The sequence below is a fragment of the Patiria miniata genome, unplaced genomic scaffold (assembly GCF_015706575.1).
Source record: "Patiria miniata isolate m_02_andy unplaced genomic scaffold, ASM1570657v1 HiC_scaffold_26, whole genome shotgun sequence".
NCBI classification, from domain to species: Eukaryota; Metazoa; Echinodermata; class Asteroidea; order Valvatida; family Asterinidae; genus Patiria; species Patiria miniata.
In genome coordinates this window covers 7,975,134-8,044,537 of record NW_024037065.1, presented here as the reverse complement: position 1 = coordinate 8,044,537, position 69,404 = coordinate 7,975,134, and the positions used below count along the sequence as shown (strand labels likewise).

The following is a 69,404-nucleotide window of genomic DNA, read 5'->3' as shown; positions in this document are numbered from 1 at the left end:
GTTACTTTTTCGGATGGCTGCAAATGATGGACTATAGCTTTAACACGAATATCAGTCTACCTGCAGGCTGTTAGTCTAATGGTATCGTGACAATCAAATTTGAACAGGATGTGTATTCAGTATTTCTGAGGAGTTTTTTTTTGAACAGCTCTTTAATTAAGATTCAAATTGTTTAAATCACTCTTTTTGTGTATGTCGACAATTGTAATGGCTTTATCGGTGTTGTAGTCAGCGCACAAGTACATTTCCATGAGTACGAGTTCGAGTACTTTGTCATGTGTACGAGTATGAGTACGAGTCATGAGTACGAAAACAAGGCATTTTTTTTCCTATGAGTACGAGTTCGAGTACTTTGTCATGAAGACGAGTACGAGTACGATTACTTTGTTATGAGTATGAGTACGAGTACGAGTACTTTGTTGTGAGTACGAGTACGAGTACTTTGTTATGAGTACGAGTACTTTGTCGTGAGTACGAGTACGAGTACTTTGTCATGAGTACGAGTACGGGTACGACTATTCGAGTACTATACAATACTGAATATGTTTATCACTATATTTAAAGCATAACCGGTACATTACTTTAATTATATTTTTTGGTATATTTGTTTTGCTGCTGGTACCTCTGTCATTAAAATTTATTTTATCGATTTACCTCAGCGTTTAACGGTGAATTAATATGTCCTTCTGTTATGATAATATATACAAAGCATGATGATCTACATCTACATTTATACTTTCGGGGTTTTTTCGACAATTTATAAAAATTATTATTGCCTGGTAAAATTATCATTTTAAAAATAATTTCAATCGATTGGGATGATATTATTTCTTCATATCCCAAAAATACATTCTTATGTTGACAGTCTAGTCAAATATAACACAAGGGAGAACGGACTACGATCAATTAAAACAAATGACTGGAACTTAAACTTGCAGGTTCAATTCAATTTCTTTGTTGAATTTCTTTGCCAACGTATGCGTGGTAGAGCTACAATCCCGGCCAAAACGGTTGGGACACTTCCTGAGCCTGCCACGGTCACCCACTCCCCCGGTCAATGTTGTTCTCTCCAGCTGATGGAGCACACACCGCGCAATCGGAGAGACAACTTTGAGTGGGGGCCGGGGGGTTGGGGGCCCAGCAACATTTGGCCAGGATTGTAGCTCTGCTTGTGTTCCCTTCGTGACGTTGCATAGATATTGCATGTATACATGACTCTTGATTCCCGACGTTGGCGGCGCAAATTCGGGCCTTAACCAGAAAGGGGGAAAGGTCTTCTAATAAATAAAACAAGTTTGGTTTCACCGACGTGACATCGCTGGCAACCTGAATATTTCAGTTGTTCTCGTCAAGTGGCTACCCTTGAGGAAGGCACTGTTGGAGATCTACCAACGTAAAATGGTAATAATCGACTTTGAATATGCAGCAGCAGTGACGATGTCCTTTTGGCTATACTCCTATTAATGCTTTATTACCAAAAAGTTCGCAGATTAGCCAAGTCGATATTCCTGCTCTGGCAGGGAGGCTGGCACGTGAGGGCGCACTTTATATTTAGACCTGAGAGGTATACGCCTACTTATGAAGTTCACATAAAGCCCAGGAACCGACTTGAGTCAAGTCTACCTGTACAGCAACCACTCACTTTTTTTGAGGGAAGCGTATTTTGGAATAACAGCAACTTAAATTTCCCCCCGAAAATTTACAAGGAGTTAAAAAAAACCCACAATATCATGCTATTTTACCTTCAAAAATTGTAAACCAAAAATCCGGGGGGGGGGAATTAATGTAAAAGTACAGATTTTTGTAAAATTTTTACAGTGTAAACAAACAAGAAGAGAACCTTGGTCAACGCTGCCCTTTTTGTACAGAGGTTTAGTGCACTGAGTTGCTCTTTATGCTCTTTACAATACTGTTGGTCAATGTGCTTATTCATTTGGAAAATTGGGACAGGGAACCAAAACGTGCGCTACGTGTCACAATCACATCATTCATACTTTCTGCACGTTGGCCACAGGAAACTGCTTCCTTGAATTTTCTATGAAAGGTCACACGTACAGTAATACTCAGGTCAATCTCCATCCAGCCATGCGTGGTAAATCGAAACTTCGAACTGATTCACTACCAGGAATTAGAAAGTTGGCAGAAATATGCCGCTGTCATCTGGTGTGGAACGCCACACCGAAATGATATACGCCTATCCAATAAATTAGGTATCTGAAAAGTTAATTACATGATACGCGTACAGAACTAGAGATGTACAGATCGATTAAGTTTCGCTGTCAGTCCTTTCATGGTTTTTATGTCAGTCAGTTTCAGTGTGTGTTTCAAAACACGAATTACTGTTGTAGAGTGATTCTTTTCGTCAAAGGATGTTTTTCCAAGTAAATCTTTCTTTTAAAAAAAAAAAGCAAATGGACATTAACTCCTAATAGGAGTTAATGTCCATTTGCTTTTTTTTTTATTTATATATTATTTTTTTTGAAAGTTTATAAAGTTTCCATTCCCATCCAGGTGTACTCATATAACAAACTAAACAATCAAAACTAAGATTAAATGAAAAACAAAGACATTAAGAGCCTAACCCTATGATTCGATCAGGACTTCATTTACTAGGAACAGGGAATGAGCAAGTTGCTGAATTTTGGATCATTTGGCGCTCCATTGTTGAAGTGGAAGGATTTGGCCTGGGCGTCCGTGACCCGTCTCTGCAGCTCAGTCCGATATGGTAAATTTGAGGTTGATGCTGCTCACGTAAAAAGGCCGCTGGATACGTCCGGCTCATTTCAGGTTCAGTCAACACAGAACAAGGTATACCCAGACTGAAACTAAAGAATTTCTTTCAAGTATGGAGGGCGATGAGTTCCGACGTGCTGCCGGCGAGGTGGCTAATTTTATCGTGGACTACCTGAAGGACGTCAAGGACCGTCCCGTGCTACCCTCCGTGGAGCCAGGCTACCTGCACAAACTGTTACCTGCGAACGCGCCTCAGCAACCCGAGGCGTGGCAGGACATCATGACGGACGTACAAGACAAGATCCTACCAGGGGTGAGTTGTGATTAGATAACGAGAATTAGTGTAGAGCAACAAGTAATCAGCACAGACCTGGATTAAAGAGTCCACAGTCCAGACTTTTTTCCTATCAGCTGACATTGGTGACAGGGTGACAGCCCAAAGAAAAGTTATTTCAAAATCTTATGTTTTCACGACTGTAAACAAGTTAGTCCAGATCATGTCGTTGAAAAGGCTTATTTCGGTTTCTGCATCAGCATTATACTTATAACCTGAACAGCTCTCAAGCGTCAATTTGTGTGACAAATAATTAATCGATAATGTTGATGTTTGTGTTGGTCTTGTTGCTGGTGTAACTGTACTTGTTCTTGCTTCTAATATAATGTTTGTCGTTGTTCTTTTGATGTAGTTTACATGTTTCTTGTTTGTTCTTTTTGTATAATTGTTCTTTGAATATCTTGTTGTTCCTGTTCATTATTATTGATGTTCTTGGTGTTGTTTTTTTTTGCGTGTTTTACTTTTGTTCTCGTTCTTTTGCTCTTGATTTTGTGTTGTCTGTTGTTCTTGTTCATTTATCGAGTGTTCTCGTTTTTATTTTATTTTTTTCCAAGTCTTCCTCATTTTGTTCATATTCTTGCATAGGCCAAATGGCGTCAACAAGGTCGCAAATAATCAAAAGTACTTATGATCCGAGTACCTACAATCCGCTTGAACTACTCGACCCAACATCTGTCAAACTATTCGGTTCGTGTTATAATACTTTCATTCTTGCCAATTTGACCCGGACGTAGTGCCCTTGAAAGATTGTATTCATTGAAATACCGTTTGCAGCAAAACTTCAAAACATATCAATCACCACCGAATATCACAATAAAACTGGAAACCAATAACCACGAAGTGTGTGTGTAGGGGGGGGAGATAAGCTATTGTGATCAGACAGAACCCTGGGGAAAATGCCAGCCTTCAAAAGGCCTGAAGCTGTGCACTGTTGAAACGCGACCTTGCTGTTTGTATTTATAAAATCGAATAGCTAAGAGTCATGTACTCGTGGGAGGGTTGCCAAAAGGGCATTTTGAGAGCAAGTGTTGCAAGAAAAACAGGGCCAGCAAACAAAAGGTTGCCGTAACCTTTAATGTAGGCCTACATCTGTAGGCCTACAAAAATGTCTGTGGCGCTGTGCAACAGCAATGAAGTTTTGCATGCACGGCAAATGGACAACACAGGAGCAAACGGACGCTTCCATCGTGATTTTAATCCATATATACAACCAATTAAAGAAATCGCATAAATCTGCATGTTTTGATATATCACACGTTATATGGAGACTGGCTCCGTGGATAACGGATGATACTCAGACTAGGCGTTTTGCAGGAAGGTATGAGATATTGAAGAAAAGTGTATGGTTTAGAAATGTTATCTGCGACTTCAAAAAAAGAGAAATTGGGATTTACATCCCTGCTTTCAAAAGACTTAATGCAGCCCATTGCCTTATGATCCGTCTATCATGTCTCCAGAAACTTTTCTTGACATCCAAACCTTATCACAAAACACGTCAGAGGTTTTCATAATAATGAAAATGCGTATTTATAAAGCGCATGTATCCACCCTTTAATATATACCCTGCTCATTGGAGCAATGAAACATTCCAAAGACAATCTCAGCCCCGCCCTGGGAGTACACACAGCTCGATGCTGCCATTTCGGCGCAAAGCACTTAAAATCAACCACAATAACCATCTCTGCCCTCACAGGTACCCTTTTACTCCTGGGTGGAGAGAGGCAATGAGTGACAAAGTGCCTTGCCCATGGGCACACGCACCATAACCCAAGGCTGGACTCGAACCCCAAACCTGCAGAATTACCCCCTGAATGCGAATTCAAGGCTCCGGACCATGAGGCCACGGCACTCCACATTTCATTGCAAATCCTTCAATCCATAGAAACAAGAAAAGATGGTTCCATTACCTTATTACTTGCTCCTACGTTGACAGATGACCCACTGGCAGCATCCTCATTTCCACGCCTACTTCCCCGGTGGTAACTCCTATCCATCGATGCTGGGCGAGTTCCTCGCAGCAGGTCTTGGCGCCATCAGCTTTACCTGGGTGAGAACATTAATGTTACAGACCATCTGCATTCGGCAGCCATCTTTCTCTTTGGTGGTATTATTGTTATTTTAATTAAATTACAATATGTACAAGGGGTGAAGTAATAAGGAGCTTGCACAGAGCGCCCTCTGTGTTCCTATGTGATACGCATAAGTAGGCACTTTGTACTTTCCATGGCCACCGAACGGTGAGGGCGTTCTGTGCAACTTCTTTTCAAACTTGAAAGACGGCTACAATGTGAACTTTGGTCCTGAGTATTTCCCGTGAACAGCGCCACAGCTGAGATTGAGGTGGTTGAGATGAGGGTGTGGTGGTGTTATGGTTGTTGCATGATGGTAGATGTGGTTGTAGTTGTAGTTGTAGTGGTGTTGACTGTAGTGTGCCTGATCAAAATGGTTTCTGTTATCAATGTGAGGTTTGTGGATGGTTATTCTGTAAGCACACAGAAACGTCTTCCATTTTAAATGACACACCTTGTATAATACTATTTCTTACCACTATCGGCCAATTAGGACATACAATTTTGGCGATTGCAAAAGGACATTTTAATGGGAATAACGATGATGTCATGACGTAATTCTCTGGTAACATAAGGTAGACAATATCTTGTTTATTGAAGCAATTTTAAAACTTTACTTCGATCTCAAAATTAAAGATTTTAAAACGGTAACATTCGAATAATACCATCATGTAAACTTACGTGAACAACCTATTTGGATTTGCATTTGTTTGAATCCTCAAAATGGCGTCGGTACAGCGCCCTCAAAATGGCGTCGTTAGAGCGCCCTCAAAGAAGTGTCGTTACAGCGCCCTCAATTTTGCGTCGTTACAGCGCCCTCAAAATGGCGCCGTAACAGCGCCCTCATGCGCTTAAAAATATGGCCTATTGAAACACTTTAACGGGTGCACACCTGTAAATAGGCCTAAACCCATCCGCCGAGCTCATGAATAAAAGTTATACCCTCAAAATATTCTATATTAGAGAGTTCTGAGAGCCATAACATTGGGGAATTGAAGAGATATGGCAATGAACCTCTGGCCCGGACTCGGGGCTTCCAATTCTGAGCATTTTGGATACAATTGGGCTCGAAAGTGGCGCTATTTTGCCATGTTGTGGAGGGATCGTTTTTCAAGATGGCTACCGTTCCGCTTTGGGGAAAATAGGGGTCGTCTTCTTTGGGCGTGAATTTCTCGAAAAGTCAATGGTCAACCCACCAAAAAATGAAAAGAAATTGAAAGATGACATGTCGATCATCATTTTTCTGTGCAGCTTAAATACCTGTGAGAGTTCTGAGTATTTTTAAAAGAATTTTGAAGTATGGGCATTTAGCACTAGTGCCTATAGGATTTTTTTTTGCACTGTTGCACCCTTATGGAGCGCATCTCAATCATGTGATAAGATTAGATTTTCTTTTTCTTGGCAGATCGCCTGTCCCGTCATGACGGAGTTGGAGACGGTCATGGTTGACTGGGTGGGACGCATGATGGGTCTTCCCAAGGAACTGCTACCGTACACCGAGGGGGGTAAAGGGGGAGGTGTCATCCAGGTAAAGATGGGCATACATGGTCCAATATACCTCATGAAAATGGACAAGTCTTGGTATGACGTCAAAGTGTAAACCGAAACGTCTAGGGAAAAGTCCATCAAATTTCCCCTCAGTAAGGCAATGCATAAATAGTGTACCTCATTATGCAATAGACCCCGTGGTTTTTGTTTTTGTTTGCGCAACACCCTTTGAAAATAAATCATACAACTTGGTACAACTTCTTAACAGCGCATGCACCGTCTAGCAACATGATTTACTGTTACAAGTGGGGAGGTGAATATCGCAACAATTCATGACTTGCCGAGGACCTAATATGTGCCAACTATCGGCCAAGGTAGCAAATATATTGGCAGATCGAGAAGTTTAGGGAAGACTGATCAAGCAGTTTTGCGTAGCACTGATGTCCCGCAACTGTGTTTGTTAATAGAGCTAGGGAGTAACTCTATAGGGTTTGTAATTTCTTTGATTTCGGCTACAAGGAAAATAATATAATCCTACTTTCTACTTTGTTTTGTAGGCCTCATCTAGTGAGTGTACCCTTGTGTGTATGTTTGCAGCAAGAACCAAAACCATCACTGCCTTGAAGGAGACCCACCCAGGAGAAGATGACTGCATCCTGCTGTCCAAGCTGGTGGCTTATTTCTCAGAAGAGGTACACATGCGTAGGGCTACAAAAAGTTCCTTCTTTTTCGTTTCCCTAACATTTTGGAAGGGAGCCAACTTTGAAGGGTAAAGTGAGCTAGCCAAGACTTTTTCAAGAAATGTATGACCTCACCCTTTTTACAGTGAGGGTTTGCGATATTGGAGGAGAGCATGGTTCACCCCTCCTAAAAGAGGGAGGGAAGAAGATAGCATCTAAGTAGTTGGTAGACTACCATGAACAGTTTTATCTGTAATGTCAGATGTTGCAAGCTGTATTAACTTGACTCCTTCTTTTCTCAGGCTCATTCGTCGGTGGAGAAGGCAGCGAACATTGCCTTCGTGAAGAGACGTATTTTGCCGACTGACGATAAGTTTTCGCTTCGCGGGAAGACTCTCCGTGAAGCTGTTGAGGTAATTTCAATGCCCGTTTCTGAGTATAGTCAAACGGATTATACTATAGCGTTCATTATCACACGCCCGTGCAAACCATTTTACTCAATCTTGTGAGGCACCATGGCACAGTTAAAGGAGTAACGAGATGAGTGACAAGCCAATGACTCTGTTATAGGCCTTTATAGGTTATGTGCAGAAGGTATTAAAAGCACATAGGGAAGGCAAAACATGTTAAAAAAAAATTACTCAAAGGTCCATTCGGCATGAAACTTGGTAGGTACATTGTCATAGAATATTTTGCTAGTATACGAAATACACATTTGAATTCATGCGGACTCGGTTAGATTTGAACTGCGGGTAAATCAGAAGTGTTGCTTCTTTCATTTATCTTGCAGAAGGATATCGCAAGTGGAATGGTTCCATTCTTTGTAAGTAAAAACAGAAATGTCCGGCAATATTTTCCCGAGAGTCACCTTAATGTACGACACCCAAAATAACGTAATTTACTCCCGAAATAAAGTAAAGTAAATACCACTTCTTTAATTTTGAGGTGTTTATATTCTTAGAACATGAAGCCCCTTAGAAAAATCAATCAATCAATACCCCCCCCAACAACAAATATTGGCTTGAAGATATTGATCGTTACCAATCTAGTCAGTTTAAAAAAGTCATTATCCACAGTCGCTAAAAGTCAAAAGACAGAATTTTCTTGCACGAACCACATGACCATGTTATTTTTCTTTACACTGAGAGGCTTTTTATTTCAGGTCTGTACAACTATCGGAACAACAGGCAGTGCAGCCGTGGACAACATTGAGGAGATCGGGCAAGTCTGCGCAGAGAAGGACCTATGGCTTCACGTGGACGGCGCCTACGGTGGTAACGCACTTATCTGCCCGGAGTACAGATATCTACTCAAAGGGTTCCAGGTATGAGAGACAGAACTTGCCGACTATAATGTCATAATAAGGGTAGTTTTTCTTTTATTAATACACGTCCGGTTCTGAAACTTTGACTCTCATATCTGTTTATCACAGGACTAATGGTAAGCCTTAGAACAAAGTTACTAAATGATATGGAGGGACGAGAAAAGAACGCTATACAGGGTGCGTAAAAAATAAACCGAAACCCAAATGTCGGGACTATTGTTTTGTTGAAGTTCAGCATGTAGCACTTTCAAAATCTAGGAAATAAAAGCCCAATTCATAAGCTTTCTTTTAGTACGAAAATCATTCAAATCACTTATGGACTTTTCAAGTTACGGAATTTTAAACACAACCACCGTTTTAAGGTTCTGTCAACGGATCACAACAAAAAGATGTGCGTTCTTTCAGCAAAACGAAAACAATTCACACACATCCCTATATGTGATTTGTTTTCGTTTTGCTGAAAGAACACTGAATTTTTTTTGCGATCCGTGGACAGAACCTTAAAACGGTGGTTGTGTTTAAAATTTCGTAACTTGAAAAGTAACATGTACATGAGTGATTTGAATGATTCTTGTACTAAAGGAAAGCTTATGAATTGGGCTTTATTTTCATATCCTAGATTTGAAAATGCTACATGCAGAACTTCCCTAAAACAATGGTCCCGACATTTCGGTTTCGGTTTTTTTTACTCATCCTGTAGAATCAGTATTATGCCAAAATAATTTTCTTTCATTATTTTGTTCCAGTATGTGACGTCTTTCAACTACAATCCCATTAAGTGGATGCACGTGGGTATGGACTGCTCTGTCATGTGGTAAATATCCATCCTTAAAATGGCTTTCTTTTCTTATAGTAACATGAGATTGCGTCACGAAGGCGATGCTTGCCTTATGCCTATACCCTGAAGAAAAAAATCACAGACAGTCGCCAAACATCCGCAAACAACTGCCGACCATTTGTGATTTTGATTTGTATCCATTCGCGATGGAATCTTCTCACCGAATTCAGACCAGGGCTTTTCAACAAATCTGTTTCAAATTTTAGCTTTACTGAAAATAAGCTTCTCACCATCTAATGGTCACCCTTCGATGATACAGTCCTTTGCATATCTTCGTTAAATCCTACAAAAAGGTACAATCAACAGTTTGTTAAAACATCAGGTGAATTTCACACCCAAACCTTTTTTCCCCCAAATATTCAGACCTTCAAACTAGAAACACCTGCATTTGAAATTTAGAATGCCCTTCTGTTTTTCAGGGTGAGAAACAAGTACTTGTTAGTGGAAGCACTCTCCATCAACCGCATCTACTACATGGAAGATGAACACGAGAAACACCTGCTGGACTACAGGGTAAGAGTAAAAATGATCGTGTGTATGTCTGACGCACTGCAGCAATCTTTGGGGTCCACGCTTTTGTTCAACATACCTCACTTGCGTTCACCTCAACACCTCAAAGATGGCTGACGAAAGCAAATGGTCTATACAAGGTCCCTGAAACTTGGCTAGTCAGTTGGCCAGCCGGTATTGCAGAAAGGGAACGGGAAGGAAGCTATATCCAATTTCCATTAAATGTGAGTAAGTGAATAAATGTGTGCTTGGCCGGTTCTAAACACTATGTTTAAGACCGGTTTGGACTCTGGACGCTGATAATGACCAGAGCCGAAGGCAAGGGTCATTATCAGCGTCCAGACTCCAAACCGGTCTTAAACATAGTGTTTAATAACGGCCAAGCATAGTGTTTAATACCGGCCAAGCACATATTTATTCCCATTCATAAATATCATTTCGGTCAAAAAATCAAAACTTTTCGGTCCAAAAGTTAAAATAAATCAAAAATAATAAATTTTCAACGATTTTCTTCAACAATTTTACTTCATGTTTTTCGAAACGGCCCTAGCTATGTTATGGTATGTTCTTCTCGTGAGTAGTCGTAAACAACTCCTCATATGGAGATTGGCGCGCGCGTCGCGGGTACTGCGCGTTGTGGTGCAGACTATTAACGCAGCTGTGCCAGTGTAGTGTGAATTTAGGACTATGAAATACTGACTTACTGGTAGTATTGCGCATGCCCACGTGAGGATTGTGAAGATTCAGCCAATAAAACGGTTAAAGTCACCGGATTTCATAGGAGTCAAAATTTCATGTGACATTGCAAAAGTGTTTAGGACCAGCAAGCCGGTGTATTATCAACCGTCTAAGGCCGACCACGTGACGAGCTCTCGACCTTACGAATATGAATGGGTAAACTGTCTTAGGTACTTATTTAAGAATGTTCATTTAAATAAACATTTAATCAAACTTTTTTTTAAGTCTTGCTTGAATATTCACACTTAATTGATTGTATGTCATTTCGAATTGACAGAACTGGACAATCCCATTAAGCCGGCGATTCCGATCACTGAAACTGTGGTTCGTTATCAGGACGTATGGCGTGGAAGGACTGCAGGAGTACATACGATCAGTAAGCATATCAACAGACTGTTGTCACTTGGTTCTGCCATGCGTTTTAACAGATAATTCTTGAAGTCCACTTCAAGTGTGCACGTTCTCAAGACTATCCTTTTTCCTTTTTTCTTTTGAACTTTCGGCTTGATTGTTCATTTGTTGGAAAACTTTGCTCAACTCAACATGTAACAACAATATTATTTTCAAAGGCTTTAGTTTTATTTGGAAGATGAAATTTCAAGGGAATTTATTTCAAAATATAACTATTTAAAAAGGGAAAACATGATATTTTCTTCTTTTGTTCTCGTTTTTGAGGATCACGATGCATTTTGATTTTTTTTTTATCACAGCATGTGGCCTTAGCCAAGATGTTCGAGTCCTGGGTGCGTGCGGATGATAGGTTCGAGGTTGTCGGCACTGTTGAGTTCGGCCTGGTGTGCTTCAGGCTCAAGGTACGAGGATGATCCTTTAGAAGAAGTCACATGATCCCTGGACTTTCTCGATTTTTGAATAATGAGGATTTTATTGATTCTTGCTTGGTATGATGTGGAGGTGTCTTCAGACTCCTGAATATTTTTGCTCTGTTTATCAAGTCTTGACCGTTACAACAAAACCTTGGTTGTTTTGTTGATTTGATGTCGCCTTTGTTCGGAGTACAGTGTATCTTTGAAACATGATTACTTTTTTGAACTGACTTTCCACAGGGGGAGAACAACTTGACAGAATTCCTCCTTCAACGGATCAACCAGTCTGGCAAGGCCCACATGGTTCCCACCTCCCTCAAAGGGAAATACGTCATCCGTTTCACCCCCTCCAACTGGCACTACTCAGAGGAGATCACCAAGAAAACCTGGGACATCGTCACGGGCTTCGCCGAGGTGGTGCTCCGCAAGCATCAAGAGGCGGTCCAGCGGTTCAAGTGGCTTCTGACCAAGTACAAGGACTACGCCCGGGCAAGGCGGGAGTCGTTGGGCGCCGAGGAGGTCTTTGGTAAAGAGGAGGACCAGTCGTGGACTGGGGTCCTGCGCAAGATAGGGTACCGCACCAGCTCCTCCGAGGAGCCCGAGGAGCCCGAGGAGATTGAGACGCCGCCGCGGTGCCGGTTCTCCCTCGGCGATGTCCCGGAGGATTCCCCGCTGGACGAAGTCGTCGCGGAGAACTTGCCGGTCTTTTCCGACGATCGCCCGGCGGTAGTGAGACGAAACAGTTCCTTCCAGTCGCTGAGCCTTCAGTATGATGAACCGACCACATTACCCAAACAACCCAGCGAAACACTCTTTTCGTAGATTAAACATGAAACGTGCCTGACTGGCCAACCACCTCTGTGTTGTGTTTTCACACGCAAAACCAACATTCTTAATATAGGTTTTCTCGGTCAATTTCGGCAAATGAGCAGCCAATTTAATTTTCGTGCGTTCGAATTGAAGCTATTTTGCCTCTCCAGTTGTTACTGCGTTTCAAATTCAGAATTCGGCCATTCAATTTCGTTTTGAGGCATTCAAATTCCTTTAGCACTGTGTTCAATTTAGCATATCGTCATTCTTTTTCGTGACACACAATCATCATTCAATTTAGCAAAGCCTGTTCGACTGGAGATTTTACTGATTTAATGTTTTTCAATTTCGTAAAGAGGCAATCAATTTCGCCTAAAGAGAATTCAAATAAGTACGACTAAAGAAATACGAATAAACAGATAAACTGTACTAGGCAACTGTTTCGTATCTTCACTTTAATTCAGGCAAACCTTGTTTTCTTTATTTATGCTTCCAGTAGACTTTACATTGGGCCAATGAGGTTTTTTCTTCTTCTTTGTTTTCTTCTTCATTCTTTTTTTTTGGGGGGGGGGTGGGATCTTTATTGGTTAACTGACCAAGACCTAATTTTGTATTGTGTTTGAATGGGGTGTTTCTTTATGTTTTTCCTGTTTTTTATTGTTTATGTTGTTTCTTCCTCAACCATCAATCTGTTGGCGTGCCAGACATCTTGGCATATATGTTTGGGTATGGTTGTACCACTGCATGCACTTCACTTGGGTGATGACATCAACGCTCTGGATGGCTGCTTGTTGAAGGAGATCGCACCTCCACTGCTGCATGTTCATTCCTGCTTGCTGGGCAGCCTGTCTGTCTCCGACACGTTGTTGCCACTCAGGTAACCCAAGGATGCGTTTAACTGCAGCCTTGAATGCAGAGTTTGCCATCTCCGTGCTGTTCAGGAATGGGGAGTAGGGAGGGAGGCGCTTCAGCTGGATCATTGGGTTGGCACCTTCAGGGAGTTGGGCGCGCACGTGAGGCCTCGCATTGTCGTATATGAGGTAAATGGGTTCGTCGTCTGGGAAAACTGCATCACACTCTTGAATTGTGTCCGCAAGAAACTCCTCGAATCTCTCTCGCGTCACAGTTTCGAATGCGATTCGGTGGTGCACCAAGCCTACTTCACTAGAAACAGCGAAGGTGACATTGCAATTTCTCCCTCGTTGTCTGTCGACGACTCGTCTTGCAGCGATCCCTCGTGGAGCTCTACCCTGGGAGCGTCGAGTCGAGACGTTATAACCTGTCTTGTCAATGAAGACTAGATGCGCCAGAACACCATGCTGCAGGAACCACTCACCATACTGGACGCGTTGATCAAGAACTTCAGGGGAATTTCTTGCATCAGGGACGTCCTCCACTAGTTTCAGTGTAATCATCATCCCATCCAAGGCCCTGGCTATGGTGGCAGTAGAAACCTGGGGCTTCTCTGGCAGATGCTCACTCAAACTAGCCTTCATTTGTTGAAGTGTCAAGACGGGATTAGCGTCAAGGATGCCTTGCAGATGGTTTCGCATGTCATCATCCATCTTGCTGTGGGTTGCTCCTCCTCTTGCCAGCGTCTCTCGCCTTCCAGTCCTCAAATATGTTGCAACAATTGATCTGGCTGTGGACTTGTTGATGTTCAAATTGACCGCAAGCTCAAGGTAGTCTTGCTCGTTTCCCTCGAAGGCCTCAATCAACCTTTCTCGATCTACCTGGGCCACTCTAGCGTAGCGACCACGAGCTGCCATTTCTAGAAATATGCGTGTAAAACTGTAGCGAAAGCTCGTCTTCGAAGTACATCGGCAAAGTGACTCAAGTGCCAAAAAGTGAACCGTATTTATGCCTTCAACATTCTTAAGGAAACACAAATTTAACAAAGCGTTTTTTAGATTGCACAAATTCCAGAAATGACTGCCCAAAAATGAATTTGAATGACTAAACACACGCCTCAAAAAGCTCCTGCGAATTTGAATGCTGCTTTGTTGAATTGTTAAATTGCATGATTATTTTGTTAAATCGAATGACGCAACAGTACATTTGACTGGTCATAAAACGAAATCGAATGACCCTTTTCAGTAGCATTTGATTTCGCGCGAAATAGAATAGCGTAGTGGTTAAATTGGCTGCTCATTTGCCGAAATTGACCGAGAAAACCTATATAAAGTGCTCATCAAGTAATTAGCAACACAAGGATAACATTTTAACCCCCCCCCCACACACACACACACCCACACGCCCACCCACACACGCAAAAAATACGTTACATACCAAGTGTGGACATTCCCTTGGTTTCGTGTAGTTAAGAAAAACCTCGGGAAAAAAATCATTTTACTCTCACTGTGAAAACACTTTCAATCCAATTTTTTTCTATGATTCCCTTTAGTGTTTCTCTTTATTTTGCCACCGATAAACCTAACCCCCAAATGCCTCTAAACCTGTTTTCCAGAAAGGGGAAACACTGTGTGGACTTGCACAAGTCCACACAACGTCGCTGCTACCTGGTTTATGTGAACCTCTTTTGCTCGGAAGTCCACACAGTGAATATAATGCTTGTACACAAAACAAACCCCGCAATTGTTGGAAGCGAGTGCTGAAATCTGAGGCTTCTTTGATTGAACCTAAGGTGAACAATTCAACTTCGAAAACCGAAACATCAATGTGGACCAGCGTTTAATTGTCTGGTAAACCAGGCAACAACGGACAGTGAGTTGAAATTTACGTTATAATTCTGACACCAGAATGATCTTCAACATGTTTCGTTTTGGGGCATTTCTCTTATTTAGCAAGAACGAATAATGTGTTGAAACAAAAAAATCTTGTATATATGAATTTAGTTGTTTGCGAATTTATGCTCGTGGATCTCTGGTTTTCATACAAATTAAAAAAAAAGCAGATGGGAATTTGTAGTAAAACGAAGTTTTGATAGGAAAAAACAGCCCGCTATTAAAAATACAATTTATGAATTAGAGCAGATGTTACATTTGGTTACGTTTGTCATTGATTGTTTTATGAACTAGACAATTTGAATTGTTGAAAGCATGACCAATACATTTAAAATTGACACAGGCTTTTGAATATAAAGCAGGCCATCAAATGCAGAGTATTTTGCCTTTTTACCCTGTATGAACGAGGACTACTGAGTATCCAGGTTAATTGCCTTATCCAACAAATAATCGCCAAGCGCGTTCCTTTATTCGTTCACTTTCAAGTTGAACATAGAAATTGAGTGGATTACGGTTTGAGCCTGGATTGTGACTAGCGCCCCGTGGACTAATCAAGGAACCGTAGAGCACCGGAACGGTAATCCGGAGGTCGCAGGTTCAAACCCTGCTCCAGTGAACTTCTTTGTTCAATTTCGAAAATTTGAAGAACGAAACTAGTCAGTTTGCCTTTGTGGTTTATGTTAAGATAAAATACCAGTTAAAATACCAGTTATGTTTCAGTTAAAAATACTCCGTAAAATCAATGGGGAGGGGGGGGCTCGTTCCATACTTTCAATGGAGGCGCTGTTCAAATCCGACCATTATTAACACTATTACAGATTATTATTTATATCAGGCTTCCAGCGGTAAAAATAAATCTGCATATTGTATGCTTTCATAAAAAGTTGACTGCAATAACATTGTTATTGCAGTCAATCCGGGCATTTTCGCAGGTTCCCGCTTGATCAAGAGCATAGAAAGTCACTGTTGTCAACCACTGCACTCAATAGAGCGTAGCGCGCGCGTACACCGTCGAACACGGAACACGCCGCGCGCATGCAGCGCGCAGAAGCATAGCGCAGAAGGCCAGGTATACGCGCACTGTTGTTAACAATAATATTACAGTGGAAGCTTCAAGACGTTTGATGTAAACGAAAAAGATGTAATGGACATTGTCTTGAATTGTGCTTCTTGCGGATCAAGTCAGCCTGATATAAATAATAATAATAATATTGGATGGCTTTTTTTCGGTGGATACAAGAATATATTGCACTCGCTATGACAATATTGCACTCGTCTTCGACTCGTGCAATATTGTCATAGCTCGTGCAATATATTCTTGTATCCGCCTCAAAGCCATCCAATATTATATAAATATATAGTGTTCAAATACCCCCGTTACCCAGCTGGCTCTGTCCGAATATCGCACAGGCGGACATTATTACCTGAATAATTATTTGGGGGTGTCACAGCAGGGGGGTCATATTATTTTTAATGTATTTCTATGGAACAAGAATTGAGTCAGACCTGTGGGGGGCTGATCCGCGCCTGTGGAAGCTTCTGGTAAAAATACCATAACTCCACATCCAACTCGGGGGGATTTGACTAAGTTGTCCTGCATGTCAACGTACCTGGTCATTACAACAAGGCTTTCTCTGGTCATAGTGATACTCGGCCAGTGTGGATTCGTAATTACGAATTTCATGCTACTTCGCTTCGCTCATACGCATGAAAAGCAGTTTAGTATTAATGGACCGCCTTAATAAGGAAACGGAGGCGATTGGATTTGTTTCTAATTATTTATTTGCAGCATGGGTTAATGGTGGGATCACAAACACCGAGTTTTCACTAATAGCATTACTTTTTTTTCCTTTTCTTTTTGAGATACCACTTATAATAGACATGAAAATTATCGTGTTAACGTCCAAAAAAAGAAGTTCTGGCCATGAATTTGAATTACATGTAAACATTTAACTGTTCATCTTAATTATCCATATTGGATCATCTGATCTTCCTGAACCACTCATCACCAACTTGATTCGCTGATGTTTAACAAACTCCTGGTCATCTGACCACTAATTTTTTTATTTTTTTTAATACACTTTACCGGTCACCTGACCGTTTCGGATCATCTGATCCTTACTTCGTTAATGCAGAATTTCAATGAATTTAAATCAATTACTGCCGACTCTCTAATCATCTATATATATATAAAAGAGAGTTTAACTCGGCCTCCCAGACGATGTTTGCTCATGAAAGGATCCGAGACCGCGGGCTCCCGCGGCGCCAAAATCGCTCCACGTCCGTGGAAAAATGCGGAGGGTGTCTTCCGCCGCCGGTCGGACACTTCGGGTCGTCCTGATTTTCCCGTACGGACCGGCGATCCGTTTCGTCGATTTTTCGTGATTGCGTTTTGCGCAGGCATTTGCCGTCGTGTGCGCTTTCACGTTGACTGCCTGGTCGCCCCCTGTGCTGGCTTTTTCTGCGTGTCTAGACTGTGCGAGGTCAGCGGCTTCGACGTAGGGGTTGCGTTTACGTGTTCTACTCGGCTGTTCTGCAAAAGTGTTCACCAAACGGTAGCATGGGGTGACCTTGGCAAAACATTTTTTCTCCATGGTGCGTGGCCACCAAGTGTCCTTATTCTTTCCTGTGCTTCGCTTGCCGCCCCTGCGCCGAGTGCAACGAATACTCAGAAGGACTACACATTAGTATGCCTTGCGCGGTCTGACCAATCGAAAGTCTACACTGCGTAGTACTTCCCGGCTATGCGTAAAACCGTCGATGGCAACGTGTACTGCATCTTGCTCCACACCCTGGAAACGAGGTTGGGTCTACGGTGCCCGCTATTTGAAGCACAAGCATTGAGACGTGCATGGGAGCATAGAGCAAGCTCTATGGATAGAGTGCTGTTGCTTCCATCAAGGCTGAACCACGTTTTTGTGATGTTCGCTGCCCGCCACGTATAATTCAGTGTCGCGTTATAATTTCGGGGGCCTGTTTTGGGATCAACGAAGGATCGATGCATTGCTTCAAATATCGCGATCTTTGAACTACGTTGCATAAATAATAATATCCATTGGTGGACATTGTTGGCTGTTTGGCCTTGCTTATGTTGTGGTTGAAAGGCCAACTTATATAAAAGTTGAATTGAGTTTTCCACGCAGGTCTCGCAAATTGTAAAAAGTATCAAGTTTACGTTTGTTGAAGAGTCCAATAGGCCTACTGTAATTTAATTATGACCTTCCTCCATGATTCAGACTTTGTAATTTTATGGTATAACACTCAACATTTCCATTGCAACTTCACACCTTCACGTTTTATTGCATTATGATTTATTGTCAAAACTGTACAAAATGCCAACTTAACAGACCAACCGGAAAATTTACAGACAGTTATACATGCCATGGTACATAATTATCATGGGCGTCAATCGGTGAGGGACGGGGACCCCCACCCCAACATTTTAAAGCGGGATATCGTTTGGTCTCCCCCCCCCCCCCCACACACTTTTTTCCCCTAATACAAATTGTAGACTACTGTAATAATTCTATTACTCAGAATAGCTGATTCAATGACTCCAAACTCGAAAATGATGTTTAAAAGATGATCTTTTGCTCAAAACATTTGGTTTTTACTATAATAGTGGTCAGAAATTGCCTGAGATCGTACCACAGAAATTGCTTTTCTATAACTGCATGTCTTCTCAACTAAGTCCCCCATTTACATTTAACTCCCTACATTTTCAACCCCAACACTAGACTTGAAATCAAGTCTGTAATGAGTGGTTTTAATCGCGTCTGCCGCGCGCGACTCAACTGCCAAGCTCTGTGCCGACCGGGGGTACGACGTACCGCGTGCTGTCCTAGTAGCGGGGACGCTACGTACATTTTCGACCCCATGTGTGTGCGATCCCATGCGTGTGCTGCATTACAGACTTGAATAACTCGTTGTCAGTTTGTGCACAGGCAATGAGACTTGCTACCAAAATTGGACGGAGCAGTCTGATTGGTTAAGAATCAAGAAAATATGAATATTCAACAGGCATCTCTTAGCCGATGCGTTTTGGCTTGCACGACGACACACAAGTTTACATAGTACGTATACACGTACACCCACACACCCGATTATCGCGGCATGTTAGTGTAGTCTTCACCAAACATTCTCAATCGCTTACATTAAATTTCTTCGGATTTCCTATCGCCCAACGTTAAAATGGAGGTGTTGGAAGCTAGCACCGAAAGGTATAGAGGTTCCATTGACCATGGGTTGCGAAAACTGGGGATTTCCAGTGCTCTGAAACCCCAACAAACTGTGGCAATCGCAACTGATTTTCTTGACGGCAACGACACCTTAGCTTCGTGAATCTACCCACCGGGTACGGGAAATCCCTGATAATACCAGCTAGCCCCTTTCTGTATCGACTTCATAAAGGAAGGTCTATATCACGTAATGTAGGCATACTTTCTTCACTCACGAAGCCTTTCAAGCTTGAGTAGAATACCAACACAATATAATTACACATTATTCAACTAATTAAACCAACATGATGAACTAGGGCCATCGATCAGTGCATAGCGGTTCTGTAACCTTATAAATGCACAAACCGCGAACGAGTACGAGTTCGTGTTCAGGGTGACAGGGTGACCGTAAGGTCATGACTAAATCTGCTAAATGCACTTCAAAAATCTGTCAGATTTATCAAAAATCTGCCAAATTCCCCAGACTCACTCAAAATACACTAAAAACACCTTAAATCACATGCAGTTGTTATAATATTGCCTTAATTAAAGTTCAAATTACATTTTAAACAATCTATAACCACATAAAGGTAATATGAAATTTCAGGCAAAACTCGTTCTTTTAAACAAAAAATTATGTCAAAGTTAGCCGAAAATCGGCTAAAACGGTCACTATGCAGGGTGATTAGTTAAACTACAACAAACCACATGGGCCAAAAGGAGCTTACGTTTACAGTCGGCGCGCACTTCATTTTTTGAAGGGGATTTACAATTATTCGTAGCAGTTTCAACTTCCATAATCACTTAAATATTACTCCTTTTATTCAAAGACAGTTGCAAAAGTACCAATATTATCTACAATGTTATACTCTTTTTTTTTACTGTAATTTTAGAAATAGGACTGCCAAATCAAATGCAAACTTGAAAATGATCGTGTAATAATTACCCCATATTATAATGGATGTTTCTTCGTAAGCCAGATGGGCTACTATTGGCCCTCGCTATGGAAACGTCATGCATATTCATTGCAGTGGCTGCATATATGAATATTCGCTTGAAAACGTGTTAGTCAAGTCGTTAGACACTAACTGACCATGCCGCGCGGTAGTACAGCATGAATGGTTGTAGCGCTCACGTTGCATGAACGGCGGTGGTATGCGGATTCTGGCGCTGATGACGGACATAAACCACTATAGTCTAACGACTTGTCATCAAGTCTACCCCAACACAAATACGCCCTACCCGATCTATGATCGGGTAAATCAGCTTGTAAATAATAAATATAACTCATATACTGGACCGGTCACTTGGCCGTTTCGGATCATCTGATCCTTACTTCGTTAATACAGAATTTCAATGAATTTAAATTAATAAATACCTTGGAGAGTTGATGGTTTCTGATTGGTCGAGACTCGATCACGTGGCCGGGCATTAACGGTGATAATGGACGGCTTCAAAGATCAAGCGAATAAATGGCCCCTGAACCAGCATTGATCCAGCCCCGTTCAGCCCCATGCAAGCCAATGATTGGTCAAAATATAGTAACAGTCCTGCGGTAGCTTGTAACAATCCGGTTCGTTAGTGTGACGTCACCTCCAGCACTCTCTGCACGATTGGAACCGGAAGTTAACGCAGTTCGAGCGTTTGCAGCCAATGGGCGCTAGTAATCAGTGGTGCGTGCGCGTGTATGACGTTTTTACTAACGAGCCGGATAGAGCACTGCACACATTGATCTCTGTGTATATGGAGATCGATGACTGCACATGCGCTCAACCCCCATCGCGTGAGACTGACGCGCGCGTACGCAACACAGTTGCTAGGGATGCGTGCGTGCGCGCGCGTAAGGAAGTTTTGAAACGACATCGTACAGCAGTGCAGTATATACTGAGGATGTTTACGACGAAAGCGTAGATTTACGATTTATTTTCTTTGAACACTTCACCCACCGACATATTTACCTTTCCTAAACCAAGCATCTTTGTAATTCCGGACACAAGGAATGTGTAAACGAGATTTCAGCTTCCTCCATCAGGTAAAGATATGAAAACATTGTTGTAATTTGTTTCGCTACGGCAGCAGTTTCTGTTGAGTTTACGTCGTTATAGCTGTTAAGCTAAAATATGGCCCATACACATGAACACAAAAAAATCTGGAAATATCGCCGAAAGAAAGTCACAAAATTGGAGCATTTTAACTGACCGCTGTTAATGGACCTCGACTTCGTCTCGGTCCATTAACAGCGGTCACCCCCACACCCGGTCATTATCACGCAGTGAAGACCGGCTCCTCACACTGTGTTATTCCCTTATTAATTACTGGCGACTCTCTAATCATAAATAATAAATATAACTCATATTCTGGACCAGTCACTTGGCCGTTTCGGATCATCTAATCCTTATTTCGTTAATGAAGAATTTCAATGGATTTAAATTAAGTATTGCTGACTCTCTAATTATAAATAATAAATATAACTCATATACTGGACCGGTCACTTGGCCGTTTCGGATCATCTGATCCTTATACTTGTTAATACAAAAATCTCACCTAGTTTTAATAAGTACTGCTGACTATCAATAGAAAATTGATGCAAATTATTACACACAACCAAAAAGGAAAACCCCAAAAGAACGTATAGAATATTGTATAACCAGAAATGCCATATTCAACAATTACTCTTTGAAAAGTGTCTGTGACAGGTCTAATCTTTCTTTGGTATCCCATTTGACGTATCTGTTTTTAGCCTCGGATGTCTTCCAGCGACCATGTTGCATTATCAATGCTTCAGGAACATGTTTGTAGTAGGTGGGAAGCCCCGCCTGATCTTAGACTATGAAGACCATATACCTTTGGGAAAGATTTCCATATACGGAGTTCACTAATTTTCCTCTGTATTGACTAACAAGCCCCCAGATAGCAATTTCATGTCATCAAAGTCAATTTGAGCAGTGAGAAAATACAAGCATTTTCTTAGAAAACACTTAGAATTTTTCAGTCCAATCTCATAGGGTTTGTACACAGGGTGTTGAGTGAACTTCGTATATGGAAATCTTTCCCTATCAGCACCAATTTTGTACGTTTTCGTACCGGACAAATATCTAACAGGAGTGAACAAATATTTGTCTTAACCCAAATTAATACCAGCAGCTTCTAAAAATCGACGTAAAATCGCAACTGGTGAGTAGTTGTCCAATGTGTCGCAAAGAAAAGCAGTACTACCGTCCCTGAAAACGTCGGTTTGGGATTTTGGTATAAAAATTGAAATACCCTTTTTGTTAGCCAGTTCAGATAAGTGGTTAGCTTTCACACCGGCCATCTCGTTATGTCGAAAAAGGAGAGCGTATTTGAGAGAGACGTAGCAGGCTGATCTAAGCTCTAAAAGCGAGGCCTCAGGACCTGCGAAAAGGTCGATAATTGCTTTAACCTGACTAAGTGAAATTGGCTGTTTTTGTACACTTGAACCAACCTACAAGGAATGCACATTATGCAAATTAGAGCCCGCATATGGCTGGTCAAACAAACAAAACTAAATTTCTGCTCGGCACTATACGCGCCTCGTAAATTCCAATCCACACTTTCTTTTGTATTTTCCTTAACAGAAACACTTCTTGTAAAGGACAAAAATCACAATATTGATCCTGTTTGCACCCCCCCCCCCAAAAAAAATGCTCGCGGTCATTCGTCACTCGTTAACTATAATAAGGTCAGAATTTATATCGTGCAGTTGGGGGAACCATAAACGAACGGACACTTGAGGTAAACAAATATCACTCGCTCTCTTGCTACAATGGGCGTACGGGCGTGACAAGTCGCATAATATATAGTTGTTAGCAGGTGGTACGGTCATATCCATACCATATACTTTGTAATTGATGCATCGACCGATAAAAATATAAAACCCCCACACCGAGAAAGATATATATCACAAAGATATAAAACCCCCTCGACCGAGAAAGATATAAAAGATCAGCCCCCACAGGCAACAGACTGAATCATTTACTGCAGGAGAATGGAGGGGGATGAGTTCCGACGTGCTGCCGGCGAGGTGGCTGATTTTATCGTGGACTACCTGAAGGGCGTCAAGGACCGTCCCGTGCTACCCTCCGTAGAGCCAGGCTACCTGCACAAATTGTTACCTGCGAACGCGCCCCAGCAACCCGAGGCGTGGCAGGACATCATGACGGATATACAAGACAAGATCCTACCAGGGGTGAGTTGTTTGCACGCAAACAAAATGTTTCAAAACCTGCAGTCGATGATAGGCCTACCATTCGGATGAAGCAGTAGGACAACCTGATAAGGCCAAAAAAAGTCTCCGGTTTCTGGTATGGAGCTTGCCCCAAAAGTGGTGCGGCGACGCGGCTTTTTTTTTTTTTACCTTTTTTTTTTTTTTTTTGGCTTCAAATGTCGGCTGATGACTGCAAATGGTGCCCGACTAAACTTAGTGCAAATATATGGGAGTCCAGAGAGGCCACATAAAGCTTATTCTCGATCATAACCCCATCTAAAAACACGTTAAAATTGTGCAGCAGCAGGATTCCAGTCAAACCACTGAGTTTGGCGGTTTTGAGACATCATCTTGTATTGAAAAAAAACTTTTTCATTTTGCCGACGCGCATGGCTGCGGCGACGCAAATTGCAAATTCACCTTTATATCAAAGTCTACTTAAGTTGCGTAGCTGGTGTTCAGTTCGCAGGAGGAAACACTCAAGGGGCCCCATTTTCTTGAGGAGGGGGGGGGGGGCATTCAGCGATGGGTTGATAATAAAAAGCTTATTTTTGCCCCGAATTCCGAGCGTGGGGCTGCAAAAAGGAGGCAGGCCGGGGGGGAGGTCTTCCGCCCGACCCTCATATAGGCCTATAGTTACTTCTTCAAATCACGCCGAACAAAACCCTCAAAATCAAACAATACTTTCCAGTTTATTATGAAATTAACAATAATGTTCTAATAACAAAGTTTTTATTTTACAACAACAGCTTGTTGTTCTTGTTCATCTTGACATCTGGTGTTTTTTGGTTTTTGTTTTTGGTATTCTCATTTTTGTTCCTGCTAGATAATGAAAAATGAATGGATTGGGAAATGCTTGCCTGGATATTTACAGCCACTGTGATGGCGCACATAATTACGGACGATTTATTTAACTTGGGAGATGATGGGCCGATCGTTCCAACTCCAGAAATGTTTACTGATCGCTCCCCCTCCCCCCCCCCCCTTCAAAAAAGATAACGACGTTGTCTTTCCATTGTGACCGTGCAAAGAAGTAGTATAAGTGCTTAAACAGGACCTTCAGAAATTAGAGCGTTCAAGCCACTTTAAGTTAAAGGTCACGTTCCCTATGACCCTGCTCTCCGAACTTGACGTATGAAAAAAAATGCGACGCCTGACCGTCCGCTTGCCAGTAGCCTTGACCAAGGCGTTGGGCTTATCGATTCGCCGATAAAAAAAATCGCCGATAAGAAAATCCCTAATCAACTTGGCAAGGCGTAATTGCGTGCACATATCGATGCCCGTACGTTTCTAGTGAGAAAGTAACTTGTACCATACAGCAAGGCTATGCTTGTACACGTACTCGTACAACAGCCATGCACACACAGTACATGCATGAGCTAGTCCGCGTAACCCAACGCCTTGATGGTTTTGAGTTGACCCAGCAAAACCTATTACGGTAATGAGGTACCACCCCCGCGTATACTGAATTCTCATTGGTCAGCCCGCGATAGGGAATGAGATCCGGAATGGGACCGTTCGAGAACCGGGCGAGCTCGGCCCGCCCAGTAAGCTGCCGCCCGCTTCGAACACTGTACCCGCCCGGTTACTCAAGCGTGACGCTCGGTTGCCTGCTGGAGTGGCCCTCTGGGTCACAACAATAGCTGTTATCAACGGATTAGTGGTTATTGTTCGAGGATTACAGCGCCCAACTCAGGTTGGGTTGGTGTGGAATTTTATTCTTTTCTATCTTCATAGAATGCAAGTATTTTATGTTTGCATGAAATCATTTGACAAATAAACTTGAAAAAACTGCCTAGTTTGCAAAGTTCTATATATGAACAATGGTTAAAAGCTAGATGATCAAGGTGTGAATTTTTTTCTTTGAATTTTTCGAAATACGATGTTCGATATCTATATTCTCGGAATTGATCAAATGTACGAAATACCTCATTCTGTATTAATTGAAATAAAGTATTCCCCATATGACGAACATGAATTGTTTTGCGTGTGGTAATAACGTGATGTTTTTGAATTTTAGACTACAACACCGCACTTGCCCCTTATTCACGTTAATGCATACGCATTTTAAACAGAAAAGTCTGATACCCGTTTGAGAATAGAAGCGGGCGGGCTTGACCCCCGATCGGTACGAAGTGGCCCACTCGGTAGCCCCGATCGGTATGCATACTGGGCACTTTTTTATTCAAGCGTGACGCTCGAGAAGCGGGTGGGAATGACCCACTCTGTAGCTCCCGATCGGTATGAACGCTCGGTTATTCAAGCGTGAGCTTGGTTGACTGGAGTGGCTCTCTTGGTCGCTATCAACGGATTAGTGGTTATTGTTCGAGGATTACAGCGCCTGGCCAACTATGGTTTGCCCTGGCTATGATTATCTGCAGAAATTTCTTTGCCAAAGAGTATAGAATGACAGTACATGTATTTTCTTTGCATGAACACGTGTAAATGTAGGCCTATATGGGTTTTACTGATTGCTTGACGTACAACGTATTATTTTCCCCCTTTGTTTTAAGGTTTAAGTTTTTCTGTTGACGCAAAAACTTCATTCACTTTAAATCCTGAAACCAGATTTTTATGTGTACATTTTTTGTTCACCCTGAGACTCATTTCAATTAATAGTTGGAATATTTTTTTCTAGCTATTCTAATTTCTATCTAGAAAATATGCAAGATAAGACATTGCAAAATTGTACGTGAACACGCACATTCTAATAGTCAAACCATTGAGCTGTGAAAGCAACTTGTGAATGACTACTACATGGACCACGTTCCCGCCCGTTGTCCGTGTACGGGACCCGGTGTCATACGAAAATCGGACTCGTATGAAAATCGGACTCTTTTCCCCTTTTATTGGTTAAACCCTCTCACGTGACCGGTCCATCTCCTAATTGTCTATGCAAGGGCATGCGCAATACCCCCAATGAGTCCGTACTTCATACAACCTAAATTCATGCTACACTGGCGTCAAGTGAGCGCAGAGCAAACCTTCTTTGTCATTCATTGAACGGTCTCCCTCATGTCTTTATATCGAATACATACAGCGTAGCGGGGGGATATCTAACCGAAGGAACAGCCCATGACGTATACTGCTTTGTTGCAACGCGGGATTGGGTGTCAGACAGAAAGTGTGATACACGCTGTAAACATAATAGTCTGATACCCTTTCACTATACTTTGTGATACACGAAAAATCAATCAACTTAAAAGTGACATTTAATCTGTTCACATTGTGCCCCCCAACCCTGGAAGCGAACTGATTAGTTGTTGTTTGAATTGCGCATTTAAATAACGTCTATATATGTATTTGGATATTGGGCTAACCGGAAAGCTTTTATGTTCAGTCTTCGTCTTCTCAAATCAATAGTGTGCTTTAATCACTAGATTACGGATACAGTTGTTTATTTTTTTATGCTTTTTTACAAAAAGTTTTCTGTGTAATTAATGATCTTCGGTGGCTTTTATCATCATCACGAAGAAATGTTCACACCACCATCAGAATAGATCAAGGGAAAATAATAAAGGTAATGGTAATAACAACAATAAAACGAAAAGACGAAAAGAAAATCAAAGGTTGAAAGCTCTCCATCTTTATTATTGTTCATCATCGGTATACCTCTTTCCCTTTCCTGCCTTTGGACTATCTGTTGAACGAAAAAAATTAATTAATGCACGTAAATAGAACAAACTGGGGAATTCTGATCTTAATACTGCACAAAATACCAACCCCGTTTGCTTTAAAAGTCAGATTCAGGGATTCATCGGTGCAAGTCCATATACATTTGTATACATTTAAGGGGAGAAAAACGTACATGTACCACGTAACTAATTGAAACCCATGTTCACTGATCACTCAAGCTTTTCAATAGGCCTGCGAGGGCAATGGGTCACCAACAATAGCAGTCCACGGGAGGGATTACCGGCGGCGCGCCCTTTGATTTGCCGGGTCTTTGTTACCCAGCAGTGAGGATTATCGCCTCGCAAATTGCTTCTTTTGTTAGGTTCAGGAGAGGGACCGCCAGTCAGACTTGTACTTCGTTCTCTTAATCCGAGCTCGCCCACTTTGGAGAGGAGTCCCAATCCCTTTCTCGGAGTGGGCGAGGCTTAGCCCAGACCGTCTGGGAACCGGGCGGTAAGGGATCTCAAGAATAAGGCCAACAAACACGTTGCATCCGCGAAGAAACGCTGCAATGGCGGCCCGTTGCTGTGGGTGAAAGTCGTTCAGTCCCAGTCTGTCCGAAGCAGTATTGAAGGCTCCAACGAATTCTGCAGGTAATGCTGTCATAAGACGATCGTTGCCCACTCAAATGGATTCATTACACGAGCCGAAAAACTCGAATCAATGTCAAATTATTGAAAAAGTGACGAACATTTCGCTCTCGCTAAAAAGACATCAGTAAAGACATGGAAGACGCCATGATGAGTAATGCATTATGCATGCCGCGCGACGTCACATGATTCTTGTGAAGCTAACGATTGGTCAGCTTAAAAATGAATTAATCATACTATTGGGAAGGTTGTTTCATGTGATTGGTCCAAGACGAACCTACATAATCATGCACGGCATACCCGCATATCCTGAAGCCCGCCCATTTTTTTCCAAAACTGGACGAAAAAGTAAAGAAAGACATTAAACCCGGAAGTTGCAGACCCAACAAGGCGGTCGTTCGACAGGCCACGCGGCGCGTATATCCCCCACACGTACGTACGTACACCCACACGCAGAACACAGTAGGCCTACATTTACTGCCTTATAACACCATGCGTACAGTCCGTACTCGCGTGTGTGTGATTGCTGGTTTGTGTTAGTACCGAACCGTTCGTACGGACAAGGGTCGGTGGTACACGCACGTAGCCGCGTTGATTGTGGGTGCAGGGCCCGATTATCTCCCTTCGACAAAAAGCCGAGAGACCGCATTGAACAAGGCTACTTGTCCAGCGGATATGTGACAAAATATCGATGAAATGTGCACTTTTGCATAAAAGCGTGAAACTGGGCACAGATGTTTATATTCATGCGAGAAAATGTTTTAGATGTGGAGCCATCTCAAATTTACCCTTTTAGGGGCGTGGCATCCATTTAAAAAAAAAGGGGGCGGGACTTGTCGTGCCCGCAGTGAAAATGGTTTTTCCCACTTGTTACAAAAGCAGGAAACTTCACAAAGACATAATTATATAGATTATTAGTGTTTTCCAGATTCGGAGCCACCACAATAGTACCTTTTGGGGGGCGTGGCAGCCATTAAAAGAAAAGGGGGGGTAATTATTATGCCCACTTTGGAAAACATTGTGCCCATATTTCATGAACGAATAAAACGTCCCACAGACGTTTATATTCATGAGAAAAAAAATTCCAGATGTGGAGCCATCTCGAACACACCCTTTTAGGGGCGTGGCAACCATATAAGAAAAAAAGGGGGCAGGGTTTTCATTATGCCCACCCTGGAAATATTGTTCCCACACTCATAGAGAAATGGAACTTTCCAGAAACATTGACATTCATAAGAAAAAAAATTCCAGATGTGGAGCCATCTCGAACACACCCTTTGAGGGGCGTGGCAACCATATAAGAAAAAAAGGGGCGGGGTTTTCATTATGCCCACCCTGGAAATATTGTTCTCCATTCATAGAGAAATGGAACTTTCCACAGACATTGACAATCATGAGAAAAACAATTCCAGATGTGGAGCCATCGCGAACACACCCTTTTAGGGGCGTGGCAGCCATATTGAAAAAAAAGGGGGGGCGGGGTTCTCATTATGCCCAACATGGAAAAAATGTGCCCACATCTCATAAACGAATGAAGCTCATTCCCACAGACATTAATATTCACGAGAAAAAAAAAGTCACACCTGAAGCCATCGTAAACACACCGTTTTATGGGCGTGGCAGCCATAGTAAAATGGGGGGAGGGGGTTTGTCATGATGCCCCTATAAAAGAAAGTCATGCCTACCTTTCATTAATGGATTAAACTCCACACGGACAATATATTCATGAAAATCTTTCCTTTTTTTGTAATTTGAAGCCATCACAAACTTATCCTTTTAGATGCATGGCAACTATTTAAAAAAAAAAATGGGGGGGGTGCTACTAATCATTTGCCCACCATCGAACTTTCATAAATGACTAAACTTCACACAAACTTGGTGCAAGATAATAAATTCATATGTAGAGCCACAGCAAACTCATCCTTTTAGAGGTGTGAGGGGCCTTCTCACTGTGCCCACAATTGCAATTTTTATATTTTGTTGTTGATTTCTTATAATGTTGATTGGCCCATAACCTATATTATTTGGTAATACAATGACTTACACCAAAGAGCATGGGTAAGTACCGGTAGGTTAACCCGTGTTATAGGGTTCAATGTGTGTACTTGCACCTATATTATCATGCACATCTAAATTACAGAGTGATTTCATAATTACAAATACACAGCACACAATGGCAGCCCTAAATGGGAATCCTTTTTTTAAGGGGGGGGAGTGTAAAATCCCCCTACCCCCTACCCGTTGCGCCGCATTGACAGCAGATTGGGTAACAACACGATGTACTCGCCTCACAAAGTGGTGGACACGTCCACTATGACTTCACATTCAATGAATCTGTGTACCCCCACCACACAACCCCTTTTGGTCTGTCAGAAAAAAAGGCAGGGGAAAAAATGTATTTGGAGAAGTAACACTAGTCTTTCCAGGACTAACAGAGGTACCCCAGTTTATACCCCAATTCAGATATCGCTGCAGTTGAAAGGTTAACAATAATTCTACAGACGACAGAACCAGTAACTGCGTTAATATAGATGAGGCAAGAATGCATAGTGAAAGAAAACAAAGGATTTGCCAACAGTAACTTCCAACTATAAAGGCGGCCCTACTCCAACACATTAAACAGCTATATGGGGTTAAACAGCTATATGAAACGCGGTCAAAATTTTCCACGTTGTGCATATTGAGTACCCCCCCCCCCCCCATTTTTCAAAATGAACGCCGAGCCTCTAAAAGGGTAGGTTTGTGATGGCTTCACATTAAAAAAAAATTGTTTATGAATATATTGTCCGAGTGGAATTTAATCCATTTATGAAAGGTAGGCACCACTTTCTTTTATAGGGGCATCATGACTACCCCCCCCCCCATTTTATTATGGCTACCACGCCCCTTAAAGGGTGTGTTTACGATGGCTCCACGTGTGATTTTTTTTCTCGTGAGTATTAATGTCTGTGGGAATAGCTTCATTCGTTTATGAGATGTGGGCACATTTTTCCCATGTTGGGCATAATGAGAACCCCGCCCCCTTTTTTCAATATGGCTGCCACGCCCCTAAAATGGTGTGTTCGCGATGACTCCACATCTGGAATTTTTTTTCTCATGAATGTCAATGTTTATGGAAAGTTCCATTTCTATATGAGTGTGGGAACAATATTTCCAGGGTGGGCAAAATGAAAACCCCGCCCCCCTTTTTTTCTGATATGGTTGCCACGCCCCTAAAAGGGTGTGTTCGAGATGGCACCACATCTGGAATTTTTTTTTCTCATGAATGTCAATGTTTGTGGAAAGTTCCATTTCTCTATGAGTGTGGGAACAATATTTCCAGGGTGGGCATAATGAAAACCCCGCCCCCTTTTTTTCTTATATGGTTGCCACGCCCCGTAAAGGGTGTGTTCGAGATGGCTCCACATCTGGAATTTTTTTCTCATGAATGTCAATGTTTGTGGAAAGTTCCATTTCTCTATGAGTGTGGGAACAATATTTCCAGGGTGGGCATAATGAAAACCCCGCCCCCTTTTTTTCTTATATGGTTGCCACGCCCCTTAAAGGGTGTGTTCGAGATGGCTCCACATCTGGAATTTTTTTTCTCATGAATATAAACGTCTGTGGGACGTTTTATTCGTTCATGAAATATGGGCACAATGTTTTCCAAAGTGGGCATAATAATTACCCCCCCCCCTTTTCTTTTAATGGCTGCCACGCCCCCAAAAAGGTACTATTGTGGTGGCTCCGAATCTGGAAAACACTAGTAATCTATATAATTATGTCTTTGTGAAGTTTCCTGCTTTTGTAACAAGTGGGAAAAACCATTTTCACTGCGGGCACGACAAGTCCCGCCCCCCTATTTTTAAATGGACGCCACGCCCCTTAAAGGGTGAATTTGCGATGGCTCCACATCTAAAACATTTTCTCGCATGACTGTGCCAGGGTCAAGTTTCACGCTTTTATGCAGAAGTGCACAATTTTTTCACATATCCGCTGGACTACGCTGGGGTGGTATTAAAATCTAATCCCCTTGGAGTGAACAAGGTGCCAAATGTATGGGTTTAACAGATACCCATAATCAGCCCCCAGTTTTGATGTTTCCGGCCATCATTGCCTTTCAGATCCTGTGACCCATGGCCTACCTATTGGCCGATTAAAGGGGGCACAAAAAACGTTAAAGATGTAAAAAAAAAAAAATAATAATAATAATAATAAATAAATAAATAAACATGAAATATTTTCGGAAAATGAACTAAAAAAGCATGGGTTTGTTTTAATTCATCACAATATACGGTAATGAATACCCAAGCCTCAAGGAATCGCCCATTGAATGTCACTCAGCAATATTTCCTGCTAAAATGAAATTGATTCCCGACCACAAGCCAACGGTTTAGTCCTTAGCATTTACATGACCAGACGGCCATCTCGGGACGTTTTCTTTGAAAATGGACGAGGTCTGCTCACATGCATCAATGTGGAACATAAGGACTGCACCTCCACAGGCGCGGATCCAGGGGAGGGCCGCGGGGGCACGTGCCCCCCCCCCCCCCGTAAAATTTGAGTCAAAAAAAAGGGAATAAAAAGAGGGAAAAAAGAGGGGGAGGTGAGAGAAAAGGAGGGAAGGAGGAGGGAACCTCCTTACAAAAATACCGGCGCCGATATTAAACATGAGCCTGCAAACATTGCGTACTTAAAAGAGATATGTTTGTTCTTAGGACAAAAACAATCAGCAGTTAATTGCCCAAAGGCAAGTTTTAGCACTCGAGACATGCTCTTGCAAGCTAGACAGAACGCAGTGTGTTTTTGAATTGTAAACGAGATAAATTTGATCGTAGTTCGCCGGTGGTGTACACCAATTCCTTATGTCTATTTGTCAACGTTATCATCAACATTTTTTCACAAAACAAAATGACAAATCCACCTTCAAAATCGTACCATGTGGAAATTGCAATCATTGCGCCGAAAGGCCCGATGTCTATTATATTTTGTAAAGACCAGACGCAATGTCTCGCACAATTTGTCCTGCTGCGCCGCCGATCTGCCGATGGTTTATTTACAAATACATGCACGTGTAATAGGCCCTATTCTTGAAATTGAAACTGGACTGAATTAAAAGAACATTTCTTTAAAATGTTTGGGCATTTTACATTATGCAAAAAAAAGAGGGAGAAATGTGTATGACCGCATGATAAATTTCTGTATTCATGGGATAAAACTGAGCTGTGAAGTTACAATGTGCATGGAGGCTAATTGCTCCTCTGTTTTAGTTCGATTAAATTGCACTAATTTTAAACTTGAATTCAATTTACATGTTCAAGCGGTTTGTTCTTGTTAATAAACTGAATATTTCAACTTGAAACAAAACATTAGAAAGCATCCTTGCAGCAGTTTACAAACTACGTTTTTACAATTCCTTTTTCAAAAATATAATGCACGAAAACACGCAGACGAAAATACATAGCATCAAATGAAGAACAGAAGAAACTAATAGAAGGCTTGCAAAAGTAAGAGTATATTTAACTCAATGAAAAAAATCTTATAATCTTTTCTATCATTTGGCAATGGCGCTATATTAATAAATACCAGTTGTTATTATTATTGTTATGAAACTTTGGTTTGATGATGGAGATTATTTGGTTTAATTTACTTACTTTGATTGACAGATGACCCACTGGCAGCATCCTCATTTCCACGCCTACTTTCCCGGTGGCAACTCCTACCCCTCGATGCTGGGCGAGTTACTCACAGCCGGTCTTGGCAGCATCAGTTTTACCTGGGTAAGAACAGTACAGTCGACTCTCGTTAAAGGGAAGATACAACATTTGCAAACATCAAAAAACGAAATGATCAAATTGTCACGAAATACCTTAGGGACTGACAGTCTAAAGCATCCTGTAGAATCATGGCTCCTGGTGTGCTGACATTTTTAGGAAAAAGTGTATTTTCCAACGCTGGTTTGCTGACCAGCGTTAGAAACAACTCAATTTTTTCAAAAACTGCTCCTGAATTTTCATATTTAGTTACTCCGTATTTTCCTTACAATTGATAACACACCTGTGAAGGAGTACAAGCCTGCTGGACTGATTGTCTAACTTTACAAATCCCCAAAGTCCATATATTGCTCAATTTCATCTTGAGTGGGGTCAGGGAACCAGACTACAAGCGCATGATTGGTTTTCTGTGTTTTTCCAGCATCTACAAGCCCAACACGTGAAACAAGTCAGTTCAACAATACATTGTACTATAACATACATTGCACTATAACATGCTAATCCTCCAACTCCACTTATTTATGTAAATCGCAGCAAATGCAAATGTTGTACATTGCCAACCAGGAATTTCCATCCAGGAATTTTACAAACACCGTTTATACCAATTCTGGTTATAACAAACATAAAGTCTTGCCCCCACTGTGTTTTACGTTCCTCTACTTCGGCAGAGTTTGTATTAACGAGAGTCAACTGTAATTAAAACTGATTACAGATGGTTCAACTTTGTTGACTACAGAGTGAGTCAAAAAGAAAGTGACCTGGATAAACGAGTGACGCTAATGAATATGCTAATCTACCATACGTTATTGTGTTGCTGTGCCGAAATCGGTAAGCCGTAGCGCCTACGACGCTTTGCTGAACAATGCACATGGGTTGGGTCGGGAAAATAATTTTTTAGATCCTCTTCGAAATTTTCCAAGGAGATGATTCAAGCTGGAACATTAGCGTCTGCAACAACAGATTAAGCTGAAATTCGGAATATACTTAGATGATAGAAGTGTTCAACTACTCGTGAAATAAAAACTGTGATAAATTCCTATAAATTGGGATAAAAACACACATTTGGGGAAGTTTTCGAACGATTTCTTCCAGACTTGAAGGTCAGCTTTGACAGTAACCAGTATTGACGTTTCGGCATCGATGACGGCGATTTTTTTCACTGACATGAAGTTTAGAATTTCTTCTTCAATTAGAATGTAACATTTCAATCATACCGAGCATATTTCTGAGAAACGCAACGTTCAAAAGGCCATGTTTTTGGGGCTCACGAATTTCAATGCTCTGTAACAGCGTCTTAGTACGTAATCGGATTAGCTTTCCTCGACAACGACTGACGCTTTGCCTTCGCAACCACAATCATGACTGGTGCCTAGGGCCTACGAACCACTAAATCCGGGCCTGGACTTTATTCACCAGTCGGCCATTATTAAATTGAAAGCGAGGTAAACTCTTTATTTTTGGAAATTGCGAGTAGAAATGAAAGCAATGAGAAAAAAAGTTCATTAAATCAATACCAGACTGCTTCAGGCCATTAAGGCCACCATACTCCATCAATAGTTAGTCATGCCAGGCCTTCGATCTGGACCAAGTCCCCCAAAATCCACCCAAATGGGGGGGGGGGGATTCTGATGGAGTTGGGGTGGTCAGGGTTAAAAGTCAATATTCAACAGCTCTACCCACTGTCGGCCTCTTAAAATTGGTAAAATGGAAATGTTATCTGGAGGACCTATTATTATTTTGATGTGATTTAAATCCCCCTTTGTAGATCGCAAGTCCCGTAATGACGGAGTTGGAGACGGTTATGATTGATTGGGTAGGACGCATGATGGATCTACCAAAGGAACTGCTGCCGTACACCGAGGGGGGTACAGGGGGAGGGGTCATCCAGGTAAGCATGTGAATGCCGAGTCATATATAAGTCCAACCATCTGAGGTGTGCATGTGTTGATTGAACTTTAAGTGAACCTTATTGGTAATTCAACAGATTTGAGGATTTGAAGCAGACTGTAGGGTTGCGGTACGTGTGTCCATGGGCAAGATATTTTACCTTTATTCAAGGCGTCTCTCCACAGTACCTGTGAGGGTAGCGATGGTTGTGTTTGAATCTATCTGGAGACAAAATGCCAGCAACGAGCTTGCATACCAAAATTACGGCATTGGGTACTGAGAAATGGTCTAAGGAATGTATTATGGGCCCGATAAGCAGGGGTATGTTTAAAGCGCCTGGATCCTTACTGAAATCGCAATATAAACACCACTCATGATATTAAGTGCAAATTTCCTTGCCAATGCACCTTTGGTGTTTCGATATTTCCGGCGCATTCATAACTGGTTTTTAGCTGTGGGTAGCAGCTCAAGAAATCGTCATGTCTCTCCGTTAGTTAGTTAGTGAGTTAGTTAGTAACAAACGTTAACATTGTCTATTGCTCCTACATATTTTGACCGATTTCAACCAAACTTTGTCAAAAGTATCAGTAGCCCAGCCTCAACATGTCACATGACCAAACTGGGGTCAAAGGTCATCATGGGGTCACTGGGGTCAAAAACCTGATTTTTTTTTAACTCGAAACACTCAGAAATGGCACAATCACGTGACTCATGCATGAACGCGAATTCGTTGGCCCGCAGCTTCCGAGGTCCGATCGAGCTATGTAGGCCTACTTGGGTGCACTAACATCAAAATTTCATGCGCCTTTCGTAAATGAATACCACTATAAAGATCACCGGCAAGGCAAAGGAACATGTCGAAAATGGTCAAGAAACTATATTGTGCGGCCTCCGGACATATCCATGTGGAACGCCTATACCAAACATATTCTTATATCTTGAAAGTATCCGAATGCGGCGCAACATCTGGTAACACGATTTGGCTAAGGAGAGGGCGGGGACGGAGGTTGGCATTGTTGCTGGCGCTGTGAATTAACTTGAAATTACCAATGCCGAAGATTGAACTCTGAAACATCAGAACTCTAATACAAATCCAGATGGGTAATCATGCGTGCAGATGGAGAGACAAAATCGGTTAAATGGACTAAGGTTTTGCTGAGTTTGTGGAAAGTATATTAATTTGTCAAATACTAAAGTCGAATGTGTTTCACTAACAGTGAGGTTTTTGCAACGGCACCATTTGTTGAGTTCAAAGTAGGAAAGATATGTAAACTTCATCATATCAAAAGTAGCGTTAGGTCGTCCTCCCCAAATTTGATGTTTGTTTCCATCAATTCTAATCTTGCTCGGATCGTGGCACAGCTGGAGTTCTCGGACCCTGAAATCGGCTTCGGCATAACGAAGTTTCATAACTAGGCCTATTATGTTCCCAAAAACATTTAACAACATCACAGCAGCAATCTATGTCACAGTGTCATCGAGTTCCATTATTTTGTTCTTGAACACAAAGACAAGTTATATTTTAATCTGTTTAGCCATGTTGTTTATGCTAGGGCTCCTCCAGCGAGTGTACCCTTGTGTGTATGTTTGCGGCCAGAACCAAAACCATCACTGCCTTGAAGGAGACCCACCCAGGGGAAGATGACTGCATCCTGCTGTCCAAGCTGGTGGCCTATTTCTCGGAAGAGGTACATGTTTAATTCAAGGTTACCAAACAGATCCTCCCCTCGATTTCCTGTTGAAAAACCAAAGGTGGTTTAGGGCCTTTTTACCGCTGGGTGACTATTTAAGTGGATGCATGCGTGGGCCTTTATCGGTGTTGAAGTCGAGGTACACCTAGGGCCGACTTGTGATGATCGCAAGACACTCACAATTCGATCTCAAGTCATCCAGTCCCAAGTCGACCCACAAATTATTCGAATGAACAATAGCCGGATGTCGCGCTTCGCGCGGCACCCCGCTAACTGGGTGGGGTCGTAAAGTTTGTTGACCTCAATATGCATGTTGACCCCAAGTGGGCGTGGTAAAACCTTCGTGAAGCAATTTGGCCACATTTTGCCATCATTAACGTTATGTTTTGCGTAATAGCGATAGGCCTTCGTTTTGGAGTGTTTTCATAGAGATAATATGTTGTAATATTTAATTACTCAGAGTCACAAAGAAACGAATTTGCCACAAAAACAACAACCAAAAAACCCCCAAATAAATCATTGTTTTCACGTGCAAACGGTGACTTCAGAAGACAGCGAAAGCAGAACATATACCATTTAAGGATACACTGGCTTCCGCACACTGGGCCTTTTACAAGAAACAAACGTGACACACAGACATCAGACAGACACAAGACAAACAGACAGACAGTGTAGGATCTTTTAATATAGGATTGTGACAAAGGCATTCCTTCTTTATTGTTCATCATGTTGTTACTTGTAGCAGCGGATTGACACGTGATTTATCATGACCGGACCCGTGATGTACTTTCGATCCATCAGTATACCTCGACTACACACTTGTGCTTACGATATGACTTTTATGAGAAACTTTGGGAAGTTGAAGTATAGGTCCGTGTTAGTGTAGATTTTATTTATTTATTTATTCCATTTCTTTACCCAGGGTATGCCCAAACAGTTTAAAACTGGTTTCCATTGGGGCCCTGCATACAATAAATAATGACTACAAACATGTATAATTATACAATACATTACAAATGCAATAAAATTCAATACAGTGAGATAAAATATTATTTGAATAATGCATAGGTGTTAAGCAAATATTATAAATACAATATATTTTTAAACTATTATAACTACATGTACAGTATGAATGCTTTACTGTAAAGCTGATTCAGTGAACACAAAAAAAATTGGATCTATCTTGTAATATCAAGAAAAGAAATTAAATATTGCTGTAACTATATTCGCTGATTACGGGAGGGGCGAAAACCCTTTTGGGAGAAAACACGGGGAAATTCCCATCCTGCTCCTTATTATCTTCTTATTATTATGGCAACCAAGTTTTTTAACTCCGTAGATCGGCACATATCTAGATTTGTATAATCAGAGAAGACAGCGGCAAATACACAAATAATTATTTGCAGAAATATTATTACTGACAGAACGTTTTACGTAGTTCAGATTGGTGTGGTCCAGTGTTATGGTGTCCGATTCATGGGTGAACCCTAACTGGGATCATTGTGTTTATGTTCTTGGGTAGTATACTTTACTACAATTGCCTCTCTCCACCTGAAACGTAAGCTTCAAAGCATGCATCCCCCAATTAGGTTGAAGGTACAATAATGGTATCATGTATAACGATGTTGGTAATAGGCTTTGAGAAATCGAATAAAAAAGGTAAATATGTTATTAAAGTTTGAACTGAACGTAAAAGTCGGAGTAGATTCGTTATAAAAATACGTTAAAAATACAACGCTATTTAGTAGGCTTATCAGATAATATAAAGGCAACCCTACCACCACTTCGACACGCCCACGTAAACAGAATGTGAAAATTCTGCCTCTTTACTCTGCAGGCTCATTCGTCGGTGGAGAAGGCGGCCAATATTTCCTTCGTCAAGAGACGCATTTTGCCGACCGACGATAAGTTTTCGCTCCGCGGAGAGACTCTGCGTGAAGCCGTGGAGGTATGTTATGGTTGGCAAGTTGAATGCAAGCAGCGACTGGTGTATGCCATTAAGCGTCCGTCACTACATACCAGAGTTGCTGACTCGAGTCATGTGACTTGGACTCGAGTCGGACTCGAGTCGCTATTATTGTGACTTGTGACTTGACTTGTAAATACCAGCTTTGACTTGTGACTTGACTTGGACTTCCAAACAATGACTTGTGACTTGACTTGGGATTGCAAAAAATGACTTGTTACCAACCCAAGTCAGACGCTACTCGAGCGACCCAATACACTTTAATTAAGCTATTATACTTTTAATAAGCTTTTTCATTCCAGAAAATAGACCTCAGTGACTGAATCCAGTAAAATGAATAGTTCCCACTAGTTTCAAAAGTTTTCAATAAGACTGTCACAACAAACTACAGTTTTCAATGACCACTTGTCTCTTGCTTAATGTATTGGTTGAACAAACTTTGAAAGGAACCTTTCATGAAAAGAAAGCAGGCCTTTGTCAATTGCATGTAAAATACCGGATAGCCTAACCCATTGGTAGGCGTTTAGTATACATGAAAATTGAACAATAAAGTGTTAGTATACTACATGTAATCGAGTGAGGAAATCTTTTTTTTTCACGGTCATCTCAACATTTATTTCTACAATGTAAAGTAAATTTATTAAAGTATACAAAGGTATACTTTTGTATGTGATAAACTACAAGAATAGTAATTGGAACACATTGAAAAAAGGGGAATTAAGGAGGCAAAATAACTCGTAAGTTGACGCCAGGTTCTTTTAGCTTATTACAGCTGGACAAAATAATGTGCAACTTGACGTGTTCTTGGACAAAGATACTTGTGACTTGACTTGTTTTTAGACCAAATGACTTGTGACTTGGCTTGTGACTGGACCTAATGACTTGTGACTTGACTTGTGACTGGACCTAATGACTTGTGACTTGACTTGGACTTGCAAACAATGACTTGTGACTTGACTTGGACTTGCAAAAAATGACTTGCTGCCACCTCTGCTACATACACCCGATGCCATGGGCGTCGCCAGGATGGGGCAGGGGGATGCTTGGCCTGCCCCTCCCCCCCCCCCCCGGAAAAGCCACACACACAAAAAGGAGGGGGGGGGAAGCGAGGTGCGAAGTCATATTCCTGTTATTTTAATGCACATTTAACAACATGGGCGTTCGCAGGAGTGCCAATGTGGATAGGGTGGGCAAATGTCCCCCCGCCCACCCTCGAAACAATTGAGAATATGATAAAGTACAAGGATGTTTGGAAAAAATGTTTAAAATAAGAATTTTAACACAACCACCGTTTTAAGGTTCTTTCGACGGATCACAAAAAAAGTTCAGCGTTCTTTCAGCAAAACGAAAACAAGTCACAAAGGGATGTGTTTGAATTGTTTTTGTTTAGCTAAAAGAACTCACACCTTTTTTCTGTGATCCGTGGACAGAACTTTAAAACGGTGGTTGTGCTTAAACTTGAAAAGTACATGATTGATTTGAAAAATTCTTGTACTAAAAGAAAACTTATGAATTGGGCTTTCATGTCCTAGATTTGGAAAGTGCTACATGCAGCACTTCAATTAAACAATAGTCCCGACATTTGGGTTTCGCTTTTTTTTTTACTCACCCCTGTTTAATGAAACCCTTCTCAAAACACGTGTCAGTCTAGGGCGCACTGACCAGCTGGTGGGTGCCGCGCGAGCCCGCTATAGTGACTAAACATCGGGACATTGCCAAATACAATTGGGCCGTGCAATTTCCCCAATATCAGAGAGAGAAAGGTTCAACCATAATAATAACACCATAGAGCTATATTAAATTACTATAGTCTATTTAAATGGAAACTGGTTTTTGTACGTCACGACAATCAGAGTCTAAATGACTGTCATTTTGTTTCATTTATCTTGCAGAAGGATATAGCAAGCGGAATGGTTCCGTTCTTTGTAAGTAAAAAATAAATCATTCAAAATGTTTTTCTTATCAGAAGCTGCTCCACCGACAGCCTCCCCTCAAGCCGTCTTCCATGCATTGCCGGCAAATGTGACATAATTTTCTTGTCCAAAACATAAGACTTTTTTTGGTGACTTGGGTTTTTCAGTGATTAATTGAGACTTGTTTGAGGCCACGCACGATTTCTTAATTGAAATTCAGGTTTGTGCGACCATGGGAACAACAGGCAGTGCAGCCGTGGACAACATTGAGGAGATCGGGCAAGTCTGCGCAGAGAAGGACCTATGGCTTCACGTGGACGGCGCGTACGCCGGTAACGCACTCATCTGCCCGGAGTACAGATATCTACTCAAAGGATTCCAGGTTATTTTTGACCCCGACTTTTCCTCCATTTTTAAAATTATACAGTCAAAGTGATTGTGGTTTTCTTGTCGTAGTCGTCCTCACGGTTTTAGACGTCCGTTGGAGATCGAGGCTTTATGAATGTAATGGCTGTCCATTTTTGGTCATCACACTAGTTTTATTGCATTTCCTTTTTGAAAGTCTTTGATAATTGTCATTTATCACAACTATGGTATATTCATAAATACTTAAGACAGTTTACCCATTCCTATTTGTCGAGAGCCCATCACGTGGCTGGTCTTAAACGGTTGATAAAACACCAGCTGGCTGGTCTTGTACACTATTTCAGTGTCACATAAATTTTGGACTCTGTGAAATCCGGTCCCTATAACCCTTTTATTGGTTGAACGTTCACAATCCTAACTTAGGCATGCGCAATACCACTACTAAGTCGATATTTCATAGTCCTTAATTCACACTACACCGGCAAAGCTGCGCCCTGCGCGTGAGAGGCACATACCATAACATAGGGGTGTTTCAAAAACACGATGTAAATTTGTTGAACAAAATTTTCGGGAATTTATACATTTGTTTTTATTTGTTTTGACGCGCCACGCACGCGCCGTTCTCCATATAAGGAGTTGTTTACGAATACTCGTGAGAGGCACACACCATAACACAGGGGTGTTTAAAAAAAAATGATGTAAATTTGTTGAACAAAATGTTCGGAAATTTATGCATTTGTTTTTACTTGTTTTGACTCTTTGACCGAAAAAGGTATTTAACAAGTCCGTTTAAGATCAGCTGGGGGCCTGGTTGCTAATAATATCCCTCGCCTTAGGCTCTGGCTATTATCAGTGTCCATTGCCCCAACCGGTCTTAAACGGTTTTAGACCGGCCAAGCACATAACCGTTTTGACGTAGTGACGCATCTGTGCACACAGATGCAAAACCGAGTTTGAGAAAATTGTGTTTGAAGTTGGTGGATTTTTCAATTTGCATTTTTGTGTACATTTCTCCACCAGAATTGAAAAATATATAACTGACACAATAGCCCAGGAGTTAAATAGCCAACAATAACTCTCTCTGTTCATCAAATTGTGTTTAATTAGCAGATATTAATTACTAAAGATATCCGTCACTTCGTCAAAACGGAAAATCTACTTCTTCACAAAAATGAGGCATATGTTTGTATACAGCGCGTGCGCGTATATATAATGTATATATTTTAGAACGCAGATGCGTCACTTCGTCAAAATGCAAATCGTGGAGGTTTCATATTTCTAAATATAGCACACGTGTAAAATCAATGAGACTAAAGTGACACATAGAGATTCGTCACTTCGTCATAACGAAAAACTTAGCGTGTAGCACTTTCAACACTTTGTGCAATTAGCGTAATTAACGAACGATGGAATGTTGTGGCTCGAAATTTGGTAATCGTGTAGAGGACACCATCAAATGTTAGAATATCCAAGCATCTCATATTTCAGACAATCTCGGTTTTGGACGGATGCGTCACTTCGTCAAAACGGTGACGAATTATTATTCCCTTAGTAGTGTTCCAAAGTTTGGACAAAAGGTACGAAAGGGAATGAAAGTGGGTTGGCAAAAGAAAGGGAGAACCCATCACAAGACACATATTGTTCATGTTAACCATGCATACTATTTTCCAGAATGTGATGTCATTCAACTACAACCCTATCAAGTGGATGCACGTCGGCCTGGACTGCTCGGTCATGTGGTAACAGTCCTTTTCTTCCCAATGTCTTTTAAAATAATGATCCGTCCATCAACAAATTATTGTTACGCTCAATTTCGTTGGGGTTTTTTTCAAAATGTTTCTCGATGATCACCAAAGAGTGACAAACAACTGCTGATTGATCCTTTTAACAACTTTCTTCCATGTGGGATGATTGTGTCGTCTCAGACATCTTAAGCTTTCACCTGTCTTAATCTACTATAAAATAACTCACTTTACCTGCCAATGACTGTCCAATCTAAACGACTTGTTGCACTATATCGCCGATACGACCCCATATGTTTCTTGGTGTCTTAGATCCTTTAAAAAGTAACCAGCAATTAAAAAGGGGGTTATAAAATACATCACCTTTAAAAACAAAATACCTTACCTTTCAAAACATCTATGCAAATACTCACTTCTCTTAACTGAAAATGAAAATATTGCAACACCCTTTGATATCTATGTGATTCTTTTTCTATCTACAATAATTTATGCCTTGTCGTGGTGCCTTCATGTGTTGTTGCTGCGGATAACACTATAGGTACTCAGCTCCGAGTCTGTAGGCCTATACCATTTATGAAGCTAAAATGTAGGCCCACATGCATGTAGTTGACCCAGTGACTGGCTGTCAAGATATATCAATCAACAAGTCGCACACAGAAACCCTGCGAATTGACCATAGCAACGATCCGAAAACTCTGAAAATGTTCACGGACGACTTGGAGGCCACCAAAATAGAGTACACAATCTAAACATACCCCTTACATTTACATTTCTCCAACAGTTTATGGAAATTCCTTAGAACATTACATGGAATTAAAATGTGCCTTCCGTTTTCTTCTTGAGGATTGCCCAGAAAAAAAGTTGTCTATAAACTAGCTGCCTCTTGTGTCTTGACCCAACATCATTGTTTTGCTCACCATTGTGAGATCGTACTACATAATATTCAAAGTACAACACTGTTAAAGAAGTGATTCCTTTCCATAGGAACCTTTAAAGGAATGTGGAATTATTGATTCATTTTTCAGGGTGAGGAACAAGTACTACTTAGTAGACGCACTCTCCATCAACCGCATCTACTACATGGAGGACGAACAAGAGAAACACTTGCTGGACTACCGGGTAAGTGCACAGAACCATCTCGAATAGAGCCTAACTATGGGTTATAGACAATGTGCTATGTGACGTCATGCCGATAGGCAACCGCCGGGCAACTTAGCTTACATGCGCACATGTATATATGTAATAATATCAGGCATTTAATAAGCGCTTTTACGCCGCAACGGGGTATCAAAGCGCTTTCCAATTATTATTTCCCCTGTTTTAACGGGCAAACACTCCTGAAACCTCCTCAGCTCCCTGGGGAGTATACAGCTCGATGCTGCCTGTTAAACGCAAGGACGCTAAATCATCCACAATAACCATCTCTTCTCTCACAGGTACACCCATTTACTCCTGGGTGGAGAGAAGCAATTAGTGACAAGGTGCCTTGCCCAAAGGCACACGCACCATGACCCCAGGCAGGACTCGAACCCACAACCTGCAGAATTGCCCGCAGACCACGAATCCGATGCCCTTAACCACGAGGCCACATCACTCCAGATTAAATATTTGGCCCATATTAAACAGTATTGTGTCAACACTTAAAAAATCATTCATATTTCCAGACATAATTTATACATGCAGTGCATAAGAGAACCGTTTGTTGAAAGTTGGCATCACGTGGCCACAACATCCAATTCTGTAAACGACTATCACATGGTTTATAGCTTCGGTTTCATTGTATTGCTCAAGCAGAAGCTGCCCAGCAGAAGCCTTGAAATAATCTCAACCAAATAGAAATCATATACACGTCGGCCCCAAATTTTGAGATTCAATGCTCCTGGAGCACAGCACGGACCTGAACCAAAGCTGAAACGAAACCAAGGTTTGAAAAACCTTTCCTGCCATGGGCAGGGGTGCATCTAGCTTTCAGGAAAGGTTGGGGGGTATTTTGAGTAAAGAGGTGCAGAAAGCACGCCTTGCTGTGGGGGGGGGCATGCCCCCAGTAAAATTTCGAAATCTACGATGCTTTCTCATGCATTCTAATTTGAGAATACATTTAGAAACTGTGAGCTTGCCATTTATTATGGTTGGCCCTATTTTACCATTTCCATAACTTTAGTCAGCAGCTGAACGGAACGGGGGGGGGGTGCAGCCTCCAACAACCTCGTCCTTACGACCAGCTACTGCTGGTTGTGAGATTAGTGTAATACGCGCCGTCTTACCGCCGGTTAATATTGCAAAATTTGGCTCAAGCGAGCTGAATTCAGTTTCGTTGACGATGCCATTTTTTTTCTGAAGTGCACTGAGTTGAATGTTTGAAATTTGAACAGAACTGGACCGTTCCCCTGAGCAGGCGATTCCGATCACTGAAACTGTGGTGCGTTATCAGAACGTATGGCGTGGAAGGACTGCAGGAGTACATACGATCGGTAATACATGTATTTTCGGTTGCACATTCTTCTCTATACTGTTTATGTTTCTCTTTGATTTTCTCTCTTAGGGAAATGATTTAAACAAGCCCTATATTAACTCAGGACTCTTGACAGATTTTGTGTTTGATTATTTTGGATGACAGCACGTGGCGTTGGCCAAGATGTTGGAGTCTTGGGTGCGTGCGGACGACAGGTTCGAGGTTGTCGGCACTGTGGAGTTCGGCCTGGTGTGCTTCAGGCTCAAGGTACGAGGATGATTTCTTTGTGCTGTATCAGTGGTGATTACTAGTCTGTAGGATAATTCGCCTGTCCTGGCGAACTCGATATAATAATGCGCTCTAAAAACATCCGGGTCTGATTGACCCGGATTCCGGGTGTGATTGACCCGTTTCCCGAGTGCTTTGTGGCTCAACCCCTTTCCGAGTCAAATATGACAAATTTCCCGTTCAAAATCCGGATTTTATTGGAGTGTATATCCCAAGTTCATCTAACTCTATCCAGGAGATCTCCACACATGTATTTAGATTTTCATTAGATTCAGATTAGACTTACTTAAAGTCTCAATGTAGCTATAATCGTATGCTAATAAAGAAACCTTCTTTGATTTGCTGCACTCTAAAACGTCCGAGTTAGGTTTGACCCACCCGGTATGAGGGATCTATTTAGCCTAATACTTTTCAGGGTCCAAAATAACACTTTTCTGAGCTCAAATGACCCAGATAATTAGTCATTGCAGTATCATTTTGACCCGGAAAAGTGTCATTTCGACCCGGAAAAGTGTCATTTTGACCCGGGAAAAGTGTCATTTCGACCCGTAAAAGTGGCATTTTGAACTGGAAAAGTGTCATTAGGACCCGGAAAAGTGTCAGGCAAAATAGAACCCGCATTCCGGGTCAAATCTGACCCTGGACGTTTTAGAGTGTGTCGTTGTTTACACCCAATGAGTTGGATGTGGATAATCGAGCTGTTAAACTCACGATTAAATCGTTTAAAGAAGTTTAAAGAACAATAGTTTTGCATAGTTGAGAGTCAATAGGTATGGTGTCTGAGTATAACACCATGTAATGACCTGATGTCCTGTGGCTTCCACAGGGGGAGAACAACTTGACGGAATTCCTCCTCCAACGAATCAACCAGTCCGGCAAGGCCCACATGGTTCCCGCCTCCCTCAAAGGGAAATACGTCATCCGTTTCACCCCCGCAAACTGGTACTACTCCGAGGAGTTCACCAAGAAAACCTGGGACATCATTACCGACTTCGCCGAGGTGGTGCTCCGAAAACACCGAGAAGCCACCCAGCGTTTCCAGAAGCTGCTGGCCAAGTACAAGGACCACGCCCGGGCCAGGCACGAGTCCGCCTCCGGCGGGGACGTCTTCGAGGAAGAGGAGGATCATTCTTGGAACGGGGTCCTCCGCAAGTTGGGGTACCGAACCAAGCTCTCTGACTCCTGCGGGGCACCGGCTAGGCGACAGTCTTCCCTTGAAGAAGTCCCGGAAGATTCTACTCTGGATGATGTTCAACAGAATGAAGCAGGATCTTCAAGTTATCGTATAAAGCGGGCCCTCAGAAGTGAGAGTTCCTTCCGGTCACTGAGCCTTTATGGCGACGAGTCGACCAGGCCGGTCAAGCAACCCAGCGAAACGCTCTTTTCGTAGATTTTTTTCGGGGTTGTTGTTGACAAATTACCCGATTAGCTACTCCCTTTTTCTAGCATGAGTGTCATATTAATCATACAACGTAAAGTTTTCTAGGTGTTGGACATACTTCTTTCTAGTGTTATACATCAATAACGATAAAACAGTAATATTACTTTTATAACGATTAATGTTTTTGCGTATTGCACTCGTTCTTTATTATGTGATTTTTTTTTATTGGTTGGTACGAACTTATAAGTATGTGTCGCTACATGCGAATGCGACTCCAGCTGCTTCAACTGCTATCGGTACAAATATGTTTTAATTTGATCACTGATTGAAACCTAAGCAAGCTCGTGTTATTCATAAGATAACATTTACGTCGGCGTGATGTATATTCAATATTGGGTTTTTGGCCTTGTGTATACTCAGTGTTGCCCCCGAGTAGTTGTGAGAATAAAGTCACTTGGGTGGGACTCGAACCCACGACCTCCTGCTTACTAGCGCAGACGTCTAACCACTCGACCACCGAGCTTGCCGGGGTTGGCTGGCTGGTTGGAATCAGATATAGCAGTGGGTACCGCAATGAAACTTTTCATACCATGGAATTTGCGTCGGGGTGATGTACATGTACGTTAAAGGGATAAGTGTTGTACTTTTATGCGTGATAACATCGCATTAATTTAACATATATAGTAGATGTCATCTAATAATTGTTATTACCTCCGCAAGGAGGTTATGTTTTCATCTGATTCGGTTACTAGTTTGTTGGTTGTTTGGTTGTTTGGTTGGTTGGTTGATCTGTCTGTAAAAAATAATATACTCAGAAAGTTATGGACGGATTTGCATGAAAAAAAGGTAGGGGTGGTCCTTGGTACAAATACAAATTGATTAGATTTTGGAAGTGATCCGGACCTGGGTCTGGACCCAGGATTTGTTATTATTAATTCTTCACCATTTATGCGAGTATTTCTCTTGGGTGTACTGACAATATATGGCGGGGAACTGTTTAGCCTTGGCGGAGGTTTGCGCTATCTGAGAGCTTTCTATAGTTTCCTTATATAAAGACTAGTGTATTCATACCGTATGCGTTGCCGCATCTCAGAGGGTGTTCTTAAATGTGTTATTTTATTTTGGTAACAATGAATGACGAGAAATGCTTACTCACGCCTAGGTGATAGAAAAGCATTGCCCTCTGCCCAGCTGAAGTTTAAGAATTGTTTAATATTCTAATCACAGATATGTGATAAGATCAAGCTAAATGAGTCGTTGGTCGGGAATTTTTGGAGATTGAGGCCGAAATAGGACCACTTCATCACATTACTTCATCTCATTTCTTGGTGTTCCGACTTCCATAATTGTTGAACTAAAGATGCTATCAGCATGCGGTTTTCACATCAGTAATGCTGAGATTGTGTTCTTTTCAAATCTGTAAAAAAAAATTGCCCAGGGTAGACCAACGACTCAGTTAGCTTGACTGCATCACATATTTTGTTTAAATTGCTTATTAAAACCCTCCTATGCAAAACATTCTGTACAAAGTTGTCCTTTCAGTCAATATCAATCAAGTGCACTGTTTTCAACAGTTAAGAGCTCCCAGCATACATAATGCAGGATTGACTGGCTGTGACTGTTTATGTAACTTGTTACAGCTATGCTTTGCCTGTAAGTGATTGATAAGCCAGCTGTGCCTACTTCTTGACTGGTTTTGTCGGTTGACAGAATTTGACTAGTCCCAGTGCTTGCTTGAAATATGATCTGAATGTTGGTGGCTAGCCTGTGTTAAAATGCAGGGCAGGGGAAGAGGATTGATTTGTTGGCTTTCTGTGACTGATCGAATAGCAGGAGGGTTGTATTGAAAGTCAAAGACGTATACATTACATTCAAACCAGAAGTCATTGTACACTCTAAAAACAACTTAGTCAAAGTATTGACAGGTTTCCCTAGTTATTGAAAATTGACTAGGAATTTAGTTAGGCATGCAAAGTTTCATACTATGACTAGAAAAAGTAGTTGGGTGGGACTCCAATTTCAGTTATTTTTAATTACTATTTTTCCAAAGTCAATAATACTGACTTGACAAATCTAGTCATATTGACTGATTTTCAGTTGCACCCAGCTGACCCTGAATGGCAAGTCAAATTTAATTGGTTTCTATATAGTCAAATCTGACTAATGCTTTTTTTAGAGTATGCCTATTTTGCGCTTGCCTGTGTATTGTTCTGTTCATTACAAATTAGTCAAGCATGCTGCAAACTGCTCACTCACTGGATTGACCTGCAATATACAAATTAAAAAAATTATAGAGGGCCTGATGTTTCGATCTTAGCAATATCTGATTCAGAGGCAAATGGCAGTGGTACAGGAAACATGTGTAGGTGACTGACATTTATGCTGCGTTGGAAGGAGAAACACAAACGAGGGATTAAATAGGGGACATGCCATTGTGGGTGAACATCAAAGGAGATGGAGTAAAAGAAGTAACAAAGGAGTGTGATGGCGCACCAAATAAGGAACAAAAAGAAGGGGTGATGAGGAAGAGAGGGGGTAGGGAGGAAGGGATGGAGTATGGCAATGCATAAGTGTGAATAGGGGGTGAAGAGGTGATAGGAAGGGGGACAGATGGATGCGGCAAAATGGTAAAGTAGAAAAGGGAGGACGACAGAGGAGAAAATAAACCCATATATATATATATATTTATACAACACCTGAATTAATCCCCGTCATCTGATTGGTGGATCGTTGATCACATGTCATTGAATTATTCGTCCAACGCACGGCGCGCACGCGGCGCACAGCGCAATGGAAGTTCTAATGCACGGTGAATGGAACTTCCATTACACGGTTTCAGTGCTGCCGGTGGTGGCGCTGTGACACGAATCTATTTCACAAAATGCGGACGTTACGCGAGACTGGCACTGTTTGTTCTTCTGATCTTGAGATGAAATATTAGAACTTGTAGGTCGGCTGCTAACACAAAGAAGCAACTAAAATATTCTGCCAAACGATTAGAAAAGTTGGCAAGACATACAGATCCATCTGTTGAAGCTTTAGACTGATTCACAACTGAAGAACTTCTTGTCGTGATTTTACTCAGGACTGAGAAGAAAAAACGCGGCACACTATATCAGGTGATGAGGATTTATTCAGGTGTTGTATAAAACAAATAATGAATGTTTCACATGCGTGCAGTGGCAAGAATAATTTCATTCGGTGACAGATGAAATGTTCCATTTTCGCCTCGTGGAATGGAACATTTCATCTGTCACCGAATGAAATTATTCTTACCATTGCATTCATAAACATTCATTATTTGTATAATATTAGATCAGAAGGAAGGGAGGGGATGGTTCCTATCCTTTCTCCAAATACTCGCAAGAGAGAATTTCTCATTTGATGTAATCGCAATTCTTCCAATTGAAGTTCCTCAATCATGTAGGCTATACATGTTCAAAGTCTGAAATCTCAAAAGCTATAGTTTTTTTTGTTACTCATAATTCGTTCTATGACATACGGTCTTTTGTTTAACATCTAAACTTTAGGTACAGTCATTCTGTTTACCAAGGACAAACGAGCCATAGAGATGATCTAGCAACTAGAGGAAAGAGTTAACCATGTTTTGATCAGAGGGACCATCCTCCATCCGCCTTCGGAAAAAAACCCAAAGAAATATCTCACGTTGTTCGAAACTAACGTTGCGGTTCTTTTCAGAGCAGCACAAACTCCGCGGCAAAAGGAATGAAATTTACGTCACGGCAAACTCCCAACATACAGCTCATCCATCATGTAAAATAATGTTCTAAGTCTGAAGCTTATTTATTTATTTTTTTCCCCTGGAATTGACTTACGGTCTCTAGACTTGTCTACAGCCCGACGCATACGAGAGCTATACCTGCTGAGCAAAAAAGTCATTCGAGGCCGTTTGCTGAGCACGTATGATAATAGCTCACAAAATATCCCCCGAGTGCGGTAAATTTTTGCTGTAGTCCGGGTGTGTCAAATCCCATTTTGGAGGTGAACCGTGAATTAGGACCTTGTATGCTCCAGCACGCTAGGTGTGCGGCGGAACCTTGGGCATACTTAACGTCACTGTTTAAATACACACAGCATTGTGTTATAAAAAGGGTTTGACTGCTGCGTGTTTACATGCATTTATTCTGAAGTTGGGGTGGTACCGGATGACATGATCCAAAACGCAAACTTTCGCTTACCGTACCAGCTGCATCCATGAATATCCGTCGAGGCACGGCCCTATTGAAATAAAGACTGTGCGCGTCGCTTACTTGTACATTCTGTCCAAAAAACTCTCTGCGTGCCTTCCACCTCGTGTTCTGTCTCCTATATTATCGTGATCATTTTGTTATACTCGGTTGCAACTCGGGCCCGGCATGATGGCAGGGAAATCGACGTTGATGTTCTGTTGCACCCTGGTTTTGATGGCAGTCCTCGTAGCTGAGGGTTGTCGTCAGGGAGAGGGGATCAGCAAGCCGACACGGAAAGAAACATGGCCAGAACTCGTTGGCCAGGTAAACTTAATTATGTCCTCCTTTAGGCATTTGATTCTGCATAATATGTACTATATTATGTACTTATATTCTCTTCGTGTCTCTATAACGGCACAAACTTCACTAACAGTGTAATGCTGATAATTTTGCTGGTGCAGTGTACGTGTGGCCGGGAATCCCGGCTCTGTCCGTATATATGATTCTTTTCTGTACATGGCTCACTGAGTAAAAAAAGCTTCCATCTTTACTATCTCTTCCACATGAAGTCACGCAAGCTAATTCACAACACTGAATGTCTCAGTTTGTGTTGGTTTTTTCTTTGCTTGGACAGACAGGAGAGGAGGCCAAGGCGGTCATTGAGAGAGAGGACCCAACTCTGGAGGTAAGACGATTTTCGCTTTTCTTTTTGAAGAATAATGACCCAATCTTGAACTTGAATACTGTTATCAAAGTTCAATCCTGGAAAGCACAATGCTATACCGAGGGAGTTTACGCAGGTATACACGTCAAAGGGGAAGACGAAAACGCTGGAGCTGTCGATTCAGAGATTTCATTCTTTGATGAGAATTGGGATAAAGTACCTTGCCCGTGGACACGAGCATCATCGTTGCGTATTTCATACCGTAATCTGTCATTTTCTAATGTCACTTCATTCCTGTGGTTTTGTTGCCGATTCCAGGTGGAGATTGTCCCGTACGGCTACGCCGTCACTGCTGATTACCGTACCGATCGGGTTCGAATCTATCTGGATGCTGAAGGAAGAGTCGCCACACCTCCCACGATTGGCTGATTTTGAGTGGAAGAAAAAGTACAACCTATCACCCATCGCTACTTCATAGCCGTTTTCATTTTTACTTTTTCAAAGTTTCGTTCCATTCTTATGTATTAGTTTAACCCTCCTACTGTTTGAAGAGTCACAGACAGTCAAAAATTCCATCCACTTCCCCTGCCTTGCCTTTTACACAGGCTAGTCGGTCACCAATTACAGTCAGATCATATTTAAAGCAAACACTGTGACTAGTCAAATTCAGTCAACAGAAGCAGGCAACTTGGTAGGCACAGCTGTCTTATCAATGACCTATAAGTCAAAGCATATAGCCGTATCAAGTTACATAAACAGTCACAGCCAGTCAATCCTGCTTTACGTAAGCAGTGAGCACTTAACTGATAAAAACAGTCACTTGACTGATTTTGACTAAAAGGACAACTTTACACAGAATGTGTTTGCATAGGAGGCATGGGGGTTAGTGTAATTAGAAAATTAGAAAAGATTTTTTTCAGAACAAATGTGTTACTTTCTGTGTTTAAATATTCATATTCACATACCCATTGTCTTGAGTGAGTAAAAGCTACGTCGATTGTAAGATGATTTGCTTTAATAGTAAATTGCTATAATGCCTATCACAACAGTGATGTGTTCTCCAATGGTATTGTAACGTCTCTCTGGGTTGAGAGACATTATCAAATAAAGAGTCAGATACAAGTATCTTACACACACACACTAGTACTTTATTCGAGATTATTTACATCTCAGGTCAATAGAGGGCGCACTATATACAATGTAAAGTTACGGCGTACATGATTATCTGTGTACAGACGTAGGGTCTATGGCCAGTGAGCGGGCAGCTCGATAATCTACGTGTACATGTCAGGGACTCTGTCGGGGTCAGAGCCCAGATCAACAATGACCAGAACTGCCATTTCTGCGCGCTTTATATAGACTTTTGGGGGCGCGTCTTAGCCAATGGGAGCATTGGATTCTGGTGGTTATGAATAATGCATACGTGTACAAAGGCATGGGGAAAGTTCTCTATGGGAGATTTGTACACGCTGACTTAGACATTCTAGTGGAAGAAAGTCCGAGAGCAGTGGTTAGCGGGCGAAGTAGGATCACTCGTGGGTGCGTTACGGGGAACTGATCCTCAAGGAAAAGGGAAAGGGAATAACTTCTCGGTACATAGGTTTGTGTACAAGACTTAGTCTCTAGACTAGGTAAGAATCTACACACTAATGCTATGGAGTAAAACTATGAGATGAAGGACGTAACCTGACCTCTAGCTACCGTAGGTCTCGGCCAGTGGGTTAGCGGGACACACTCGCTGGGGTGTACGGGGTCACTAAGGGGTGAATACACGGGTAGGTTTTAGCGAGCCACATTCGCTAAATGCTTCGGGTCAATGTGGGTCAGATGCGAGGTAAGGTGTGTGAGGGGAATTCGCATCGACTCCGGGGAAAGGTGGAGGGAAAATGGCTTAAGTCCTAAGTACATGTCCCATGGCGGTACATGTTCAATAGCAGTGAGTGCTACATGCATTGCGCGCTATACAATAGCGTACTGTACAATGTGCTGCACACTTAAACGTGTGTCTAAGACTTCGTGGTAAACTTCGCGCTGTGTGAGGGCACACAGGATCGCTGCAAGCATTACGCTGTGCACGGAGTGGAATGGATTGGTGTGGAAAGAAGTAAACTACGCAATTTGCGGGAACGCAACAGTATATTTAAAAAAAATTCAGCTGTGAAGATACAATTGTCCAAAAGTGCACAACCAGCGATCACATAGGATACACAGGCGTTAAGTTAATTAAATATACCATACGTACGGTATCTTGTTTAACATCGGAACTTTGGGGAAGTCAAGTGCCGCTGTATCAATATACACATTTTATTTTATTTTTTATTGCTTTCTGGTAATGAAACCAAGGATTCCTCAAAAGTGCCCTAAGCACTGTAGCTCGAAAGCCTGAAGAAGCCTGTAGAGAGAAGACAATGAGAAGAAATTACAGTTTTAGAGGTGGGAGGAAAAGCCCAGATGAATATTCTGAGGAAAACCCACGGAATCAGGTAGGGACTGAAAACCCAATCCACATATTGGCCCCGGCGGGATTCGAACCTGGGTCACAGCGGTGGATGGCGAGGAAAGTACCGCTACGCCAACCCTGACTCCCCTTTTCTGTTGACAAAGGAAAAACGTGCCTTGCAGATGATCCAGGATTTTTTCTAGATGAATTTTTGTTTAAGATATATAAATAACCATGTTTTGACCAGGAGGACCACCCTCTATCAACTCTTGGAAAGAAAACCAATGAAATATATCTGAGGAACAGAACACGTTGTTCGAAACGTCGACTAAGCGCCGCAGGTCATATCCAGATATGCACAAACTTGCACGGTGCATGTAACCGCAAATCTTCCAACTTAAGTTTCTCCACCACGTAAAGGTCCAAAGTCTTGAAATCTAAAAGGCTTTTTAAAATATTTTTGGCCCACATACTAATTCAACGACGTACGGTCTCTTGGCTAAAACATCTGAACTTTGCGGTAGTCAAGTGCCGCTGTTTCAATTTAAACAACATTCTGTTGACAAAGGAAAAACGTGCCTTGGTGATGATCCAGGATCTTCTTCTTGAGGAAAAAGGGTTTTTAAGTTATGCATGAAATAACAATGTTTTGATCAGAAGGGCTATCCTCCATCCGCCTTTGAAAGAAAACCAATGAAACATCTCCTGAAGACCAGAACACGTTGTTGATGTTCGAAACGTCGACTAAACACTGCAGTGGGCTTTTTTCGGGGCAAAAGAGGGAATTTCCCATGTGCCGTCATGGCACTCTCCCAACATACGTTCATCCATCATGCCAAATAATGTTCAATGATTTACGGTTTCTTGTCTAATCGGGTTCGAATCCATCTCGATGCCGAAGGAAGAGTCGCCAAACCACCGATGATTGGCTGATTTGGGGAGGAAGAATTCCAACCTCTCACTCATCACTTCAAATCCGTTTTCATCTTTTTTCCCCGAAGATTAAATCAAACCTTATGTATGTATTAGTTTAACCTCATACTGTTTGAAGAGTCACAGACAGTCAAAAATTTCATCCAGTTCCCCTGCCGTGCCTTTATACACAGGCTAGCCACACCAACAGTCAGATCATAATTATTCGAAGCAAGCACTGTACTAGTCAAATTCAGTCAACAGATAAAACAGGCAACTGGTAGGCACAACTGGCTTATAAATCACCCACAGTCAAAGCATAGCTGTGTCAAGTTACATAAACAGTCACTCACAGTCAAATTTCCCGCACCAATTTTCCCGACGTGTTTCGTCTCTTCCGAATTATCGCATTACGTATACACAGGGATCACTAATAACCGTTAAAAACAGTCACTTGACTTATTTTGACTGAAAGGACAACTTTTCCTAATTATATAGGAAAAGCTCTCTTTTTTCGGAACAAATGTGTTACTTTCTGTGTTTTAATATTCATATTCACATACCAATTGTCATGAGTGAGTAAAAGCTACGTCGATTGTAAGATGATTTGCTTTAATAGTAAATGGCTATACTGCCTATCACAACAGTGATGTGTTCTCCAATGGTATATTAATTTTTTTTCAGCTGTGAAGATATAATTGTCCAAAAGTGCAAAACCAGCGATCACATAGGACACACAGGCGTAAAGTTAATTAAATATACCATACGTACGGTATCTTGTTTAACATCGGAACTTTGGGGAAGTCAAGTGCCGCTGTATCAATATACACATTTTATTTTATTATTTATTTCTTTCTGGTAATGAAACCAAGGATTCCTCAAAAGTGCCCTAAGCACTGTAGCTCGAAAGCCTGAAGAAGCCTGTAGGGAGAAGACAACGAGAAGAAATTACAATTTTAGAGGTGGCAGGAAAAGCCCAGATGAATATTCTGAGGAAAATCCACGGAATCAGGTAGGGACTGAAAACCCAATCCACATATTGGCCCGGACGGGATTCGAACCTGGGTCACAGCGGTGGATGGCGAGGAAAGTACCGCTACGCCAACCCTGACTCCCCTTTTCTGTTGACAAAGGAAAAACGTGCCTTGGAGATGTCAAATCCAGGATTTTTTCTAGATGAATTTTTGTTTAAGATATATAAATAACCATGTTTTGACCAGGAGGACCACCTTCTATCAACTCTTGGAAAGAAAATCAATGAAATACATCTGAGGAACAGAACACGTTGTTTGAAACGTCGACTAAGCGCCGCAGGTCATATCCAGATATGCACAAACTTGCACGGTGCATGTAACCGCAAATCTTCCAACTTAAGTTTCTCCACCACGTAAAGGTCCAAAGTCTTGAAATCTAAAAGGCTTTTAAAAATATGTTTGGCCCATATACTCATTCAACGACGTACGGTCTCTTGGCTAAATCATCTGAACTTTGCGGTAGTCAAGTACCGCTGTTTCAATATAAACAACATGATGATGACAAAGGAAAAACGTGCCTTGAAAATGATCCAGGATTTTCTTGAGGAAAAAGCGTGTTTAAGTTATGCATGAAATATCAATGTTTTGATCAGAATGGCTATCCTCCATCCGCCTTTGAAAGAAAACCAATGAAACATCTCCTGAAGACCAGAACACGTTGTTGATGTTCGAAACGTCGACTTAACACTGCAGTGGGCTTTTTTCGGGGCAAAAGAGGGAATTTCCCATGTGCCGTCATGGCACTCTCCCAACATACGTTCATCCATCATGCCAAATAATGTTCAATGATTTACGGTTTCTTGTCTAATCGGGTTCGAATCTATCTCGATGCCGAAGGAAGAGTCGCCAAACCACCGATGATTGGCTGATTTGGGGAGGAAGAATTCCAACCTCTCACTCATCACTACAAAGCCGTTTTCATCTTTTTTTTCCCCGAAGATTATATCAAACCATATGTATGTATCAGTTTAACATCATACTGTTTGAAGAGTCACAGACAGTCAAAAACTTCATCCAGTTCCCCTGCCATGCCTTTATACACAGGCTAGCCACCACCAACAGTCAGATCATAATTATTCGAAGCAAGCACTGTACTAGTCAAATTTAGTCAACAGAAAAAACAGGCAACTGGTAGGCACAAATGACTTATAAATCACCCAAAGTCAAAGCATAGCTGCGTCAAGTTACATAAACAGTCACTCACAGTCAAATTTCCCGCACGAATTTTCCCGACGCGTTTCGTCTCTTCCGAACAGTCGCATTACGTATAGACAGGGAGCACTAATAACCGTTAAACAACAGTCACTTGACCTATTTTGACTGAAAGGACAACTTTTCCTAATTATAAAGGAAAAGCTCTCTTTTTTCGGAACAAATGTGTTACTTTCTGTGTTTTAATATTCATATTCACATAATACCAATTGTCATGAGTGAGTAAAAGCTACGTCGATTGTAAGATGATTTGCTTTAATAGTAAATGACTATACTGCCTATCACAACAGTGATGTGTTCTCCAATGGTATATTAATTTTATTCAGCTGTGAAGATACAATTGTCCAAAAGTGAACAACCAGCGATCACATAGTATACACAGGCGTAAAGTTCATTAAATATACCATACGTACGGTATCTTGTTTAACATCTGAACTTTGGGGAAGTCAAGTGCCGGTGTATCAATATACACATTTTATTTTATTTTTTATTTCTTTCTGGTAATGAAACCAAGGATTCCTCAAAAGTGCCCTAAGCACTGTAGCTCGAAAGCCTGAAGCAGCCTGTGGAGAGAAGACAATGAGAAGAAATTACAGTTTTAGAGGTGGGAGGAAAAGCCCAGATGAATATTCTGAGGAAAACCCACGGAATCAGGTAGGGACTGAAAACCCAATCCACATATTAGCCCCTGCGGGTTTCGAACCCGGGTCACAGCGGTGGATGGCGAGGAAAGTACCGCTACGCCAACCCTGACTCCCCTTTTCTGTTGACAAAGGAAAAACGTGCCTAGCAGATGATCCAGGATTTTTTCTAGATGAATTTTTGTTTAAGATATATAAATAACCATGTTTTGACCAGGAGGACCACCCTCTATCAACTCTTGGAAAGAAAACCAATGAAATATATCTGAGGAACAGAACACGTTGTTCGAAACGTCGACTAAGCGCCCCAGGTCATATCCAGATATGCACAAACTTGCACGGTGCATGTAACCGCAAATCTTCCAACTTAAGTTTCTCCACCATGTAAAGGTCCAAAGTCTTGAAATCTAAAAGGCTTTTTAAAATATGTTTTGGCCCATACACTCATTCAACGACATACGGTCTCTAGGCTAACATTTGAACTTTGCGGTAGTCGAGTGCCGCTGATTCAACATAAACAATATTCGGTTGACAAAGGAAAAACGTGCCTTGGAGATGATCCAGGATTTTCTTCTTGAGGAAAAAGGGTTTTTAAGTTATGCATGAAATAACAATGTTTTGATCAGAAGGGCTATCCTCCATCCGCCTTTGAAAGAAAAACAATGAAACCTCTCCTGAAGACCAGAACACGTTGTTGATGTTCGAAACGTCGACTAAACACTGCAGTGGGCTTTTTTCGGGGCAAAAGAGGGAATTTCCCATGTGCCGTCATGGCACTCTCCCAACATTAGTTCATCCATCATCTTGTCTAACAGCTGAACTTTGGGCAGACTTAATGCTGTTGTATAAATATACACGGCATTGTCTTGTTGAAAAGTGGTGACTATAGTGTTTATTATTCTGAATGTTGGGGTGGTACGGGGTGAACTTTCGCTTGCCAGCTGCATCCATACCCATTGAGGCTTGCACAACCGAGTGACATAAAGACCGTGCGCATCGCTCACCTGCATACATTCTGTCCAAAACCTCTCTGCCTTCCACCTCGTGTTTTTTCTCCTTCATTTTTCGTGATCAATTTTGACTCGGTTGCAACTTGGGCCCGGCATGATGGCAGGGAAATCGACGTTGATGTTCTGCTGCACCCTGGTTTTGCTGGCAGTTCTCGTGGCTGAGGGTTGTCGTCAGGAAGGGGGGATCAGCAAGCGGTCACGGAAAGAAAGATGGCCAGAACTCGTTGGCCAGGTAAACTTAATTATGTCCTCCTATAATAGGTATTTGATTCTGCATAATATAGTTACATTCTCTTCGTGTCTCTATGACGGCACAGACCTCACTAACAGTGTATTCAAGGGGCCATTCAGAATTTTCAATGTTTTAAAATTTCGATCTTTTTTCCAAATTATTTTGACCCACCCACCCACCCCTAATTTCGATTAATAAAAAACTGAACATGTACATCATGTAGGCCTACATGCACTTGCATGTACAGTGTAGGCATACATATACTTAAAAATGTACATGTATACCCATGTACATGTATACATGTGTACCCATGTACTTGTGTGTCTAGTTCAGTGACGGCGTGAAGTTATCGGTCTCCCTCTTTTGCTGTGGTGGCCTTCAGTTTTCTTGTGTTTTGCCAGCTGATATGCTGTTGGGAAAGACAGGTTGCAGTCTTGAAAGCCACTAAGATGACCGTGGTTTTGTCATTTTCTGGATTAGCCCCATAAATGTGGCAAATTTCCTGGACTGCCTCCGTAAATAAAGGTTACACTGCCACCATGTACAAAAACATGTCGAACTTTGTCAAATTTTGATTTTCACATTTAGGCTCATAGTTTGTAGTTTATTTTTGCTTTAGAAGCATACTTACCCTCTTTTTAGGCTAATAAGAAAGTGCTGCCTTTTCAGGTGTCTATTTTTCGTGAAATTTCCAGATTCGTTTGCACACGTTTGCGTATCAAAATTTCAACATGAAATTTTTCGAAAAATAGACATCTGAAAAAGGCAGCACTCTCTCATTAGCCTATAAAGGGGGTGAGTATGTTTCTAAAGCAAAAATAAACTACAAACTAAGCCTAAATGTGAAAATCAAAATTTGACAAAGTTCGACATGTTTTTGTAGATGCGTGGTGGCTGTGTGGCCTTTATTTACGGAGGCAGTCCAGTAAATTGGCCACATTTATGGGGCTATTTCTGGATGAGGTGGATGACATGTGACATTCGAGGTTGTGCCTGTCACGTGAGGTAGCTGAGAAAAACATTCCCTCGTACCCCCCGCCCAAATTGCAGGGCGGGGGTACGAGCGAAAGAAAAACATCAGGTTTGGGCATTCATCACATCAGAGGCTGCGGTCCTCGTAGTCTTGGAGTCCAGTGGTTGAATAGTCCAGTTTTTATAGCGATTGGTAATCGACACCCGCGGCGTGTTATAGAGCCGATCTAGTACACCTGGTACCCTGCTGCCTCTGCACAGCCTAACCGCTAGAAACGCCCGGCATCCAAGTCTACTGAAAAACCACCTCCCTCTCATGCCACAGTGGGTCTATACACGTACATGACGTACATGTACAGTACATGCAGGGGACCAAATTGGAAAAGAAACACGCATCGCGATATCGGAACGCTTGCGCGTTGTTCAGGCAAGTCAAAAGATCAATCTTTCTTTGTTGTTTTTTTAATCTTTTTTTCCATGGAAACTGAATTTCGATTTTCAATTATTTAGCTTGACCCACCCACCCACAATTTGGAAAAAAGATCGAAATTTTAAAACATTGAAAATTCTGAATGGCCCGTAATGCTGATAACTTTGCTGTTGCAGTGTACGTGGGGCCGGGAATCCCGGCTCTGTCCGTTTATATGATTCTTTTCTGTACATGTCTCACTGAGTAAAAAAAGCTTCCATCTTTACTATCTCTTCCACATGAAGTCACGCAAGCTAATTCACAACACTGAATGTCTCAGTTTGTGTTGGTTTTTTCTTTGCTTGGACAGACAGGACAGAGGGCCAAGACGGTCATTGAGAGAGAGGACCCAACTCTGCAGGTAAAACGATTTTCGCTTCTTTTTGAAGAATAATGACCCAATCTTGAAGTTGAATACTGTTATCAAAGTTCATTCCCGGAAAGCTTATTGCTATACCGAGGGAGTATAAATTATATGCAGGTATCCGCTTGTTAAAGGGAAGACAAAAACGCTTGGAGATGTCGAAGTAGAGATTTCATTCTTTGATGAGAATTGGGATAAAGTACCTTGCCCATGGACACGAGCATCATCGTTGCGTATTTCATACCGTAATCTCCTGTCATTTTCTAATGTCACTTCATTCCTGTGTTTTTGTTGCCGATTCCAGGTGGAGATTGTCCCGTACGGCCAGGTCGTCACTGCTGATTACAATACCAATCGGGTTCGAATCTTTCTCGATCGTGAAAGAAGAGTCGCCGCACCTCCCACGATTGGCTGATTTGGGGAGGAAGAATTCCAACCTCTCACTCATCACTATAAAGCCGTTTTCATCTTTTTTCCCCAAAGATTATATCAAACCTTATGTATGTATTAGTTTAACCTCATACTGTTTGAAAAGTCACAGACAGTCAAAAACTTCATCCAGTTCCCCTGCCATGCCTTTATACACAGGCTAGCCACACCAACAGTCAGATCATAATTATTCGAAGCAAGCACTGTACTAGTCAAATTCAGTCAACAGATAAAGCAGGCAACTGGTAGGCACAACTGGCTTATAAATCACACACAGTCAAAGCATAGCTGTGTCAAGTTACATAAACTATCTCTCACAGTCAAATTTCCGCACGAATTTTCCCGACGCGTTTCGTCGCTTCCGAACAATCGCATTACGTATAGACAGGGAGCACTAATAACCGTTAAAAACAGTCACTTGACTTATTTTCACTGAAAGGACAACTTTTCATAATTATATAGGAAAAGCTCTCTTTTTTCGGAACAAATGTGTTACTTTCTGTGTTTTAATATTCATATTCACATACCCATTGTCATGAGTGAGTAAAAGCTACGTCGATTGTAAGATGATTTGTTTGAATAGTAAATTGCTATAATGCCTATCACAACAGTGATGTGTTCTCCAATGGTATTAATTTTTTTTCAGCTGTGAAGATACAATTGTCCAAAAGTGCACAACCAGCGATCACATAGGATACACAGGCGTAAAGTTAATTAAAAAATACCATACGTACGGTATCTTGTTTAACATCTGAACTTTGGGGAAGTCAAGTGCCGCTGTATCATTATACACATTTTATTTTATTTTTTATTTCTTTCTGGTAATGAAACCAAGGATTCCTCAAAAGTGCCCTAAGCACTGTAGCTCGAAAGCATGAAGAAGCCTGTTGAAAGAAGACAATGAGAAGAAATTACAGTTTTAGAGGTGGGAGGAAAAGCCCAGATGAATATTCTGAGGAAAATCCACGGAATCAGGTAGGGACTGAAAACCCAATCCACATATTGGCCCCGGCGGGTTTCGAACCCGGGTCACAGCGGTGGATGGCGAGGAAAGTACCGCTACGCCAACCCTGACTCCCCTTTTCTGTTGACAAAGGAAAAACGTGCCTAGCAGATGATCCAGGATTTTTTCTAGATGAATTTTTGTTTAAGATATATAAATAACCATGTTTTGACCAGGAGGACCACCCTCTATCAACTCTTGGAAAGAAAACCAATGAAATATATCTGAGGAACAGAACACGTTGTTCGAAACGTCGACTAAGCGCCGCAGGACATATCCAGATATGCACAAACTTGCACGGTGAATGTAACCGCAAATCTTCCAACTTAAGTTTCTCCACCATGTAAAGGTCCAAAGTCTTGAAATCTAAAAGGCTTTTTAAAATATTTGTTGGCCCATACACTCATTCAACGACGTACGGTCTCTTGGCTAAAACATCTGAACTTTGCGGTAGTCAAGTGCCGCTGTTTCAATATAAACAACATGCTGTTGACAAAGGAAAACGTGCCTTGAAAATGATCCAGGATTTTCTTCTTGAGGAAAAAGGGTTTTTAAGTTTTTTAGGCCAAAAAAAAAGTCTCCGGTTTCTGGTATGCGCGCGCGTCGCCGTAGCCATGCGCGTCGGTAAAATGAAAAAGTTTTTTTTTCAATGAAAAATGATGTCTCAAAACCGCCAAACTCACTGGTTTGACTGGAATCCTGCTGCTGCACAATTTCAACGTGTTTTTAGATTGGGTTATGGTTGAGAATAAGCTTTATGTGGCCTCTATGGACTCCCATATATTTGCACTAACTTAGTTGGGCACCATTTGCAGTCATCAGCCGACATTTGAAGCAAAAAAAATCAGGTAAAAAAAAAAGAAAAAGCCGCGTCGCCGCACCACTTTTTGGGCAAGCTCCATACCAGAAACCGGAGACTTTTTTTTTGCCTTATGCATGAAATATCAATGTTTTGATCAGAAGGGCTATCTTCCATCCGCCTTTGAAAGAAAACCAATGAAACATCTCCTGAAGACCAGAACACGTTGTTGATGTTCGAAACGTCGACTAAACACTGCAGTGGGCTTTTTTCGGGGCAAAAGAGGGGATTTCCCATGTGCCGTCATGGCACTCTCCCAACATACGTTCATCCATCCTGCCAAATAATGTTCAATGATTTACGGTTTCTTGTCTAATCGGGTTCGAATCTATCTCGATGCCGAAGGAAGAGTCGCCAAACCACCGATGATTGGCTGATTTGGGGAGGAAGAATTCCAACCTCTCACTCATCACTATAAAGCCGTTTTCATCTTTTTTTTCCCCGAAGATTATATCAAACCATATGTATGTATCAGTTTAACATCATACTGTTTGAAGAGTCACAGACAGTCAAAAACTTCATCCAGTTCCCCTGCCATGCCTTTATACACAGGCTAGCCACCACCAACAGTCAGATCATAATTATTCGAAGCAAGCACTGTACTAGTCAAATTCAGTCAACAGAAAAAACAGGCAACTGGTAGGCACAAATGGCTTATAAATCACCCAAAGTCAAAGCATAGCTGCGTCAAGTTACATAAACAGTCACTCACAGTCAAATTTCCCGCACGAATTTTCCCGACGCGTTTCGTCTCTTCCGAACAATCGCATTACGTATAGACAGGGAGCACTAATAACCGTTAAACAACAGTCACTTGACCTATTTTGACTGAAAGGACAACTTTTCCTAATTATAAAGGAAAAGCTCTCTTTTTTCGGAACAAATGTGTTACTTTCTGTGTTTTAATATTCATATTCACATAATACCAATTGTCATGAGTGAGTAAAAGCTACGTCGATTGTAAGATGATTTGCTTTAATAGTAAATGACTATACTGCCTATCACAACAGTGATGTGTTCTCCAATGGTATATTAATTTTATTCAGCTGTGAAGATACAATTGTCCAAAAGTGAACAACCAACGATCACATAGGATACACAGGCGTAAAGTTAATTAAATATACCATACGTACGGTATCTTGTTTAACATCGGAACTTTGGGGAAGTCAAGTGCCGGTGTATCAATATACACATTTTATTTTATTATTTATTTATTTCTGGTAATGAAACCAAGCATTCCTCAAAAGTACCCTAAGCACTGTAGCTCGAAAGCCTGAAGCAGCCTGTGGAGAGAAGACAATGAGAAGAAATTACAGTTTTAGAGGTGGGAGGAAAAGCCCAGATGAATATTCTGAGGAAAACCCACGGAATCAGGTAGGGACTGAAAACCCAATCCACATATTGGCCCCTGCGGGTTTCGAACCCGGGTCACAGCGGTGGATGGCGAGGAAAGTACCGCTACGCCAACCCTGACTCCCCTTTTCTGTTGACAAAGGAAAAACGTGCCTAGCAGATGATCCAGGATTTTTTCTAGATGAATTTTTGTTTAAGATATATAAATAACCATGTTTTGACCAGGAGGACCACCCTCTATCAACTCTTGGAAAGAAAACCAATGAAATATATCTGAGGAACAGAACACGTTGTTCGAAACGTCGACTAAGCGCCCCAGGTCATATCCAGATATGCACAAACTTGCACGGTGCATGTAACCGCAAATCTTCCAACTTAAGTTTCTCCACCATGTAAAGGTCCAAAGTCTTGAAATCTAAAAGGCTTTTTAAAATATGTTTTGGCCCATACACTCATTCAACGACATACGGTCTCTAGGCTAACATTTGAACTTTGCGGTAGTCGAGTGCCGCTGATTCAACATAAACAATATTCGGTTGACAAAGGAAAAACGTGCCTTGGAGATGATCCAGGATTTTCTTCTTGAGGAAAAAGGGTTTTTAAGTTATGCATGAAATAACAATGTTTTGATCAGAAGGGCTATCCTCCATCCGCCTTTGAAAGAAAAACAATGAAACATCTCCTGAAGACCAGAACACGTTGTTGATGTTCGAAACGTCGACTAAACGCTGCAGTGGGCTTTTTTCGGGGCAAAAGAGGGAATTTCCCATGTGCCGTCATGGCACTCTCCCAACATTAGTTCATCCATCATCTTGTCTAACAGCTGAACTTTGGGCAGACTTAATGCTGTTGTATAAATATACACGGCATTGTCTTGTTGAAAAGTGTTGACTATAGTGTTTATTATTCTGAATGTTGGGGTGGTACGGGGTGAACTTTCGCTTGCCAGCTGCATCCATACCCATTGAGGCTTGCACAACCGAGTGACATAAAGACCGTGCGCATCGCTCACCTGCATACATTCTGTCCAAAACCTCTCTGCCTTCCACCTCGTGTTCTTTCTCCTACATTTTTCGTGATCAATTTTGACTCGGTTGCAACTTGGGCCCGGCATGATGGCAGGGAAATCGACGTTGATGTTCTGCTGCACCCTGGTTTTGCTGGCAGTTCTCGTGGCTAAGGGTTGTCGTCAGGGAGAGGGGATCAGCAAGCCGACACGGAAAGATTTTTGGCCAGAACTCGTTGGCCAGGTAAACTTAATTATGTCCTCCTTTAGACATTTGATTCTGCATAAATTATAGTACATTCTCTTCGTGTCTCTATGACGGCACATACTTCATTAACAGTGTAATGCTGATAATGCTGTTGCAGTGTACATGTGGCTGGGCATCCCGGCTGCTATCGCATCCCGGCTCGGTCCTTACATGATTTTTTTCTGTAAATGGCTAACTGATTAAAAAAAACTTCCATCTTTACAATCTCTTCCACATGAAGTCATGTATAAAGCCAGGTCACATCACCGAATGACTCAGTTTGTGCTGTTTTTCTTTGCTTTGACAGACAGGAGAGCAGGCAAAGGCGATCATTGAGGAAGAGGACCCAACTCTGTTTGTAAGCCAATTTTCGGTTTTAATTTTTGAAGAAAATGACCAAAGTAGAATATTGTTGTCAAAGCTCGTTCCTGGAAATCTCAATGTTGCCCAGACGTACATACACACGTAGGTAATGCGTGTGAAAGGGGGGAAGGCGAAAACAAACGCTGCTGGAGCTGTCGAACCGGAGATTTCATTCTTTGACGAGCATTAGTGTCAAGTACCTTGCCCATGGATGGGCAGGAGCACAATCGTCCCGTATTTCATATCGTAATCTCGTATCATTCTAATGGGGCTTCATTCCAATTGTTTTTGTTACCGATTCCAGGTTGAGATTTCGAACAACCCCGACGATGTGTTGAATTACGTTCCCGATCGGGTCATTATCATTGTCAATGCCGAAGGAATAGTCTTCATACCGCCCATGATCTGACCGGCCTATCTCAGTGAATGGAAGAAAAGTCCAACCTCTCTCTCGCCGCTTTAGCCGTTTTCATTTTTTTTTTGGCTAAGTTTAAATCAAACCATATGCATGTGTAAGTTTATGGCAATTAGGAAAAACTCTTTTTGCAGGGGCGTGAGTGACCACTGATAACAAGAGCTGAAAACAGCTGAAAAAGGTGTAAAAAAGCTGAACTTTGGAAATCTCCTATACTTTAGGACACAGCAGGTGAGGGAAAAAAGCTGAAATCCAAAACAAAAAAAGCTGAAATCAGCTTTTAAGCTGAGATTTCACACCCCTGTTTTTGGGAACAAATTTGTTACTTTCTGTGTTTTAATGTTCACGTTCACATTCACATTATACATAGTCATAAGTGAGTAAAAGCTATGTCCATTGTAAAAAGATTTGCTTTAATACTAAATTGCTAACTGCCTTTCACAAGTTCACAACAGTGAAGTGTTTCCCATTGGTATTTTTTTTTTCAGCTGTAAAGATACAAGTGTCTAAAAGTTTATAACCAGCGATCACACAGTACAGGATACACAGACGTACACTGCAAAAACCGTAGTGTTAATTTAACACCATCCGGTATCTATATAGGACAACAACAGTAAAATTTAACACCAGATGGTCCTATATAGATACCACTGGTGTAAATTTAACACTCCAGTTTTTGCAGTGTAAAAGCGAATGAAATCGCTGATTTAATAACTTTCTTTTATTATCGACTTGCACTCACTGCCTTATTAGTCGTTTATTACAACTAATCACTTATCATCCCAACTTAACTGCACCCGATAAACGCAAACTTTAAGGTTTATTCTCGCACTAACTACAATGTAAAACCAATCTTTGGTATTATAAGTAGCCCCAAAATTCCAAACGTATACAATGTATAGTTAAAGTTTGCCGTTTCTGAGCAACTCCTGGCATGTTTGATTGGACTGAAGTTGAATTACTTCATTAATAATTTTTATGCGAGTTGCATTCGTTGTAAAACAAATGCCCCGTGCACTGTTTCGAAGTTTGTTTTTGGATATCTTCGATATTGTAGGAACATGGCAAGGGCGGATCCAGAACACAATTTTTTTGGGGGGCCAAAAAAAAAATTTTGGTCCCCCAAAAAAGTGGGTCAAAAAAATTACGGCGTGGGGTTCGGGGCCCGCTTAAGGGCAATTTCTGACCACTTTAACCAATGTTTTTTTAGGAAAAGATGGTGGTGTACTCATTGCCTGCCTTTATTGCGATGTCACATAAAAAAAAAAATGGTTTCGTTTTTTTTTTTGGGGGGGGGCCATGGCCCCCTTTGCCCCCCCCCCCCTGGATCCGCCCTTGGAACATGGTATAATTATGGTTAGCCGATTTAGCGTCTTATTCCCGGACGCGGACTCACATGCACAACTTTTCCCAAAGCCTTTGATGTTTATCGAAGTTCAAAACATTGAACAACGACATGTAATATTTCATATGTAGTTATTGTCTGTTGATCAAAATCACTATCACTAATTTGTTCGTCAATTTACGTCATCACGCTGCATCCATTCAAAGCAAATCGTGGAAATTCCCAGAAGGGGCTGGTTGAACTCATCCGACACGGGGAGGCTTCGCGACTTTGTTGTTGGCGTCCACGAAGATGCGAACGCGATCCGTCCTAAAGTCCATGGTCACGCAGCTTCCGTCAGGAATAAGCTGGACCTGATCGGGTAAAATAACCGTGAGAAAAGTTAAAGAGGTTGTGGAATGCTCGAAGACATTTCAGTCATTTTTCGGGTATATGTAGCCTAAGGTGTGATGAAATAAAAACGACTATTGTTTCTGTCATGAAATGAGTACAAAGGGTACTTTTGAGAGCTGTTTTTCAGGTCCAGTTTCGACCCGAACGTGGCAACTGTGTAAAAATCGTCGTTGCGGGCAGCAAACAAAACACAGTAAATCGTGACGTAATAAACAGGACTCGTGTATGCTACTGTGAATCGGGAGTCCTGTTTATTACGTCACGATTTACTGTGTTTTGTTTGCTGCCCGCAACGACGACTTTTACACAGTTGCACGTTCGGGTCGAAACTGGACCTGAAAAACAGCTTTCAAAAGTACTTTTTGTACTCACTTCATGACAGAAACAATAGTCGTTTTTATTTCATCACACCTTAGGCTACATATACCCGAAAAATGACGGAAATGTCTTCGAGCATTCCACAACCTCTTTAACATTCAAGAAAGCAAGTAGGCCATCAGCCTGGGGGTTTGGTCAGTATCAAATCAGGGCATAAATGATTATAATGAGCATGCGAAAGGTATAGCGCCCCTAGAGTGGTAACAAGCATTTTGATGGACATTTTGGAAAAAAA

At 41.6% G+C, this 69,404-nt stretch overlaps 5 protein-coding genes across 9 annotated transcripts; all 5 read left to right on the top strand.

Annotated features, from left to right (window-relative positions):
* Positions 1-2,685: 2,685 nt before the first annotated feature.
* LOC119734038 (aromatic-L-amino-acid decarboxylase-like) lies at positions 2,686-12,505 on the top strand. Its single transcript, XM_038207415.1, has 12 exons — positions 2,686-3,046; positions 5,001-5,114; positions 6,542-6,664; positions 7,182-7,316; positions 7,607-7,717; positions 8,095-8,127; positions 8,467-8,628; positions 9,375-9,442; positions 9,886-9,979; positions 10,992-11,090; positions 11,425-11,526; positions 11,779-12,505. The coding sequence occupies exons 1-12, from the start codon at positions 2,846-2,848 to the stop codon at positions 12,358-12,360; spliced, it is 1,824 nt and encodes a 607-aa protein (XP_038063343.1). The 5' UTR covers positions 2,686-2,845; the 3' UTR covers positions 12,361-12,505.
* An 8,802-nt stretch (positions 12,506-21,307) lies between these two features.
* On the top strand, positions 21,308-48,313 carry LOC119733982 (aromatic-L-amino-acid decarboxylase-like). Of its 5 annotated transcripts, XM_038207362.1 has the most exons (13): positions 21,308-21,341; positions 23,312-23,516; positions 33,445-33,558; positions 35,318-35,440; positions 36,993-37,127; positions 38,968-39,078; positions 40,989-41,021; positions 41,230-41,391; positions 43,047-43,114; positions 44,143-44,236; positions 45,490-45,588; positions 45,735-45,836; positions 46,684-47,247. In XM_038207362.1, the coding sequence occupies exons 2-13, from the start codon at positions 23,316-23,318 to the stop codon at positions 47,245-47,247; spliced, it is 1,806 nt and encodes a 601-aa protein (XP_038063290.1). In that variant the 5' UTR covers positions 21,308-21,341; positions 23,312-23,315. The 5 variants fall into 5 exon arrangements, with proteins under 5 accessions (XP_038063290.1, XP_038063291.1, XP_038063293.1 ...); XM_038207363.1 differs by lacking the exon at positions 21,308-21,341 and having other exon boundaries at positions 23,316-23,516; positions 46,684-48,313; XM_038207367.1 differs by lacking the exons at positions 21,308-21,341; positions 23,312-23,516 and adding an exon at positions 27,537-27,662 and having other exon boundaries at positions 46,684-48,313.
* A 3,055-nt stretch (positions 48,314-51,368) lies between these two features.
* Positions 51,369-53,228, top strand: LOC119733993 (glu S.griseus protease inhibitor-like). Its single transcript, XM_038207376.1, has 3 exons — positions 51,369-51,752; positions 52,063-52,113; positions 52,411-53,228. Exons 1-3 carry the CDS (start codon positions 51,615-51,617, stop codon positions 52,519-52,521), a joined length of 300 nt encoding a protein of 99 aa, XP_038063304.1. The 5' UTR covers positions 51,369-51,614; the 3' UTR covers positions 52,522-53,228.
* A 5,964-nt stretch (positions 53,229-59,192) lies between these two features.
* Positions 59,193-62,421, top strand: LOC119733994 (glu S.griseus protease inhibitor-like). Its single transcript, XM_038207377.1, has 3 exons — positions 59,193-59,573; positions 61,325-61,375; positions 61,683-62,421. The coding sequence occupies exons 1-3, from the start codon at positions 59,436-59,438 to the stop codon at positions 61,791-61,793; spliced, it is 300 nt and encodes a 99-aa protein (XP_038063305.1). The 5' UTR covers positions 59,193-59,435; the 3' UTR covers positions 61,794-62,421.
* A 3,461-nt stretch (positions 62,422-65,882) lies between these two features.
* LOC119733992 (glu S.griseus protease inhibitor-like) lies at positions 65,883-67,175 on the top strand. Its single transcript, XM_038207375.1, has 3 exons — positions 65,883-66,272; positions 66,583-66,633; positions 66,943-67,175. The coding sequence occupies exons 1-3, from the start codon at positions 66,135-66,137 to the stop codon at positions 67,045-67,047; spliced, it is 294 nt and encodes a 97-aa protein (XP_038063303.1). The 5' UTR covers positions 65,883-66,134; the 3' UTR covers positions 67,048-67,175.
* The last annotated feature ends 2,229 nt before the right edge of the window (positions 67,176-69,404 follow it).

Bases quoted from the DNA above. Each gene is read 5' to 3' on its own strand.
- LOC119734038 (XM_038207415.1), top strand. From the start codon at position 2,846: ATGGAGGGCGATGAGTTCCGACGTGCTGCCGGCGAGGTGGCTAATTTT. The intron at 9,980-10,991 runs GTAAGAGTAAAA...TCGAATTGACAG, and splicing joins AACACCTGCTGGACTACAGG to AACTGGACAATCCCATTAAG. The intron at 11,527-11,778 runs GTACGAGGATGA...GACTTTCCACAG, and splicing joins TGGTGTGCTTCAGGCTCAAG to GGGGAGAACAACTTGACAGA.
- LOC119733982 (XM_038207363.1), top strand. From the start codon at position 23,316: ATGGAGGGGGATGAGTTCCGACGTGCTGCCGGCGAGGTGGCTGATTTT. The intron at 39,079-40,988 runs GTATGTTATGGT...TTTATCTTGCAG, and splicing joins CTCTGCGTGAAGCCGTGGAG to AAGGATATAGCAAGCGGAAT. The intron at 44,237-45,489 runs GTAAGTGCACAG...AAATTTGAACAG, and splicing joins AACACTTGCTGGACTACCGG to AACTGGACCGTTCCCCTGAG.
- LOC119733993 (XM_038207376.1), top strand. From the start codon at position 51,615: ATGATGGCAGGGAAATCGACGTTGATGTTCTGTTGCACCCTGGTTTTG. The intron at 51,753-52,062 runs GTAAACTTAATT...TTGCTTGGACAG, and splicing joins GGCCAGAACTCGTTGGCCAG to ACAGGAGAGGAGGCCAAGGC. The intron at 52,114-52,410 runs GTAAGACGATTT...TGCCGATTCCAG, and splicing joins GAGAGGACCCAACTCTGGAG to GTGGAGATTGTCCCGTACGG.
- LOC119733994 (XM_038207377.1), top strand. From the start codon at position 59,436: ATGATGGCAGGGAAATCGACGTTGATGTTCTGCTGCACCCTGGTTTTG. The intron at 59,574-61,324 runs GTAAACTTAATT...TTGCTTGGACAG, and splicing joins GGCCAGAACTCGTTGGCCAG to ACAGGACAGAGGGCCAAGAC. The intron at 61,376-61,682 runs GTAAAACGATTT...TGCCGATTCCAG, and splicing joins GAGAGGACCCAACTCTGCAG to GTGGAGATTGTCCCGTACGG.
- LOC119733992 (XM_038207375.1), top strand. From the start codon at position 66,135: ATGATGGCAGGGAAATCGACGTTGATGTTCTGCTGCACCCTGGTTTTG. The intron at 66,273-66,582 runs GTAAACTTAATT...TTGCTTTGACAG, and splicing joins GGCCAGAACTCGTTGGCCAG to ACAGGAGAGCAGGCAAAGGC. The intron at 66,634-66,942 runs GTAAGCCAATTT...TACCGATTCCAG, and splicing joins AAGAGGACCCAACTCTGTTT to GTTGAGATTTCGAACAACCC.